Raw genomic sequence first — 72,089 nt, 5'->3', positions numbered from 1 at the left:
AGATGGGTATAATAAAAACTTTCATATAAAGTGCGTTGAATACTATGAGAAGTTTGATGCTTGATTATTGTTTTGAGACATGAGGATGGTGATATTAGAGTCATGCTAGTAGATTAATTGTGAATTTGAGAAATACTTGTGTTGAGGTTTGCAAGTCCCGTAGCATGCACGTATGGTAACCGTTGTGTAACAAATTTGAAGCATGAGGTGTTTCTTCGATTGCCTTCCTTATGAGTGGCGGTCGGGGACGAGCGATGGTCTTTTCCTACCAATCTATCCCCCTAGGAGCATGCGCGTAGTGCTTGGTTTTGATGACTTGTAGATGTTTGCAATAAGTATGTGAGTTCTTTATGACTAATGTTGAGTCCGTGGATTATACGCACTCTCACCCTTCCACCATTGCTAGCCTCTCTAGTACCGTGCAACTTTCCCCGGTACCCTAAACCCACCATTTACCTTCCTCAAAACAGCCACCATACCTACCTATTATGGCATTTCCATAGCCATTCCGAGATATATTGCCATGCAACTTTCCACCGTTCCATCTATTATAACACGCTCCATCATTATCATATTGCCTTGCATGATCATGTAGTTCACATCGTATTTGTGGCAAAGCCACCATTCATAATTTTTTCATACATGTCACTCTTGATTCATTGCACATCCCCGTACACCACCGGAGGCATGCATATAGAGTCATATTTTGTTCTAAGTATCGAGTTGTAATCCTTTGGTTGTAAATAAATAGAAGTGTGATGATCTTCATTACTAGAGCATTGTCCCATGTTAGGAAAAAAGGAGAGGCCAAAGAAGCCAAAAAAGAGAGAGAAGGGACAATGCTACTATCTTCTTTTCCACACTTGTGCTTCAAAGTAGCACCATGATCTTCATGATAGAGAGTCTCTTATTTTGTCACTTTCATATACTAGTGGGAATTTTCGTTATAGAACTTGGCTTGTATATTCCAATAATGGGCTTCCTCAAAATGCCCTAGGTCTTCGTGAGCAAGCAAGTTGGATGCACACCCACTTAGTTTATTTTGTTGAGCTTTCATACATTTATAGCTCTAGTGCATCCGTTGCATGGCAATCCCTACTCACTCACATTGATATCTATTGATGGGCATCTCCATAGCCCATTAATACGCCTAGTTGATGTGAGACCATCTTCCACTTTTTTTGTCTTCTCCACAACCACCATTCTATTCCACCTATAGTGCTATGTCCATGGCTCACGCTCATGTATTGTGTGAAAGTTGAAAAGGTTTGAGAATACTAAAGTAAACAATTGCTTGGCTTGTCATCGGGGTTGTGCATGATTTGAACATTTTGTGTGACGAAGATGGAGCATAGCCAAACTATATGATTTTGTAGGCATGAACTTTCTTTGGCCATGATATTTTGAGAAGACATGATTACTTTGTTAGTATGCTTGAAGTATTATTATTTTTATGTCAATATTAAACTTTTGTCTTGAATCTTTCGGATCTGAACATTCATGCCACAATAAAGAAAATTACATTGATAATTATGTTAGGTACCATTCCACATCAAAAATTCTGTTTTTATCATTTACCTACTCGAGGACGAGCAGGAATTAAGCTTGGGGATGCTTGATACTTCTCCAGCGTATCTATAATTTTTTATTGTTCCATGCTATTATATTATCTATTTTGGATGCTTAATGGGATTTAATATGCTCTTTTATATTATTTTTGGGACTAACCTATTAACCAGAGGCCCAATGCCAATTTCTGTTTTTTTGCCTATTTTAGAGTTTCGCAGAAAAGGAATACCAAACGGAGTCCAAACGGAATGAAACCTTCGCGATGATCTTTCTTGGACCGAAAGCAATCCAGAAGACTTGGAGTTAAAGTCTGGAACTCTACGAGGCAGCCACGAGGCAGGAGGGCGCGCCCAGGGTGGTAGGCATGCCCCCACCCTCATGGGCCCCTCGTAGCTCCACTGACATACTTCTTTCACCTATATATACTCTTATACCTTAGATCGATCAGGGAGAGCCACGAAACCACTTTTCCACCACCGCAACCATCTGTACCCGTTAGATCCCATCTTGGGGCCTTCTCCGGCGATATGCCGGAAGGGGAATCGATCACGGAGGGCTTCGACATCAACACCATTGCCTCTCCGATGAAGCGTGAGTAGTTTACTACAGACCTTCGGGTCCATAATTATTAGCTAGATGGCTTCTAGATTGATCTTTCTTACAATGGGAGAACTGCTTAGCTTTGGGTTCAATCTTGCGGTGTCCTTTCCCAGTGACTGTAGGGCAGCAAGGCACGTATTGTATTGTTGCCATCGAGGATAAAAAGATGGGGTTTATATCATATTGCTTGAGTTTATCCCTCTACATCATGCCATCTTGCTTGATGTGTTACTCTGTTCTTATGAACTTAATACTCTAGATGCATGCTGGATAGCGGCCGATGTGTGGAGTAATAGTAGTAGATGTAGAATCGTTTCGGTCTACTTGACACGGACGTGATGCCTATATTCATGATCATTGCCTTAGATATCTTCATAACTATGCGCTTTTCTATCAATTGCTCGGCAGTAATTTGTTCACCCACCGTAATACATGCTATCTTCAGAGAAGCCACTAGTGAAACCTATGGCCCCCGGGTCTCTTTCTTATTATATTGCATCTCTTTTATTTACATCGCATCTCGTTTACTATTTTTCCGTCTTTACTTTCCAATCTATACAACAAAAATACCAAAAATATTTACTTTACTATCTTTATTAGATCTCACTTTTGCGAATGACCGTGAAGGGATTGACAACCCCTTTATCGCGTTGGTTGCATGGTTCTTGGTGACTTGTACGTTATCTCCTACAGGATTGATACCTTGGTACTTGGTGACTTGTGCGTTGTCTCCTACAGGATTGATACCTTGGTTCTCAAAACTGAGGGAAATACTTACGCTACTTTGCTGCGTCACCCTTTCCTCTTCAAGGGAAAACCAACACATGCTCAAGAGGTAGCACGCAACATGGTGCATCATTGTTCCTTCATTGAGAGTTGCGGGTCGGAGTTGTGAGATACTGCTTTCCTTCCTGATATAGGACACATGATTAGGGAGCTGGTACATAAGAAAAGGAATTCATGCACGAATGACATATACAACTAAAAAATCACCATATAAAATATTATTAGAATTACATATTAGATGGCTGCAGGTAACTGTTGCTTCATATAAGGTTTCAACTAAATGGGTCGTCCAAATTGGAGGGCAACTGACTTCATTATCCAGAAATATAGGAGTGTTGTGCACACCGGGATAAAGTCCAAGACTAAGACACTTGGAGCAGGCAACTGATGGAGTAACAAGCTTTGATGGTGCGAAATGCAACAGTTTTGCATCATTTGAAGTTCACAAATTATTCCAGAAAACAAGGAAAATTACAGGTTGATGTTTCTAGTGCAGAAGAACATGTGCAACTCCCAGGCATCAAAATGACTACTGTAGTTGATTGAACTGTGTAGCAGGAAGTGTATACAACACCAAACACTGCTAGACAATGGAGGCAATTAAACATGGAAGAACCTATTACAAATGATTTTCTTCATCCAAAGTGATAACATGTTACTGCTATGTTATTGTGATTAAAATAGCAAGATTTTATCAAGCCTATGTTTTGAATAACCCAGGCAAATGCAGATTCTCGATATTATGACAAAACACCACCAGGGTGGACTTGTCATCAATTTGACATAAATTGGTACATAAATTGGCCTAGAAAACAGTACTCATCCAAGATGATAATAGAACATATCTAAACTTGCTAGCAACAATGCTCAAACCCTAGCGGATGGTCACACCCAACAATTAGACCTTGATAACCAACCAAACTTTAGTCTGGACGCATCACTGTCTCACTAATGCCATATTTTCTAATGTTTTAGGTGATGCCATCAATACCTAAGCATCGACTTCATCAATCTCAGAAGTGCAGCGACCTCAACCTTTAGTAGGCATTTTATATGGAAATGAGAGTACATATCAAAATCTGATGAGAGGTACATGTTTGTGCTGATTTCTGCTGCACCAATGAACTAACAATATTATATTATAAAAACGAAAATCATCTAGCTAGAATCCAATAGAACCATATGGTGGTCAATAGTAGTACAGAGTAGTCCAGACACATGGGTCACCACGAGGTACATACATAGCTAGTTGCTACCTAATGAAGTAGTAGTCAAAAACCAACCAGGCGTTTAACAGCAAGCATTAATAGTTAGCACGTCATTTACCCAAGATGAACCAATTGAGGTCGAAGAAGCCCCCTTGATGGATCGATCAGATGGCGTGCTGGATCTGCAGCAAGGTGCACTACACTACAGAGGTAAGAAGAACAATTCAGCTTCATACTGTATATACTAGTAGTGCATGACAAGACAGAGAAAACATCATACTAGCTAGTATCACGTATAGATCAATTCACCGTCCGTGATGGTCATCCTAAATTCGACTGTTGCAGCTCTAACTCTGAAGATTTGGTGGGGAGGGATGGGGGATGGAGGTTGAAGCTGGTACATTTGCTTCCTTGCTTGATGGGATGCAGGGTCGTCCCTGTCTTTGATGAATGAAGACAAGATAAAAAAAGAGGTCGATCGTGGGGGGTGGCCATCAAGGGGTGTAGGTGGTCGTTTTCCTCCTCGTCCTCCGCTGGGTCCGTCTTGCAACCAACCCAACCGATCCATCAGAGAAATGTGTCGGCATGAAAGCACGATCACATATGGGGCAGGGGTGCCCTTTTGTGGTACGGCAAGGGGACGGTCACATTGCGCGAAGAGCTGAAATAGCAGGGGGCAGCATGGCGATGGACAGCTCTCCTTGCCCCATGTTCGGGCCGCTTTGCAGCGTAAAACCCTACTCCTGCTATGGTGGATTGATCTGGAGGAACACGAAGACACGATGTGCTCTAGCCCATCAACGGTGCCTTGGGGGAGCAGCTTGTGCACACAAGTGTTGGGGGATCTAAAATTTGAACCCTTTGTTGTGTTGCCTCGGGCCTCCTTTTATAGCTTAAGGAGCGATTGATACGTCCATTTTGCAGCATGTTTTCCTACTGTTAAATTCTATGTTTTTATGCCTAATATTACTTCATGGAGTAATTCTAATGTGTTTTCTCTCATAATATGCAAGGTTTACACAAAGAGGGAGAATCCCTGCTGCTGGAATTCTGGACCTGAAAGAGCTATGTCAGAGTTACCTATTCTGCACATCTCCGAATGAGCTGAAAATTTACAGAGAATTGTTTTGGAATATATAAAACTACTGGAGCAAATAACTACTGAAGGGGGGGCACCTGGTGAGCACAAGACACCAGAGCATGCTAGGCACCCTAGGAACGCCCTGGTTGGTTGTGCTCAGCCCAGCCCACCACCGGTGGCCATCTTCTGGTATATAGGTCATTTTGACCTAGAAAAAATAAGGAGAGGACTTTCAGGACGGAGCCCTGCCGCATCAAGGCGGAACTTGGGTAGGAGCACTTTTGCCCTCCGGCGGAGTGATTCCGCCAGGGGAACTTCCCTCCCGGAGGGGGAAATTGAAGACATCGTCATCGCCAACAACCCTCTCATCTTTGGGAGGCCAATCTCCATCAACATCTTCAATACCACCATCTCCTCTCAAACCCTAGTTCATCTCTTGTGTTCAGTCTTTGTACGGGAACCTCAGATTGCTATCTGTGGGTGACTAGTAGTGTTGATTACTTCTTGTAGTTGATTACTATATAGTTTATTTGGTGGAAGATTATATGTTCAGACCCATTATGCTATTTAATACCCCTCTGATCTTGAGCATGATTGCCATTTGTGAGTAGTCACTTTTGTTCTTGAGGTCACGTGAGAAGTCATGTTGCAAGTAATCATGTGAACTTGATATGTGTTCGATATTTTTATGATATGTATGTTGTGATTGCCTTAGTGGTGTCATGTGAAAATCGACTACACGGCACTTCACCATATTTGGACCTATGGGAATGCATTGTGGAGTAGTTATTAGATGATGGGTTTCTAGAGTGACAGAAGCTTAAACCCTAGTTTATGCGCTACTTCGTAGGGGACCAATTTGGATCCAAATGTTTAATTTTATGGTTAGATTTTATCTTAATACTTTTCTCGTAGTTGCGGATGCTTGTGAGGGGGTTAATCATAAGTGGGAGGTTTGTTCAAGTAAGAATAGTACCCAAGCACCAGTCCACCCACATATCAAATTATCAAAGTAGCGAACACGACTCAAGCCAACATGATGAAAGTGACTATATGAAATTCTCGTGTACCCTCGAGAACGCTTTGCCTATTATAAGAAACCGTTTTGGCCTCTCCTTTGCCACAAAAGGATTAGGCTACCTTGCTGCACTTTATTTATCGTTACCGTTACTAGCTTGTTACAAATGATCTTGCTACCAAAGTACCTGTTACCGACAATTTCAGTGCTTGCAGAAAATACCTTGCTGAAAACCACTTGTCATTTCCTTTTGCCCCACGTTGGGTTTGACACTCTTACTTATCGGAAGGACTACGATTGATCCCCTATACTTGTGGGTCATCAGCGACCATAGTGCCAAAACAATCATTTTAGTGTGATTAGATAGGAAACAGTGCTATCTTTCCTAACTCTGGTAGTTAGGACAAAGTGCATTAAATGCACTCCTAGATGTCGTGCTGAGGTTGAAGGCCCGCAAGCTTGCCGTGCCGCTTATCCATCTTGTACTTATTAGCATGACACGCCATCTGGAGGGTGTCAATAAAGCTAATCTCTTACTCACCATGATGCCATGTGCCTAATAGGATCCACCTAGTTAGTTGATAGCTTGACACCGCATTGATTAATGACTGGGGTATCATGAGGTGGAGCGGTGGCTTCTTGGTTAAGGCCTGCCGGCAAGTAGCCTTGCAGGTTCTGATCTTGACGGCCCCGGAAACCTTGCTAGCACAAATTGGTCGCGTTCCTCAAGTGGAGCTTCAACCCAGCCTGGCTCTCCTGCCCGGCAAGGGAGGCTATCCTGAGGTGATCTTCTGTCAACTTGATCTTCTTAAGCTTGGACACACCCGGCAGGGTTAGTTCGCTCGGGAGGCCACACAAGTCTGTGCACCAGTTAGGGTAAAACAAATAACCCATGTTTGTGTACACCGACAAAATGCATTAGGGAATGTAATGGAGGGGAAGGGGAGGAAAGAAGAGGAAATCGAGAGAGGGGACGGAACTTGGATGCTGCTTGTACGTCCTTGTGGTGGAGGAAGAAGGATCTTGATGCACACAAGATCCATGGCGTCCCGAACAGAGCAAGCTCCACTCCATGATGCCTACCTACACATATGACATGCATCGAAGGTCAGAGTGGGAAATAACAAGGAGGGAAGATGAGTTGGGATCCTTACCATACCACCCTTGTCCGAGTCCGAGTCCTGCGCCTGCGGTCGGTCGGTCGCCAGGGCTGGTCCCGGCAGCTAGGGTTTCCGGCATGAGGAGCGAGCGGATCTGGCCGTGGGTAACGCTGCTCAAGAGGATCTACGGATTTGGTGATCGAGAGTGGAGTTGGATGGTTGCTAGTGTCCGCAGGAGGATGTGGCCGCAGGGGAGATGGAGGAGGCCGGTGAAGCTCCGGCGGCTGGGATCGACCGTTAGGGTGGGGAATAACGAAGCTGCGCGCACACTAGCGAGCCATTCGGCCGTGGCTGCTAGGCGGCGGTGCATCTATCAAAAGTGAGGTTGGACGGCTCTCTCGATCTGCTGCGGGGGCGACTGGGACAGGTGGGGTGGTGGAAGGGAGGTGGGGCAACAAAGGAGGGATCTGGATCAGGGAGACGGAGGAAGAGGGAGGCGGCAGCGCTTTACCTAGGGTTTCACGCGAAGGAAGGGGATCGATGGCGAAGGGTGTCCTGCACGCATGCGCTTAGGAGAGGTTAGTAAGGTACATTAGATCCGTAGGAGGTGGACGGCTTAGATCGACTACAGTGGGGTGATCCGTGGGTTGCATCTTGATTGGTTCTTAACATGAGCTTTTAAAAATTACTCTATTTCTTAATGCTAAAAATAGGGGGGTTGTGAAGCAGCTACCAAAAATATTTTGCAAAATGGCATCACTAAAATTTTCACTTAAGTTAGACCACATTTTATGGATGACCACCAATTTGATTGCATTTCCGATCTTTCTAGCTATGAACGGCCATGCCCGCCGTTTTGACCGCATTTTGAAACGGGCTTAATAAATTCAAAAAAAGGGAAAACCTTCCCATTGTGTCATTATATGCGACCAAGTTTCCAGGAAAAATAATAAACTTGTAACACGGCAATTATTTTAAAAAAGTGTTCTAAAAAATGAGCTATCATGTGTGAAGATTCATGACTTTCAACCCAAATGATCGATCTTATGGCCACATTCATGGCATAGTTTGTTCAAATGATCTTATATTGTTCATGAGGGTGCATCTTGGAATGGTAAACAATGTTGCCTAAGGAAGTTTTCATTTTCTTTGGATGAAAGATTCATTTTTCATTTTCGAGTGCCCAAAATGAGTTTTTTGTGAAGGACCTACCATATATTTGTTGCAAAATTAGACCAAATCAATTTTGTAAAATATTAGGCCATATTTAATGTACAATTGACCAAATGGTTGCGTGTAAAAAATTTTGATCCACCTCTCGTGAAAAAGACAAATTTCCGTTGATTAGGAGGAAGCGGGTCAAGTTTGACCTACAGCTGCCTCATAGTTTGCTCATGATTTTTTCCAAAAAAAAATTTAGGTACAAAAGTATCTATCTAATCAGAGAAACACCAAAAGTTTTCCAAGATTCAACCACTAGCTAGGAACGGTCATGCATGTCGTTTGACCACATTTTGAAATGGGCATGAAAAATTCCAAAAATTCCAAAAATTGGAAAACCTATGCATTGTGTCATTATATGTGACCAAGTTACCAAGAAAAATAATAAACTTGTAATACAACAATTATTTTTAAAAAGTTATCTCAGAAATGAGCTATCATCTATGAAGATTCATGACTTTCAAGCCAAATGATCAATCTTATAGCCATATTCGTGGCATAGTTTGTTCAAATGATCTCATATTGTGCACGAGGATTGTTAAACAATGTTGCGTAAGGAAGTTTTCATTTTCTTTGGACAAAAATTTATTTTCCATTTTTTGAGTGCCAAAAATGAGTTTGTTTGTGAAGGACCTACCATATGTTTGTTCCAAAACATGACCACACGATTTTTAGAAAATCTTAGGCCATATTGAATATACAACTGACCAAATGTTTGTGTGTTAAAATATTTGATCCACCCCTCATGAAAAAGACAAATTTTCGTCGATTCAGTAGGAAGCAGGTCAAATTTGAACTTCAACTGCTTTATAGTTTGCTCTTTATTTTTTCCAAAAATCATTTCTAGGTACATAAATATCTATTTAATCAGTGATACATGGTGTGGCGGCGAGACGTCGAGGTTTGGATGGTGGCAGAGGGCCCCAACCCCAGAGCGCGTAAACTAGCATGCCAGCCGCGTGGTTACCGCGTGACCGTGGCATTGCCACGCGTTCTAGGCGGACTAGTAATGTCAGGTTGGTGGGCGCTCCCTCAATAGGTGTTAGGAAGAAAAGGACAACAAAAGAATCTCACGAGGAGACTGAACTAAGATCAAACATGAATTAGCTGCCAAGTATTTGATTAGCGGTGGGGCAAATGCACATTGACAATGTGCCTGAGTTTTGGTTGATGATGATCATCTACTAAGGAGGCTGTCTTGGCAAATTTGCAGCTTAAATGGAGGAGCCTAGGTGGCACTTCCTTTGCAAAGTACCACATTGGACAAAAATATGAATGTTGAAACTAGACTCAAATGAATGAATGGATTGAGCTCAAATTTGGTGGAGGGAAGTTATATAGGTAGGATCATGCCCTGGTAAAATTTCAGCATTAATTAAGCAACATAAAATATAGTTGCTTCACAAACTGAAAATATGACCAGAATAAAAGATTGGGTGATGATCTCACGTGGATTTCTGGATAGAGCTCAAATTTCGTGGAGAGTGATTATTTTAGCATATGGAAGATTTGGAAAAATCTCAGATCATTTGGATAAGCCTAGCTAGTACTTCCTTCACAAAGCTTCTCTCTGGATAGAAACTTTGGAAATTTGTTGAGGAACATTTACTTGGCAAATGGAGCTGAATATTGGCATGTGGCAATGCTTTGGATTTGGAACAGTGACAAAAAGGTTTGAGGGCGATAGGAGGAATCTAGATAGCATTTGCTTTGCAATGTGCCAATCTGGCCAGAGAATAGAAATTGAAGATGGGCTCACATAGATGATTTGTGATTGGGCTGCAATTTGGAGGAGGGTGATAATTTGGGCATATGAAGGCACTGTAAAAATTCATACCATTTGGATAAATAAAAATGGTACTTCCTTCACAATGCTCTCCACTGAACAGAAAGTTGGGAAAACTATTGAGGGATATTGGCTACATTAAATGAGCTACAATTTGGTGGAGGGGGGTTCTATGGGCAGGGTCATGTCCTGGTAAATTTAAGCAATTATAAAGCAATATAAAATATAGTTGCTTCACAAACTGAAAGTATTACCAGAAACAAAGATTGGATGGTGAGCTCACATGGATTGTTAGATGGGACTCAAATTTTGTGGAGAGCTATGTTTTGGGCATATATAAGATGTGGAAAAAATTCAACTCATTAGGATATGCCTAGCTAGTACTTCTACTAGAAAAACGGCTATAGCTAATATGGACATTAATGGCGCACCATGTATCTGGTGCGCCACTGCTATATAGCAGTGGCGCACCAGATATAGGTACGCCATTATTGACACATTACTAATGGCACACCTGGTGTGTGGTGCACCATTACTAGTTTTGAAAAAACTAATTTGTTAGCAGTGGTGCACCAGGGGATAGTGCGCCATTACTAGTGGACATAGTAATGGCGCACCTGTACAAAGTGCGCCATTACTATGTGTATGACTGGGTCAAACCTTGGTCAAACTTAGTAATGGCGCACCTACACAAAGTGCGCCATTACTAACTTTGACCAAGGTTTGACCAAGTCATACACATAGTAATGGCGCACTTTGGGAAGGTGCGCCATAACTAACCCGAAAATTTCACCAAATGCAAACCCCCCCGGTGGACAGCCTTTTTAGTTTAAAAAAATAAAAGAAAATGATGGAAATGTCAAAAAAAAGAAAATAAGTTTCCCATGTGATATGTGGTCTAGTTGTTGGGAAAATTTACAAATATGAATTTCGAATTTATTTGCAAAATCTCTCTGGAATTTAGTAAAATGGGCATAACTTTTGCATACGAACTCGGATTAAAAAGTTTTTTATATGAAAAATCATCTACTCAAAAAGTTTCAGAATCCCCAAAAACCTAACAGAATAAAAGATACGGGGCTTTTAAGATCTAGAGGGGGGAAATGGAAAAAAAATTCAAACTTAGTAATGGCGCACCATTTGCTAGGTGCGCCACTAGTAACAGAAGAAAATTTTGGTTTTGAATTTTTTTTGGAAAAAATTTCAAAATATGATACGTAATATGACCGAGAAGTTTGAAATATTTTTTCAAAATTTCATCACACTCATGAACATGAACAAACTCATAGACATCAACAAGGTTTAATAGGATTGATATGATAGATATATCAACAAGTGCCTGTTAAGTGAGCTGGTGTTGGAGTTGGATAGAACTGGGAAGTTAAGCGTGCTCGGGCTAGAGTAGTGTGAGGATGGGTGACCTTTCGGGAAGTTTGACCACGGAGTGCGATTTGAATTGAGATTAAGCATATTGACCCGAGATTAAGCCATAGTGACCCGAGATTAAGAAAAAAACTTGAAAAAAATTTCTTTTTTTTTAAATTGTTAGTAATGCCGCACTTCCATGTGGTGCGCCATTACTACGCCACTAACAGGCCTTTTCTAGTAGTGCTTCACAAAGCTTCTAGCCGAACTTAAAACTTTGGAAATTTGCTAAGGAAGATTTACTAGGTAAATGGAGCTAAATTTTGTCATGTGTCAATTATTTGGATAGGAAAGAGTGCCCAAAATTTTTGAGGGCAATCAAGAAAATATAAATAGCACTTCCTTCACCAAGTGATGTTCTGAATAGAATAGGAAAATGAATATTTTTGAACTAGGCAAGGAAGGTTTTTGACATATTTGAGGAAGATATGATCCAAGTAATTTATGAGAACTTTTTGGAATTTTGGGAATGACGGAAATGTAGGCTGCTTCACAACCTAGGGCAAAAATTGACCATGACACATAGGCAAAAATTGACAATGGACATGACACATAGGCAAAACTGATGAGGTGGCGCCTGGTCATAGGCACCACAATTTACAAGGCTATGCCGATCTATATTAGTATTGATCAGCTAGAAATAAGGCAGCGGACCAGTGATGTCTGCTTTGCGACCATTTTGTGTAAGAAAATTATGACCTTCCTGACCAAAATGGTCGTTATGGTCTCAAATGGTCGTAGATTTACAACCATTTCTTCCAGGGTCACTAACAGAAGGTTGCAAGTTGACATATTTCTTATAGTGATACAGCAAAAAGGTTTTACACTTTTGTTCATTAGCCAATTATAGCTAATCCATTATTGAGGTTCGGAAAAGCTGTCGCACCATGTCGATCAAAATGTTTGCATGGTTGGTTATTATGGACAGAGTTAACACCAAAGATATGATCCAGCGCACACGTTGGAGAATTGAGGATGGCCCTTAATGTGTGTCATGCCCAATTGCAGCTTTGGAAGACAGGAATCGTCTCTTCTTCCAATGCAATTTTAGTGTGAGGATATGCAATCATCTGCAAATTCTTTGGCCAAATAGTCAGGACATGGTTGAGATTGCTTTCGCGGCCAGGAGGGAGTTCAATAAACCTTGCTTTGCAGAGGTAGTGTTCCTGGCTTGGTGGCATATTTGGAAGATGACAATTGACAAAGTTTTTAGTCATATTAGACCATCCTTTCCATATTGGAGGAATTAGTTTGTACATGATATCAAACTGCTCACACACATGATTAAAAGCAAATACAAGGATGCTTTATTAAGATGGATTGATTTTCTTCCACCCTAGGCCATAGAGGTACTTTTGTTCTTTTTTTGTTTCTTTTCTTTTTGTTTCATCGTCTTGAGGAACTTGTACATTTGTATTATACTTGCTCTTTTTCAATAATAAAATGTTGTGGGGTGCAAACCGTGCAGTTTCCATGGTCAAATTATTTTTGTTCTATTCTAGCATTCACACTTCAAAAATTATTCTTCCTATCATCTACCTACTCGACGACGAGAAGGGATTAAGCTTGGGGATGCCAATACATCTCCAAAGTATCTACAATTTTTGGAGTATTCATGTTATATTTAGATAATTTATACTTTTGGCACGATTTTATATCATATTTATCTGGACAACTCATTAATCGAGTGCTAGGGCCCAATTCCTGTTTTCTAGTGTTTTGGCTTTTTAGGTATAAAAATACCGAAGCCGGATAAATCTGAAAACAAATCTGGAATTATTTTACACTAAAAGGCTCCACTAGCCAGAAGATGGAGGTCAGGGAGGCCATGAGGGCTCCACATGGCGCCTCAATGCCACCCCTATCTCGTGGGCCCACTGCATGGGGGTTGTGCAGGTCTGTTACTGGTCACCTTCGGCCAAAAGAAAGCTACTAAAATAATAAAAATATCTGCCCAATCAGAGTTACTGGTATCCAATTATATTAAGAAATGGTGATCTATGTTAGAAAAGTACCGAAAACAGGAGTCAAAAAACTAAGATCTAATCTAGGGGAGAGCTCCCTCTCCCTCCGGAGGCCAAGGAATAAGGCAAAGGAGGGCCACCATGTCGGGGTTATGATCCCGACAATGAGTACTAGGGGTACGAATAAGGGGCACACACTATCTATGATGCAGGTGTAACACTCGGTGTTTAACGGGTTCAGGCCCCTCACTCGGTGGAGGTAAAAAGTCCTAAGTCTCATGCCCTGAGGCTTGCTTTGAATTGATGGATATGGTTACAGAGATTGAATGTGCCCGGCTATGGAGAGGTGTTGTGGGAAACCACGGCCACCTATGGGACCAAGAGCCCCTTTCTAGTTCGGCGGGGGGATGGCACATTGCACAAAGAGCGAAGGAGCATGGAACAGCACGACAGAGATCACGCGGGCAGTTTTTACCCAGGTTTGGGCCACCGTAAGGCGTAAAACCCTACTCCTGCTTTGGTGGATTGATGGTGGAAAAGATGATGGCGAGCGCAACATGTTTGCCCGACAGGGTTTCCTCGGCGCGAGAATGGCTACGCGCGTATGAATGTGTGAGGGTTCGAGTCAGCCAACCAACTAACCAACCCCTTCTATGGTCACCATGGGCCTCCTTTTATAGACTAAGGGGTCACCACAGTGGCAAATAAGTCATTACGCACTGATTAGAAAGCAAACTATGCTATCATACCTAACTCTGCAGGCTGAAAGGGTGCATTAAATGCGCCGCTCAACGTCACATCACACCTCGCCTAGCAGGCCCTACCGGGCTGTTTTGCCAGCTTTGCGCCTACTTGCTTGACATGTCCCAGGACGGGTGTCATATGGAGGTGTTTGTTGTAGGAAGTGGCTGCCATGTGGCAAATAGCAGTCACTTAGTCTCTTTGCGGCTTAACACCGCACTGATTGACGAGTTGGGTTGGTTGTGAGGTGGAGCGGTGGCGTGGCTTGCCTCCGCTAGCCCCGGCAGGCCTGCCGGGGCGATCTGGAAGCTTGCTTCCGTGGCAAACCCAACCTTGCAGGCTCGCTTGCCCGGCAAGGGAGGTTCCTTCCTTAGTGATATCTTGCTTCTCTGGCTAATCTTGGTCCTTTGAAGAACTGATCCCTTGTGCTTCAGTCTGACCTTGGTGTTGTGATCTTGTTCTTGTGCCTGTGCACACTCTAGGCAACGGACTCAGGGTTTGTTGCACCGACAGAAGCCCCCGGGCCTGGCCCGAACGCCCTGCCGGGTGTCGTCGGGGTAGGCCCTAACCAGTGCACAGGCAGGGGCGTAGAAGCGGCTTGCTATATTATATTCTGTTTTGGACATTATTGGGCTTTCTTATACACTTTAATATTATTTTTGGGACTAACCTATTAACCGGAGGCCCAGCCAGAATTGCTGTTTTTTGCCTATTTCAGAGTTTCAGAGGAAAAGAATATCAAACGGAGTCCAAACGGACTGAAACCTTCGGGAACGTGATTTTCGGAACGAACGTGATCCAGAGGACTTGGACCCTACGTCAAGACTTCAACCAGGAGGCCACGAGGTAGGGGGCGCGCCTACCCCCCCCCCCCCCAGGCGCGCCCTCCACCCTCATGGGCCCCCTGTTGCTCCACCGACGTACTCCTTCCTCCTATATATACCTACGTACCCCCATACTACTACATACGGAGCCAAAAACCTAATTCCACCGCCGCAACATTCTGTACCCGTGAGATCCCATCTTGGGGCCTGTTCCGGAGCTCCGCCGGAGGGGGCATCGATCACGGAGGGCTTCTACATCAACACCATAGCCTCTCCGATGACGTGTGAGTAGTTTACCTCAGACCTTCGGGTCCATAGTTATTAGCTAGATGGCTTCTTCTCTCTTTTTGGATCTCAATACAATGTTCTCCCCCTCTTTCGTGGAGATCTATTCGATGTAAACTTCTTTTGCGGTGTGTTTGTTGAGGCCGATGAATTCTGGGTTTATGATCAAGTTTATCTATGAACAATATTTGAATCTTCTGAATTCTTTTATGTATGATTGGTTATCTTTGCAAGTCTCTTAGAATTATCAGTTTGGTTTGGCCTACTAGATTGATCTTTCTTGCAATGGGAGAAGTGCTTTGCTTTGGGTTCAATCTTGCGGTGTCCTTTCCCAGTGACAGTAGGGGCAGCAAGGCACGTATTGTATTGTTGCCATCGAGGATAACAAGATGGGGTTTATATCATATTGCATAAATTTATCCCTCTACATCATGTGATCTTGCTTAAAGCGTTACTTTGTTCTTATGAACTCAATACTCTAGATGCTTGCTGGATAGCGGTCGATGTGTGGAGTAATAGTAGTAGATCCAGGCAGGACTCGGTCTACTTGTCTCGGACGTGATTCCTATATACATGATCATACCTAGATATTCTCATAACTATGCTCAATTATGTCAATTGCTCAACAGTAATTTGTTCACCCACCGTAATACTTATGCTCTTGAGAGAAGCCACTAGAGAAACCTATGGCCCCCGGGTCTATTTTCCATCATATTAATCTTCCAACACTTAGCAATTTCCGTTGCCTTTTATTTTGCTGTCTATTTTACTTTGCATCTTTATCATAAAAATACCAAAAATATTATCTTATCATATCTATCAGATCTCACTCTCGTAAGTGACCGTGTAGGGATTGGCAACCCCTTGTCGCGTTGGTTGCGAGGATTTATTTGTTTGTGTAGGTGCGAGGGACTCGTGCGTGGCCTCCTACTGGATTGATACCTTGGTTCTCAAAACTGAGGGAAATACTTACGCTACTTTGCTGCATCACCCTTTCCTCTTCAAGGGAAAACCAACGCAGTGCTCAAGAGGTAGCAAGAAGGATTTCTGGCACCGTTGCCGGGGAGGCTTACGCAAGGTCAAGTTAATATTTGGACTCCCGACAATGAGCCATTTCTGGCGCCGTTACCGGGGAGTCTACGCAAAAGTCAACATACTAAGTACCCATCACAAACCCTTATCTCCCGCATTACATTATTTGCCATTTGCCTCTCGTTTTCCTCTCCCCCACTTCACCCTTGCCATTTTATTCGCCCTCTCTTTTTCGTTCGCTTGCTTTGTCATTATGGTTAGTCCTCTATCTTCTCTGTTGTCTCCCGAGAATGAAGTTCTATGTTTTAAGGAAAGGGAGGGAGAAAATCTAAAAGACGCTTGGTATAGAATTTGCAATGCTCAAAATAGATCTACCAGGAAGCAATCTACTTCCGTTCTTCTCCGCAATTTTTATGTAGGCGCTACTCCTTGGTACAGATATATCCTTGATACGATTACCGGAGGGAATTTCTTGGGTAGCCATACTTTTGATTCTTATAATGCTATGATAGATTTGTTTGGCTCACTACCTCTTTTGATTAATGGAACTATGTTAACTTTGGAGCATGTAATGCAAAGACTTGAAATTATTGAAAATAAAGTTGCTACTGTAGAGTTAATTGAAAATTTGGATAAAAATATCCACAACCAAATTACCCAATATGGATCTAAGGTAGGAGTCACTTTGAAAAATATTAAGGAGAAGGAACCCATAGTTAATGAAAGAATAAATCAGGATTCCACTAGAATCGATAAACTAGAGGGTATCATTACCAACTTGCGAACCGCTTTTTCTTCCGTAAAGAATACTCCAAGTCCTCCAACTAAAATTGCCAAGCTTATGTATGTTCCTAAAAATAAGGGTGAATCCTCTAGTAAGGAAACTGCGGATCTCAAATCTATCAGTATTCATCCCAATCTTTTTGCTATCATTAAGGAACCATTTGCTACAAATGAATTTTGCGGATATGTCCCTAGAAGTTCGATAATTAATAAAAAGAAAGAAACTCCTAAAGGTGATAGATGTCTCATTGAAGAATTGCCTACCAAAGATGACAATACCAAGATCTATCCTTGCTTTTATGCGTAGCAAGGGGCGTTAAACGATAGCGTTTGATGGGAGGCAACCCAATTTTATTTTTAGTTTTTTTTGCTTTTTGCTTCTATTTAGGAATAAATATTTGATCTAGCCTCTGGTTAGATGTGTTTTTATGTTTTAATTAGTGTTTGTGCCAAGTTTAACCTATAGGACCTTCTTGGATGATAGTTATTTGTTCTTGCTGTAAATTCCAGAAACTTTCTGTTCACAAAAATAATTTTTGAAAATCACCAGAACATGATAAAATATTGATTCCAATTGATGCTGATAAATAAACAAATTTTCTAGGTCTTCCTATTTTGGCTGAAGTTTTGGAGTTCCAGAAGTTTGCGTTAGTTACAGATTACTACAGACTGTTCTGTTTTTGACAGATTTTGTTTTTCATGTGTTGTTTGCCTATTTTGATGAATCTATGGCTAGTAAAATGGTTTATAAACCATAGAGAAGGTTGAATACAGTAGGTTTAACACCAATATAAATAAATAATGAGTTCAGTACAGTACCTTGAAGTGGTCTTTTGTTTTCTTTCGCTAACGGAGCTCACGAGATTTTCTGTTAAGTTTTGTGTTGTGAAGTTTTCAAGTTTTGGGTGAAAGATTTGATGGATTATGGAACAAGGAGTGGCAAGAGCCTAAGCTTGGGGATGCCCATGGCACCCCAAGATAATCTAAGGACACCTAAAAGCCAAATCTTGGGGATGCCCCGGAAGGTATCCCCTCTTTCGTCTACTTCCATCGGTAACTTTACTTGGAGCTATATTTTTATTCACCACATGATATGTGTTTTGCTTGGAGCATCTTGTATTATTTGAGTCTTTATTTTTTTAGTCTACCACAATCATCCTTACTGTACACACCTTTTTAGAGAGTCACACTTGATTCGAATTTATTAGAATACTCTATGTGCTTCACTTATATTTTTTGAGCTATATAGTTTTGCTCTAGTGCTTCACTTATATCTTTTAGAGCACGGTGGTGGATTTGTTTTATAGAAACTATTGATCTCTCATGCTTCACTTATATTATTTTGAGATTCTTAAAATATCATGGCAATTTGCTTTAATTAATATCATGAGAAATTTGATGCTTGATAATTGTTTTGAGATATAAAGGTGGTAATATCATAGTTGTGCTAGTTGAGTAATTGTGGAATTGAAAAATACATGTGTTGGAGTTTGTGATTCCCATTGCATGCACGTATGGTGAACCGTTATGTAACGAAGTCGGAGCATGAAGTATTTGTTGATTGTCTTCCTTTGTGTGGCGGTCGGGATCGCGCGATGGTTAACTCCTACCAACCCTTCCCCTAGGAGCATGCGTAGTAGTACTTTTCTTCGAGGGCTAATAAATTTTTGCAATAAGTATATGAGTTATTTATGACTAATGTGAGTCCATGGATTATACGCACACTTACCTTTCCGCAATTTTCTAGCCTCTTCGGTACCGCGCATTGCCCTTTCTCACCTTGAGAGTTGGTGCAAACTTCGCCGGTCCATCCAAACCCCGTGATATGATATGCTCTATCACACATAAACCTCCTTATATCTTCCTCAAAACAGCCACCATACCTACCTATCATGGCATTTCCATAGCCATTCCAAGATATATTTCCATGCAACTTTCCACCATTCCATTTATCATGACACGCTCCATTATTGTCATATTGCTTTGCATGATCATGTAGTTGACATTGTATTTGTGGCAAAGCCACCGTACATAATTCTTTCATACATGTCGCTCTTGATTCATTGCATATCCCGGTACACCGCCGGAGGCATTCATATAGAGTCATATTTTGTTCTAAGTATTGAGTTGTAATTCATGAGTTGTAAGTAAATAAAAGTGTGATTATCATCATTATTAGAGCATTGTCCTAAGTGAGGAAAGGATGATGGAGACTATGATTCCCCCACAAGTCGGGATGAGACTCCGGACTAGTGCATTCTTTTTTTGAGATTTCATACACTTATAGCTCTAGTGCATCCGTTGCATGGAAATCCCTACTCCTCGCATTAATATCAATTGATGGGCATCTCCATAGCCTGTTGATTAGCCTCGTTGATGTGAGACCTTCTTCCTTTTTGTGTTCCCACATAACCCCTACCATTATACCTTATTCCACCATAGTGCTATATCCATGGCTTGCGCTCATGTATTGCGTAAGAGTTCAAAAGGCTGAAGCGCGTTAAAAGTATGAACCAAATGCTTGGCCAAAACCGGGGTCGTACATGATATGAATATTTTGTGTGGGGAAGATGGAGCATAGCCAGACTATATGATTTTGTAGGGATAACTCGCTTTGGCTATGTTATTATGATAAGACATAATTGCTTAGTTAGTATGCTTGAAGTATTATTGTTTTTATGTCAACATTAAACTTTTATCTTGAATCATAGCAAATCTGAACATTCATGCCACAATAAGAAGAATTATATTGAAATTATGCCAAGTAGCATTCCACATCAAAAATTCTGTTTCTATCATTTACCTACTCGAGGATGAGCAGGAATTAAGCTTGGGGATGCTTGATATGTCTCCAACGTATCTATAATTTTTTATTGTTCCATGCTATAGTATATTCTGTTTTAGACATTATTGGGCTTTATTATACACTTTTATATTATTTTGGGGACTAACCTATTAACCGGAGGCCCAGCCCAGAATTGCTGTTTTTTGCCTATTTCAGAGTTTCGCAGAAAAAATATATCAAACGGAGTCCAAACGGAATGAAACCTTCGGGGACGTGATTTTCGGAACGAACGTGATCCAGAGGACTTGGACCCTATGTCAAGACTTCAACCAGGAGGCCACGAGGTAGGGGGGCGCGCCTACCCCCCAGGCGCGCCCTCCACCCTCGTGGGGCCCCTGTTGCTCCACCGACGTACTCCTTCCTCCAATATATACCTATGTACCCCCAAACAACCAGATACGGAGCCCAAAACCTAATTCCACTGCCGCAACCTTCTGTACCCGTGAGATCCCATCTTGGGGCCTGTTCCGGAGCTCCGCCGGAGGGGGCATCGATCACGGAGGGCTTTTACATCAACACCATAGCCTCTCCGATGATGTGTGAGTATTTTACCTCAGACCTTCGGGTCCATAGTTATTAGCTAGATGGCTTCTTCTCTCTTTTTGGATCTCAATACAATGTTCTTACCCTCTTTCATGGAGATCTATTCGATGTAATCTTCTTTTGCGGTGTGTTTGTTGAGACCGAGGAATTGCGGGTTTATGATCAAGTTTATCTATGAACAATATTTGAATCTTCTGAATTCTTTTATGTATGATTGGTTATCTTTGCAAGTCTCTTCGAATTATCAGTTTGGTTTGGCCTACTAGATTGATCTTTCTTGCAACGAGAGAAGTGCTTAGCATTGGGATCAATCTTGCGGTGTCCTTTCCCAGTGACAGTAGGGTCAGCAAAGCACGTATTGTATTGTTGCCATCGAGGATAACAAGATGGTGTTTATATCATATTGCATGAATTTATCCCTCTACATCATGTCATCTTGCTTAAAGTGTTACTCTGTTCTTATGAACTTAATACTCTAGATGCATGCTGGATAGCGGTCGATGTGTGGAGTAATAGTAGTAGATGCAGGCAGGAGTCGGTCTAGTCTCGGACGTGATGCCTATATACATGATCATACCTAGATATTCTCATAACTATGCTCAATTCTATCAATTGCTCAACAGTAATTTGTTCACCCACTGTAATACTTATGCTCTTGAGAGAAGCCACTAGTGAAACCTATGGCCCCCGGGTCTATTTTCCATCATATTAATCTTCCAACACTTAGCTATTTCCGTTGCCTTTTATTTTGCTGTCTATTTTCCTTTGCATCTTTATCATAAAAATACAAAAAATATTATCTTATCATATCTATCAGATCTCACTGTCGTAAGTGACCGTGTAGGGATTGACAACCCCTTATCGCGTTGGTTGCAAGGATTTATTTGTTTGTGTAGGTGCGGGGGATTCGTGCCTGGCCTCCAACTGGATTGATACCTTGGTTCTCAAAACTGAGGGAAATACTTAAGCTACTTTGCAGCATCACCCTTTCCTCTTCAAGGGAAAACCAACGCAGTGCTCAAGAGGTAGCACTGGCCCCTTAAGATATTCTTCGCTTCTTCATTAACTTGAGTCCGGGCCAGTTTCCGGTTTTCTTGCGCGTCGCGTAAAGCCAATTGTGGTGGGGCCATTCTTGTAATGGCCCTTGAATGACTTTAACGCACGGGGGAGTAACTGCCAATTCACTCTTCCCACAACGCCCTTATCCTTAGCCACATATGTTGCATGCATCGCGCGGGGTAGGTAACGGAGGCACGTGGTGCGGGAGAGCATCAAGGAAGGGGCCCGATCTTCTTGAATTGGTGGAGGAGGGCAGCGGTTACCCATTGAGGGATCGGCTCTCTTCCCCGACCCGCCTATAAAAGGAGGGGCGGGGGAGGAGCGGAGGCCTTCATCCTTGCATCCCTTCTCCTCCATCCTCAGCTTTCTGCCGGTTATGCTGAAAGGAAGAACCTGGGGCCGGGCCCCAGGCAGTAGCTTGAGGTTGGCGATACCGAATGCTCGTGCTGATGCTTGGGGAGTGAGTCTGGCCCAAGCCTGGAGAAGACGCGGCAGACGAATCGTCCGTGGTGTGGGAGGTATCAAGCTTTCCCATAGCGGCGAAATGCTTGTCTCATCTGCCTCGGTCGGTTCTCCGTCAGGTAAAGCGACATCTTGCCTTGAACTGCTGCCACTCGTTGGTCTCGCGACCAGGTTCTTGGAGCCTTCGATGCCCGTCCAGGATGCAGGGATAGGGATCGTTGGTAATCCCAGCACTGCCCCTTCCGGTGGATCTGGGCTGATGTTGAAGGGAGGGGTGCCTTCCTGCCCGCCAAGGTGGGGAGCGGCGTGTCCCGAGCCCCTGGCCGTCTTGGCCCTCGGCTGCTTCTCCGGGGAAGGCCCCGGGCCGAGAGGTCGGTGCTTCCCCGGAGCGGTGTTGATGAAGATGAAGCTAGGGAAGACGAAGAAGGCGGGAGGCAGGTCGATGTACGATAGCACCGACACATTCGCCTCGTACTGGGACCTACTGCCTTGTCTTTCCGTCTTTACCCTCCCTTCCCCGGCACTGGCATCACCGGCTTCTCGATCACCGGGGAAGGGGTCGCCCTCCTGGTGCCTTTGCCTCCTCCAGCAGTCTACCAGCTAAGCTCCGATGGCCTTCCCTGCTGGTGCTTGTGCTGGGGCTTCTGACTGGTCCCGGAGGTGGTGACCAGGGCACCACCGAGCTGCTCCTTCCGCCATCCTTCTTCGCAGCCTCGCCACTCCCGATCTTGTCAGGGTGCATCTGGCAGGCCATGACGGGACCGGGATGGGCTCCTGCTTGGGCGCTGCTCCTGTTCCTTTCTCTTCCCACCGCACTACCTGGGATAAGAGGAATAGGGAGAGGAGTTTATGGGACACTTATCTTTTTTTCAATCTTAAATCTGTAGGCACTTGCCAAATTTTAGTTCAAATAATGTAATCTCTTGAGTCCATGTCTGTGTCATGTAAGGTATGTACTTGTTTGATTAGCATATTAATGAAAACGATGAACCTTGTCGGCGCCTCGTGCATGTATATGTCCATGCAGAGGTGGAATGCCTCTATATTTTTAAATAAACGAGTTTCCCCCGGCAGGCTATCCTGCTGGTACCCTCTATTTTATTGCCGGGGAGTTAAGCCTACAGGGCACAAATCGTGAAGAGGGACCAGCCACCCCCCCCAATATTTTTTCATCAAAGGCCACTGCGACCATCCTGATTGAAGAAACATTCGAGTCAAAGGATGGGAGCACCTATGTTTCAAAAAGCGGCGAGGTTCTCTTATGCACAAGTCTTTCCTTACAGAACAGGTATGGACAAGAGATATAACTTATCTGTTTGGCTTGCTGGAGATCGCAGTGTTGGTTAGTCTTTCCAGCTTCCCTTGAAGGACAAGTTTTCGGCAGGAACCTGCAGTTTTATGCAGATGGAAATTGTAGCGCCCAAGATGCAATTGTATCCCAATCACGTGATGAATTCATGATCGGGGCACAATCGCATTTCGAGCGCATAGCAAGATGGATATCATTAAAACATACCATGTACTGAATAGATGAGAATACAAGATAAAGGCTTACACTCGCCACGATCTACAACATGAATACAACAATTCATCAATACATGGCAATCATCATTCAGAAGAGCAGGATCCGAGTACGGATGAAAAGAAACGAAAAAAAGAACGACATCCACCCTGCTAGTCCCAGGCTCCCGGCCCGGAACCTAATCCATTGATCGAAGAAGAAGAAGAACTCCAAAAGCAATCAAGCATCACTCTCACGTCAGATCATCGCATTACCTGTACCTACAACTGTTGTTGTAGTAATCTGTGAGCCATGAGGACTCAGCAATCCCATTACCATGGGTATCAAGACTAGCAAAGCTTAATGGGTATGGAATGCATAAGTGGTGAGGTTGCAGCAAGCACTAAGCATTGTATGGTGGCTAACTTACGAGTACAAGAATAAGATGAGAAACTACGCAACGGTCGCAAACTAGTAATGATCAAGAAGTGATCCTGACCTACTTACGTTCAAACATAACCCAACTGTGTTCTCTTCTCGAACTCACCCGAAAAGAGACAGGCGCGGTTACGCATGTGGTTGGTGTATTTTATTTTGGATCTGGTGTCAAGTTTTGTACAACTGGATATTAAAAACTCCCATCTGCCACATAACCGCGGACACGACTCTCGAAAGTTTAAACCCTACAGGGGTGTCCCAACTTAGCGCATGACAAGCTCATGATCCGCGGAGACAATCCTCCATCGTGGGACATCCAATCAAACTCGGGATCCCGGTGCACAAGACATTTCGACAATGGTAAAACAAACCAGCAAGACCTCCCAGCGTGCTGACACCCTGATAGTAGCCGCGCGTATCTCGTCTTAGGCCACGGCCGGATGAACACTACATACAGCAACCGAAAACCCCGGGTGAAGGGGTGGGACCACAAGTGGCTCTGTTTTGGACCAACACTCATGAGGAGCATTGGCCCGGGGGTTGATTAAGAGACCTCGGGGGGCAGCAGGTCCCTATGCAAGTTTTTGGTTGTTATTAGGCAAATGGTAAAACCAATGTTGGGCCTTGTTGGAAGAGTTTTATTCAAAGCAAACTGTCAAGAGGGGCCCATAAACCCTCACCGTGTTAGGAACGCAAAATCAACGAACATAACACCGGTATGGCGGAAACTAAGGCGGCAAGAGTGAAACAAAACACCAGGCAAAAGGCTGAGCCTTCCACCCTGTACCAAGTATATAGATGCATTAATTAAATAAGAGATATTGTGATATCCCATGATATCCAAGATATCCATGTCCCAACATGGAACAACCTGCAACTGCATCTGCAACTAGCAACGCTATAAGTGGGGCTGAGCAAAGCGGTAACATAGCCAAACAACGGTTTGCTGGGATGGTGGAAAAGGTTAGAGGCTAACATCGTGATTTGGGAGGCTTTATAAACAAGTGGTGGGTAGCACGACATAGCAATAGCATCGAGACAACTAGCATAGCAAAGATAGTAGTGAGATCCAAGGTGACGGTCATATTGCATGAAATGCCGGTAGGAAGAAGACCGAATCCATGAAGTAGATGAACCAATGTAGTCGAACGAATCCTCACAATCGCAACGTGACCGAAACTATCGAGGAGAAGCACAACCGAAAAGAAGCAAACAACACAGTAAACTAACAAGCATAAACATGGCATGATGCGCAACCAAGTATGATACGTGTTCGATTTAATGAGGCATGGGATGGCAAAGTGCAACAACCAATACTACAAATTAAGTGGAGCTCAATATGCAACGAGTTGCATATTGACGAAACACCACATTTATTTATTTAGTTCACTCCCGTTTATGTACCCAACAATATTAAATGTTGTTAAAAATGGCAAGAGGTGGAGTATAAGTAAACTAACTATTTAGGCAAGTTTAAATGAGGTCGGATACACAAAACAAATTTTGGAAAATCCCCATATGCATATTATGAATTTGGTACTGTTCTGCCCTAAAACCATATTTTGTTTTTGTTAAACAGGAAAATAAAGTGCAACATGTTAATCTATGCATTTTTCTACCCCATTTACATATAAAGTTTATTTAAATCGGAGCTACGGTTATTTACTTATGAAGTAAAGCATTTTAACATGTCATTATGCAAACTAAATGCAAACATCATTTTAAACATTTTCAACATGGATGGAAGTTACATATTATGAAACTAGATGAAATTCTAAGCATTTTACATATATCAATTATTTACCTATGATGCACGGTTCTGGATTTATTAACTGCATGAACAATGAGGGTCTTTCTGTAAAACTGCAGTCTCTGGATAATTAGCAAATTCGTAGAACAGGGAAATACATGACACGGGCCGAATCTGGTGCATGTTGGGCCAATAGAGAGGAGGGGCTGGGCGGATGCTCACATTGGGCCAACAGGCCGGCTGGACGCTGTAGAGGTGCTGGGCCTTGGCGTGCTGGACGCGACCTAGGCGTGGGTCAACGCGCGGCGGCAGCGTGCGCTCGTTCTCAGCTCAAACGAGGACGAGGCAGAAGGCAGGGGCCGATGCAGAGGAAGCAGAGGCGCGGCTTTAGCTTGGTGGCAGCGGCAGGTCCAGGAGGGGTCGTCGGGGCTCCGGTGACGCAGGAGAGGCGAGGGAGGCCAATGTTGGGCGGATCCGGGTGAGGAAGGCCTTGGACGGGCGCGGAGCAACGGATCCGGGCGACGGGGCGGTGGTGAAACTCCAAGGCCATGGCGGCCTCCTTTGGTCCCTGTCCAAAACTAGACAGAGAAAGACAGAGTTGAGAACGGGGAAGGGAAAGAAGGCAGAGAGAGAAAGGGGAGCGTGAGGGTCCTGCTGGTGCTCCGACAGTGGTGCGCCGGCGACGGTCGGATTGAGGCTCGGGGCTGTGCTGCTGCTCTTGCACGGACGCGGGCAAGGCAGGGAGACGGCGAGGCGTCCGTGCTCAGGCATGATCAGAGGCACATGGGAGGCGGCGAAGGGCACGGGACTCAGGGCTCCGAGGGTGCTGTGCTCCGGTGAGGTGTTCGGCAGGGTCCGGCGGAGTCGGGTGTGGCAGGATCGAGGGAGGCAGGGGAGCAGGGGATCGAGGGGATCCTCCCCTCGAGCTACTATGGGCGCGGAGGATGAGTGGATGCGCGCACGGGAGGTACGCCATGGGTCTTGGTGCGTGCTCGAGCTCGAGCAGCGAGCTCCTCTTGCTCGGACGCGGGCGTTGCGAGGACAAAAGACGGCGAGGTGGCGGCTCGGGGTAGAGGAGGTGTTTAGCATGGCCGCAGAGACGGGGGCGGCTTGGTGGAGCTGGTTGCCGGCGGCGGCGGCGCGAGGGGAAGAGGTCGAGCGCTACTGCTTGGGGCCTCGAGCAGCTACACGATCCCGAGGTAGGCCTCGGGCGCCTGGGGAAGAAGCAGAGGAGCTCGAGATCGAGGCTCCTGCTCGATCTGAAGCTGGGCACGAGGATGGATCGAGAGGAGGAGGTGGGTGGATGCTGGTTGGATTGATGGACGGAGAGTAGTGCCTGGGCGCGGAAGGAGATGAGCAGGTGGGTGGATCGGGAGGGATCGAAGATGCAGCTGGCGGCGGCGCGAGACGGGAAGGATGGGACAGCTCTCCTAAAAATTAGGGTTGAACTCATTTGAACTAGTGCGTTTATATATGGGGAGGGGAAATGAATTTGGTTAGATACACGCCCTCCGATCGTAATCAGGCGGTCGAGAAAAATAGGCTAGCTGAATCATAAGGAACCAAAAATATTTTAGGGATGTTTGGAGATGGTCCGGACCCATCGGTAACGACTGCCCGGATCGGGTTCAGAGAAGTTTTCGGACGCGCGGGAGGGGTCGATGCACTGTGCAGAGAGACTCCGGTTTAGGCAACTACGAATAGATGCAAGTTTTGTGAAAACGATGGGAGCGGACTACTGATGCATTGCAAATGATGACATGATGAATGCAACATACATATAATTAACACAGTTGACACGCAAAACATGGAAGGCATCTGGAGTGTCGGTCTCGGGTCATCACAACTCTCCTCCACTTACAAGAGATCTCGCACCGAGATCTAGGGATGGGACCGGAGAGAAGCGGAAGAGCAAGAGGTAAAACAAAGTTGCTTCTTTGACAAATGAGCGAAACCAGGAACCTTGAGAGGTTGAAACTTGAAGAAATGACATGATGGAGATAATGAAATTGGAAACACTCTGTTAGACAAGAGGAACAAGGAATAAAACAAGAACAAAGAGGCTGAAGGGACAAGATAGGCTTTGAAACCCTACTGGTTAAATCAAGATGGACAAATAATAAGAATGAAAGAATTCGAACAGCACTCCAGTTGAAAAGAGAGGCAAGACTTAATAAGATGGAAATAACTTGAATAGAGGACACAACACTCCCGTTGAATGGAAAAGCAAGGAAAAGAACATGATCTTGAGAAAACAAGATGATTGGTCGAAGAGAGCAACATCACAATGCCTCTGGAACGAACGAATAGAAGCTAGATCGTCGGAATAAGAGAACGGAGAAGGAAATGTCAACTTCTACCACAATTGAGTTTGGAAAGCATCTGTAGAAAGAAGGATTGAATGGAGTTGTTGGAAAATCAACAACGAAAAGCACAAGCTTGTTGTGGCTTATGGAAAATATCTCAAAATTATGAGGTGACAACCGGCCACTAACGGAAACAGTTAATTGGATCTAGATCAACAAGGAGATGAAAACTCCTTTTACCGAGAGAATAGGAGGAAACTTGGATTATCGATAGGCACCACAATTAGCAACATTCCATAGGTAAGACTTTAGGTGAAATATAACCCAAGATAACTCCAATGAAGAGATTGATGGGTTGCAAAGGATCTCCTGAACAAAGAGAAAATGATGGGTTTAAATATCTCCTTCTTAACAACTTGTGAACCTTGACACGCGAAGGGAAATTGTCAAGAATGACATAACACCACCTCAAATGATAAGGTAGAAAGAATGCACTTCGAAATACAAGAAGAAGAATATATGAGCTCCTACAAAAAGAATATTGACAGAACACTTCGATAATGAATGCACTCTTTGATGAACCATCATGTAGAGCCTTCATGAAGAACTCCAGTAATAAAAGAATGATAGAAAGAAAGAGAAGTTGAAAGAACAAGGTGAGCCTTGCAATGGTAGATGGAGCTTCGCGATGATATAACAGAGAGAACATGGAACTTTGGAAAGAAAAGAACATCTTAGAACCGAGAAATTGGCATCCTGAACGAACTCCGGAAGAAGGAATTACATCATCTTGATGAAATAAGAATAAGAATTATGTCATACTTATCCTTCATCAACTTAAATTGATGACAGGCAATGGATTTGGCATGCCGCTTATTCTTCTTGAAAAGATTGGTATACCGGAAACTTGGAAAAGGTCTTCAATGAACCACCGGTAGGATTTGGGAAGAACGATTGAATTGATATGAAAACGAAGGAAGAAGAATCTTGAAAAAACCACCGTAAGAATTGAAAACAAACAAAGAAAAGGGAACAAATCACTGGGAAGAATTGGAAAAAATGAACGAGGATTCTTGAGGGAATTTAGATACGAGAGCATGAAGAGATCACAAGCTGACTAGAGAATAATTGAACAAAGCACCGGAAGAATATGGAGATGAACGAAGAGGCATGAATTGAGAAGAATTGCGGAAATGAAGTTGAAAGATGAGAATGAAGAAATATTCTAAAATGATGGCCCTTGGATGATCAAGAAACAAAAACAACTCCTAAAATGCTCCGGATGGGTATGAAAAGAATCCTTGGTGATTGAAGCAATTATGAGGCTGGCATGAAGCTAGAACCATGAATCTTCAAGAGAACGGACCAAGATTTAGGAGAAATCGTTCTTCGGTCTTCAAAGCTTAGAATGATGACGAGATACACCACCATGAATTATTGATACACTCCGGAAGAATGGTGAATATTAATGTTGAGCCACAGATGAAGAGAATTTGAAAGCGATCTTGGAGAAGGCAATTGACTGATGAGAATTCATTCTTACGTCAAACTTTGAAAAGCATTTGAGAATAACTCCGAAAAAAATTGAAGAGTCAGGTAAGATCCTGGGAAAAGACATGTGGGTTAGGGCCCACTCAAAAGAAAATACTGTTCAACAATTTTACAAGAGAGATTGCACCGGTTGAATTAAATGGCTTGAATGAGATAACAACCTTGGAATAGCTTGAACGGATTAAGAATGGAAATGCGAATCTTCTGAGATATCTTCAACACTCTGAAACAAATGAATACCAAGAAGTGGATGATTAGGAGGTGCACCGGCATGAGAAAGCATTGGACAAATGAAAGGAATATGCTCAACACCGAAGCTTGAATTGACTCCACCGGGGAAGAAAATGATAACGAAGCATGATGAACTTGAAGCTCGTGAGCATCTTCATGATAATCACCGGATAAAGAACATTCAGGTAAAAAATGAAGAGACTTCGCGTGAATATAGTGGATACTTGATTAAGAAATATAAGTCCTTAAAGAAAAGGGTGGGATGGCGGGAACACAAAGGCAACTTGGGACGGATGAAACAAACACCGTTGCGAAGAACTGAAAATTGATCTAGCAAAAATTGAAAGGATAGGATCATCTTGAAGAGAAACGCACAGGTTAGAAAATAATTGGCATGACAATCCCGATGATCACGAAGGATTAGCACTCCCATAGAAATATGAGAACACTGAGGGAGTCCTGGATTAAGGGGTCCTCGGACGTCCGGCCTGTGTGACGTGGGCCGGACTGATGGGCCATGAAGATACAAGATAGAAGACTTCCTCCAATCTCCGGACGGGACTCTCCTTTGCATGGATGGCAAGCTTGGCGTTCGGATATGAAGATTCCTTCCTCTGTAAACTGACTCTGTATAACCCTAGGCCCCTCCGGTGTCTATATAAACCGGAGGGTTTAGTCCGGAGGGGCAATCATAATCATACATGCTAGACATCTAGGGTTTAGTCATTACGATCTCGTGGTAGATCAACTGTTGTAATCCTCATATTCATCAAGATCAATCAAGCAGGAAGTAGGGTATTACCTCCATCAAGAGGGCTCGAACCTGGGTAAACATCGTGTCCCCATCTCCTGTTACCATTGACCTTAGACGCACAGTTCGGGACCCCCTACCCGAGATTCGCCGGTTTTGACACCGGCATTGGTGCTTCCATTCAGAGTTCCGCTGTGACGTCAAAGACATGATTGATGGCTCGCCTTGTTATCAAGGATAGTATCACCTCCGGAGGAGCCCTGGCCTCAGGCCAAACCCTCTGGCTGGGCGACTTTACCATGATCGCCCGTTCGGCCGTTAAGCCGACGATGACTTCTCAGGTCATCAAAAATCGCCTCCATCTTGACTCCGATTACTCCAAACGGATGGATCTGGCGGAGTTGTCATCTTTAAACGAACTCCTGGATCGCATTGCCGCCATGGGAGTCGCTACAGACTATGATCAGATTGGGCTTAAACCCAATCAGAGAGAAATCAAATCTCCGCCGATCACCCATCAGATAGCGGTCGTAGAGGAGCAAACCAACAACTCTTCTCCTACGTTGAAGACGGGTTGTGTTTGGATTTCCGAGCTCAAAAATCCGGATACCTACCTGCGAGACAACATTCCCAGTCCCCCGAAACCAGAATCTGGCGTCGAGCCTGGAAAATCATTCAACATCCCGGAGCCCGAACTATTCAGCTCAGAAGTTCTTCCAACTCCGGACTCCAAATTGGGTCAGGGATTGGATTTAAAGCCACCCACCCACCACAAGAAATATTCGCCAAGAAATTCCGGCCCTCCGGACATATGCGACCTCATGTACGTACGACAGCAGTCTCACGAAACAGTCCATCACTTTCGGGCCAGATTCCTCCTTATCAAAGACAAGATTAAAGATTGCTGCGACGAGGACGCGATTTCGGTATTCTGCAATAATTGCACGGACGAAGGAATCCTCAACGCCATCAACCGCCGTCCCGTATTACACTTCACTGACTTGGCAACCATAGTACAGAAGTACTGCGCATGAAAAACTCAGACAACTCGCTGGGAACCACCAGTCTCCACTCAACCCCCCTGGCGAGCAAAAAGGATGCACCGTCACGGGGCACCAGACCACATAGTGAAGAAAACTAAGCCCACTACGAGACGCGGAACCGTTCTGGAGGCATGGCTCGATAGGCCATGCAAAATAAACAGGACACCAGATACCGTTCATACCCACAGCCTTAGAGCATGTCGGCAAGTGGCCAAGAGCGGGGAGGGTATCCTCACCGAAGACACCTTAGAGCAACACCCCCCGGAGGACGACGACCTCAGAGTATTGACGGTCTTCGAGACTTTCGCTTCAAACAATCGGCGCAAGAGGGCACTCCGCGACGTCGCTGAAGTCTGCCAAGTAGCAGCAATAAACCCTTGGAACGACACGGCCATAACTTTCAATGCCAGTGATGAACCAAGACTCCGGTCAGTCCGAGCACCAGCTGCCTTGGTCCTCAATCCAACTGTGGATGGCTTTCTGCTGACTAAAGTCCTCATGGACGGCGGCAGTGGGCTAAACCTCATTTAGGAGGACACACTCAGTAAAATGGAAATAGACAGGAGCCGCATCGAGCAAAGTAATACGACCTTCCGAGGAATTATTCCCAGCCGGGAGGCGTGATGTGCGGGGGAAATTACACTTGACATGGTATTCGGCATGGCGCAGAACTATCGGTCCAAAGAGATAACCTTCCAAGTGACCCCTTTCAACAGTGGATATCACGCCCTGGCGGGGTGAGATGCATTCACATGCTTTCAAGCTATACCTCTTTACGGGTATATGAAGCTCAAGATGCCCGGGCCCAACGGTATTATCACTCTCGCCAGTGATCCGGACATAGCCCTCCGAGCCAAAAACAAAACCGCATCCCTTGCCCTCGAGGCACTGTCCGAGGCCCTCGCGGCCGAAGAGTTAACCGCACTACGCTCCACGGTGGATAAGGACGACGTAATCCTTGACAAGCGGCCCAAATCTACCTCTCTCAAACCAGCAGATGAAATAGTCAAATTTCAAGTCCACCCAACGGACCCCAAGAATACAACTTCCATCGGGGCACAGTTGGACCCAACGGTCAACGCCGCACTACGAGCGTTCCTGCGTGAGAATTGGGACATATTCGCCTGGCACCCTTCTGATATGCCAGGAATCCCACGCAGGTTGGCCGAACACAGCCTCAATATACTGAAAGGATACAGGCCGGTCAAGCAAACACTGCGGCGCTTTTCCAAACCCAAACAACAAGCTATGGGGGAGGAGCTAGCCAAGTTAATCGAGGCCAGATTCATTAGAGAAATAAAACACCCGGACTGGCTAGCAAACCTGGTGACGGTGCCAAAGAAGGACAAATCCTGGCGCCTGTGCGTCGATTTCAAAGATCTTAACAAGGCCTGCCCTAAGGATCCCATCCCCCTCCCCCGCATCGATCAGATTATTGTGCTACTGCAGGACACAACTCACTGTGTTTCCTCGACGCATACTCCGGATACAATCAAATCAAAATGAAGGAGTCCGATCAACCCGTAACCGCATTCATTGCCCCATACGGGCCTTTCTGCTTCAACACTATTCCCTTTGGGCTTAAAAATGCTGGCGCCACCTACCAACGCATGATTCAAACATGCCTGGAGAAACAAATCGGCAAGACAGTTGAAGCATATGTGGATGACGCCGTCATCAAGACTAGGCACGTCGAGTCATTAATAGACGACCTGCGTCTCACATTCGACAACCTCCGTACATATGACATCAATCTCAATCCGGAAAAATGCGTTTTCGGCGTTCCCGCTGGAAAACTGTGGGCACTATAAGAAATAAGTCGAATTGTGACCTTATGTTAGTGACCCTAGAAGAATTGGTCATAAATTTATGACCATTTTAGACCAATTGGTCAAAAGCTGTTCGGGGGTTCCAAACCCTAACCCATAACGACCATTCTGGTCAGAAAGGTCGTAATTTCATTAGAGGAAATGGTCGTAAAGTGGGAAGCACTGTCCACTGCCTCACGCCTAGCTGATAACGACCAATATAAAATGGTCACTACACTTGAGTTTGAATGAATTAGGATGATTAGGCAGCCACCTCAGCAACCTCACTTATGTGTCACTGTCTAGGTGTCATTTTTGCTTAAATGTTAATATTCAACAAACAGACGGGGCACACACTGACAGGCAGGACCCATTTGACAGGTGGGGCCAAGCGCTTAATTCGCCCAAAAAAGATGCGCGAGGCGGGACTCGAACCTATGACCTCGCGCTTGCTTCGCTCGCTTGCTACCGCTGGGCTAGAGAGGCACAGTTGCTCATGTATGGGAATTTGTCTAAACATTATATAAAACTACGACTCTCTCATATCATTGACAAGTGTGACCTTCCGACCAGGTGGCATCGAACAGAGCAACAATTAGAAACACTGACAGGCGGGAGCCATTTGATAGGTGGGTGAGCGAGCATTTAATTCCCTAAAAAATGTGCGCTTGCGGGGACTCGAACCCACAACCTGGTGCTGGGTTCGCTCGTTCAGTACCGCTGGGCTAGAGAGGGATTGTTGCTAATGTGTGGGTAGTTTTCTATATAGTATATAAAACCACGGCTCTATCGTATCAGTGACAAGTGGGACCTTCCGACCAGGTGGCGGCGGGTGGCATCGAACAAAGCAACACTAAGCATTTTTCTAGGTCTTCCGACCAGGTGGCGGCGGGCGACGGCGGAAGCTACCAGCAGGGGCCGCTCGGACGAGGGTGGGCGGCGGGCGGAAGCAATCAGCAGGGGGCGGACGAGGGTGGGGCCGGCGGCTGAAGCAACCAGCAGGGGCCTCTCGCCTTTCCCATGACCTCGCCGCAGGTGACCTCGCCTACGGCCTCGCAGCGGAAGCAACCAGCAGGGGCGGAGGCGGGGGCGGGGCCGGCAGCGGAGGTAACCAGCAGGGGGCGGAGGCGAGGCAGGGGCGTGGAGGCGAAGCGACCAGCAGGGGCATGGGCGACCGACGGTGGTGGGGGCGATGGTGAACGGCATCCTCACCCATGCAAGGAGAGGCTCGCCGAGCATGGGGGACTCACCGCCACCGCAAGCACACCTCCCGGTATGCACCCCTCACCTATTCCCCCCTCTCCTCTCTCACTATCTGCACCTCATCACCGAGCATGGATTTCAGTGGGAGATGGATTTCAGTCAGATGTTCTTCAGCATAGATGAATTTTGTTGATGCACTGTTATGAGTTAGGAGATAGCTTGCTTGTTTGGTAGATATTGCATAGATGAATTTTCTTGATGTACTGTTAGGAGTTCTTCAGCTTGTTTGTTAAGAATTCTTCAGGCCTCTTGGGTTAAGATTTGGGGGGAATTTGAGCTAGATGGCCTCAGTTGTTCTTCAATTGTTTGTCTATAGATTTTTAGGATAATAGTAATTGTAATTGATAGAAACAGCATAGTATTTGTTAGGAGCTAGCTAGCTTGGTCTTCCCAGAAAAATGATCCTTCTAAATCTTGGTTTGGTTTAATTTGAATTAGCCTTCTCTGCAACATAAATTCATGCTAATTTCAGTGTTGGTTTGATTTATAGTTTGGTTTGTTTCAATGTTGTGGTTAGGCAATTAGCATATAAAATTTTCGGGATTTTTAGCTGCCATTACTGCCATCCATTTTCAGTAATTAATCTTGATGCACTTAGATTGATTTGCTAAGTTGCAACAATTTGTTGTCTTTGGCAGATGGACAAAAGCTGGATTAGAAAAGGAGTTAGAAAGTTTTCGAAAGAACATATGAAAGGAGTTGATGATTTCATGGCATTTGTTTGGGCAAATTTTGCCAACGATCCTCACATTCTTTGCCCATGTTGTGAACGCCTCAACCGTCCAAGAATGGCTCAAGGAAGAGTGGAAGATCATCTGCTTCTTAATTGGATGTCCAGCACATATGATAGATGGATATATCATGGAGAACCTTTAGACGGACAACCTCAACATTTTGAAGCTGATACACAGGCCCCTCATATGATGGGTGGTGGTGATGCTGGCATTGATTTCATGGAAAAGGTTTTGCGAGATAATGCAGGTTTGGAGGAAGAGGATGGGCATGAAGATGATAGGATTCCTGACCTATTGAAGGATTTGTACGATGCTGAAGATCATGATGATGGACAGAAGTCGTTGTTTGCTAAGGTGTTAGAGGAGGCGAAGTGCGCAACTCATGAAGGGGGTAAATTTTCAAGATTTACCTTCACCGTGAAGTTACTCCACATCAAGTCTTTCTACCGGATTAGCAATGCTGCATTCAACGCAATACTCCGCCTTTTGAACTTGCAATTCCCTGATAGCTGTGTTCCCAGATCTTATGATGAAGCATTGAGCATAATCCGCAGGCTGGGGCTAGGTTATGTTTCAATACATGTGTGCCCAAATAACCGTGTCTTGTTTCGGAAGGATTTAGCAAAGCATGACAACTGTCCAAAATGCAATGCCTCTAGGTGGAAAGATGCTGATGGGAAGAAGTCAATACCAGAGAAGGTACTGAGGCACTTTCCGTTGATACCAAGGCTGCAGCGGATGTTTATCTCGAAGAAATCATCGCTGGAGGTACAATGGCACAAGCTGAAGCGGCAACCTGTGGACAATGAGCTGAGCCATCCAGCGGACGGAGAGGCATGGAAAGAGTTTGACAGTATACATTTAGATTTTGTTGCAGATCCAAGGAACATAAAACTTGGCATTGCCACATATGGCTTTAATACGTTTGGGAACATGAGCACGTCTTATAGCATGTGGCCCGTTTTTGTGGCACCGTACAACCTGCCACCATGGGCATGCATGGATCAGTCCAACTTCATGATGTCATTGCTTATCCCGGGTCCGGAGTCTCCAGGAAAGGATTTTGATGTCTTTATGGAGCCCCTCGTAGAAGAACTGCTCCAGCTCTGGACTGCTATACCTACATACGATGCCTTGAGTCCGGAAGAAAAGTTCAATCCACGTGCTATAATCATATGGTCCATCCATGATTTCCCGGCGCTGCACACTCTGTCTGGGAGGATCACAGCGGGTTATAAGGCCTGTGTCCATTGTGACAAAGACCCTTGCTCAAAGAGAATAAGGAGCAAGATCTGCTATATTGGGCACCGCAGCTTTCTTCCCCGAACCATCGTTGGCGAAGAAGCAAAGATTTTAATGGTGAGAATGAAACCCGTGACAAGCCAGCTGAATTCACTAAAGAAGAGCTGGAGCAGCAACTTGAAAAGGTGAAAGATGTGAGTTGAGGAAAGCTTGTGAAGAAAAGAAAGCGTGAGGAACATCAATGTTGGGACCGGAGGTCTTGTTTGTGGGACTTGCCATACTGGGCTGATATGAAATTAAGGCATAATCTCGATGTAATGCACATTGAGAAAAACATATGCGAGAATCTGCTAGGGACATTTTTGAACATTGAAGGGAAGACAAAGGACACGGTTAGTTCTAGGCTTGATTTGGAGGACATGGCCATAAGAGAAGATTTGCATCTACAACACAATGAAAATGAAGATTCATTTGAAATGCCACGAGCATGGTATACAATGAGTAAAGAACAAAAGCTTGCATTCTGTGAATTCTTAAGAGAGGTGAAATTTCCAGATGGTTATGCTGCTAACCTAGCAAAATGTGTTACTTGTGATGGATTCAAGCTTTCAGTACTGAAACCACATGATTGTCACATCCTCCTCCAAAGGATTACCGGCGGGCCTCCGAGGAATCATGGACAAGGATATATATGAAGCGGTTGCTGAGCTGGGAAATTTCTTTAGAGAACTGTGCTGCAAAACACTAAAGTTAACTGTCCTGGAAAGACTTGAAAAAGAAATCCCAATTATTCTTTGCAAGCTTGAGAAGATTTTCCCTCCAGCTTTCTTCACCGTGATGGTGCATTTGGCGGTGCACTTACCAAAAGAGGCAATGCTTAGAGGCCCTGTGCAATACGGTTGGATGTACCCAATCGAAAGAAGGCTGCTTACTTGTAAGCGTTATGTGCGAAACATGGCAAGACCTGAAGGTTCTATTGCTGAAGCATATGTCGTTGACGAGTGCTTAACTTTTTGCTCTAGATACTTTGGCGATGTGGAAACAAGATGGAACCAGCCAGGCAGAAATAGAGAGCGGTCTGATTCGCAAAGTGGTGATGTCTCTGTTTTCAACCATGGTGTGAACTTTCCTGGAGCCTCGCAATACTTGGAGGCTGGTGATGAGTATGACAAGATGATTATGTATGTGCTCAGCAATTGCGCCGAGGTTCTACCATATATCGAGTACGTTATATCTTGTGCACTCATTATATATATATATATATATTTTCTTGGGTTGGCACCAGCGTAATGTTTTAATTCACATGTTTTGTTTGCATTGCAGGAAATGCAAGGAAGAGTTAAATCAGGAAGAAAGCAAGATCAATCTTGATTAAAGGGTTGCCAAGGGGTTTGCTAATTGGTTTAAGAATCATGTGAGATCTTTAGCCACATGTTTGATGTTTTCTGCGTTATTCACCAATTGTTAAATACCATTGTTTGCTAAATGGTTTATTTGTGCAGATTGGAAAGTTGCATGAGGAGAAGAAGGTCAGTGATGATCTATTTGCTTTGGCATGCTTACCGGATAAGCGAGTGAGAGTGTATTTAGCATGCATTGCTGACGGTGTCCGGTACCACACCGTTGACCGCGAGGAAAAAAGGAAGACACAGAATAGTGGAATTGTCACTGAGGGGTCACATGATCGTGAGATCATTGACTTCTATGGTCAGTTGAGAAGCATCATAGAGTTGTAGTACAACTCTAGTGGAGGCATCCATCGCTAGGTTGTCTTATTTCGCTGTGACTGGTTTGAGCTTGGTAGCAAGAAGAAGAGAGACTCTTTTGTCAAATATGATGGCCACTTCAAAAGCACCAACACTACAAGGTGAGTGATCCCTTTATTCTAACAACACAAGCAACAATGGTGTTTTATCTGCCAGACACTCCTTTGCACGGAAAATGGCGAGTTGTGCAAAACTTTGAGCACAGACACTTGTGGAGTGTGACTGAAACTGAAGTGGAAAAGGGCCCCGGTGATGGTGGACTAACATACCAAGATGACGACTCTACGGAAGTTCCGTTGCAAGCTGATGATGACTCTATGGAAGTTCCGGTGCAAAGCGGAGTGCGAAGGGACCGGGAACGTGTGATCGTTGATGCTGCAATAGTTGGAGGCATCAAGAAAAGAAGAAAGGTGGTAGCGGATGGACATGAGAGTGAGGATGAGGAAAACAGGACTGATGAGACTATGCTGCAATATTGTAGTGATGATGAGGAAAACATGAGTGGGCATAGAGTTCCTTGTTTTCGTATCGACGACGATGAGTAGCGAAGGTAAATTTGGTCTCCTTGGTGAGCTAATGCTATTACTACATGTTCCTGATGTAGTTTTTGTACTACAATTTTCTCTAGGTAGAAAATGCATGAGACTGGTGGTTGTAGTGATGGAGAGGCAGATGATGGTTGATCATGATGTTTCAGGGAAAATCATGTAGTTTTGGTGATCATGATGGCTCTAGTGATGGAGAGGCAAAATGCATGGTGGCTCTAGTGATGTAGTTTTGGTGCCATTTTCTTAGTTTTAGTCAGAACTGTTGGTTGTGATGATCCTGAAGTTGTAATGCAAAATGATGTTGCAATGATCCTGAAGTTTTTTTGAACTGAATTGAGATGTTGGTGCAAAATAGTGATGTTGTTTTTGGTTGTGATGATGAAGATGTTGTTGTTGGTAAAAAATGATGTGATGGAGGGCTGTTGTTTTGGTGCAAAATGATGATGTTTGAATATTTTGGACTGATCATATAGTGTTCAGAGTTGTTTTGGTCAGAACTGAAGATGTTGCTTCAACTGAACATGGGCACGCTCCATTTCACTATGAGCAAAAAAATATGCGCGAGCGGGGACTCGAACCCACGACCGTGCGCTCATTCCACTGTGTTTCTACCAGTGGGCTAGGAAGAGGCTACTGGTCTTCTCCTCTATGCCATCTCTTTTAAAATCATCAAACTAGTGAGGTATCAAACACACACCTCGCTAACAAGTGGGCCACTCAACTCACTCGCTGACAAGTGGGCCATTTTGCTACTCTACCAAAGCTACCAAAAAATCTGCGTGCTGCCAGAAAATATGCACGAGCGGGGGCTCGAACTCACGACCTGGCGCTTATTTTGCTGTGTTTCTACCACTGGGCTAGGAAGAGGCTGTTGGTTTTGTAATCTATGCCCACCCTTTTCAATATACCAAACCAGTCACGTAGCAACCACAGAACTCGCTGACAAGTGGACCCACTCTTTTCCCCACTCCTCCTCTCCACTCGACCCTCTCCTCCTCTCCATTCTCCACTCGACCCACTCCTCCTCTCCGCCGCATCCCCTTCTCCTCCATCGATGGGGACGGCCTCCCACCGCTGCCGACTCCTTCCTCTCCCTCCGTCACCGACTCCTTCCTCTCCCTCCTGAGGTATGAATCCTTCCTCTCTCTCTCTCCTTCCTCTTAACTTAGTTTTCTGCTACTGGTTAGATTAGGGTTCTTGTCGCCGCCTAGATTGCATTAGATTAGATAGGGATTGGATTATATTAGGGTTAGTTTTTGTTAGGGTTTGATTAGGACTGCATTAGATTAGATTAGGGTTGGATTAGATTAGGGTTTGATTAGTGGGAATTTATTCAGTTAAGGATTATGGTTCAAATTATGGATATGAATCCGCCGACTCCTTCCTCTGTTCAAATTTGATACTCCCTCTAATCCATCTTAATTGTCACTGGTTTAGTACAACTTTGTACTAAACTTTTCTGATGTGGGATATTTGATACATTTTTTTAGTACGAGATGGAGTAGCTAATTGGTGTTTCTGATCTTAATTTTGGGCGCCTAGCTTGGTTTCCATGTAGTACTGTACTAGTGGAGTGTAGGTTTGACTTGCCATGAGGAATTTTTGTTATTTTTGGTTGGGGTTAGATGCACTAGGTTGTGTTTAATTAAAGTATCAGGAAAGGTCCATGACAGATTTGATGATGAAACCAACCTTGCTTGCCTCAATGTAGCTTGCAAGGCAATGCCTAATGTTGGCCTTCCTCTTTGGATTGTGACATAAATATACATGTAGTGCTGAAAAGTAGAAACGAGTGTGGTTTTGACTTGCCATGAAGAAATGTTGATATTTATGGTTAGGTTTGATGCAGTAGGTTGTACTCCCTCTGTAAAGAAATTTGTGCCTTAATACCTTTTCTGCCATTTATAGTAGATTTATAGATATGTTCAGATATGTTTATGCCAATGTTCAGATATGGATGGGTTTAGATAGCGATATTTTCTGTCATTTATGCCAATGTTCAGATATGTTCATTTATAGATATGGAACAATGTCCATTTATAGTAGATATGGTTCTAGCTGTGTTCTGGTCCATTTATAGTAGATTTTAGTGTTGTTGCTGTTGGTGGTCACCTGATGATGTTGTTGTTGTTATTTTTGTTGTGGTTACCTGATGGGTGCTGTTGATGTTGATGGGTGCACATGATGTTGTTATTCTTGTTGCTGATGATGATTGCCCCATTGCCAAGATATAGTAGGAGCAAATTGAGGCCATTGCCATTTATAGTAGTATTCCAAATTGAGGCCCTGGCAAACACATGTAGTAAATATTCTACTTTTTTGAAGTGTTTGTTTCCTATTTATGTCCAGTCCTGTTTATGGTAACTTGTTGTTTAATTACAATGTTGCTTTTCAGAGAAGTGAGATGGCTGGCTTCGAAGGTTTCAAGTTCTTTGAGATCGTAATTGAGAAATCTTGCAGCAGGCAGGTATATTTATCATCACTCATCTCTTTAATTATCATCACTCTGCTGTCTAGTGCTTGATTGGCACAATTAACCACTACTTGACCATCGCTACAGAGGCTGCCTGACAAGTTTGCGAAGATGCTCGCCGGCCGTGAGCCCCACAAAGTGAAGCTGCGGGAGGTCGGCAGCGGGCTTCGCAGGCTGTGGGACGTGTTGGTGGTGTTCGATGGCGAAGGCCACATGTACCTAGGGCCCGCCTGGGATCATTTCGCCCGCGCCCATGAGCTACAGCTTGGGCACTTCCTTGTCTTCCGCTACGACGGCGACGCCATGTTCACCGTGAAGATGTTCGACAACACCATGTGCCACATGTACTACCAGCACGACCACGATGCCACTAAGCTCTCTGCCTCTCTTCTTCCTGTCCTTTTGGCTTCCTCTACCAGCACGACGACAACACCATGTTCACACTTATTTGTTGCATTTGGCCAGGCAATGGGAGCAGCAACGGGGATGACGAGGAGCAGAGCGGGGATGACGAGGAGCAGCCTATTCTGGCTGACGACAACCTTGCTATGGTGGTGGCTAACGACGACCCTGCTATGGTGGTGGCGGACGACGACCTTGCTATGGTGGCTGACGACGACCTCGCGATTGTGGTGCCTAATGATGACCTCACAATGGTGGTGCCTGACAATGACCTCGTGATGGTGGTGGCGCCTGCAATCCCACAGCTTGGTGACAGGACCATGCCAATTGGTAGAGGAGTACATCCGCGTTGGGATTCGCCACTCTGAGCGCATCAGGTTGATGAAGGAGAAGAAGGAGGAGTGGAGATGTTAAGAAATGAAGTGGCAATGTTAAGCATGTTAGGTTTAAACTTGTTAGTGTAATCTGAACATGTCAATGTTAAGTATATCAGGTTTAATTTTGTGCATGCTCATGGATGCTGTATAACAGTGTCATCTAAACATGTCAGTTTCTTAATTATGAATATTCAGTTTGGTAATTGATGGGAATTGAAATTTTTTATGCATGCTCATGGATGAAAGATAAAATTATGGGTTTTTGTGCATGCTCATGTATGAAACAATATAAGTTACATTTTTTGAATACTAAAAACATGACTCAAACCCTAGCCACGGACGGCCGCCGCGACGAAATCGGCCGGTTTTTGAAAGCACCGTAAAAAACTGAAAAAAAATTCAAAAAAATGGGAGACCACCGCGTCACATCATCAAATGTGGCCTACCAACTAGCAAAAATACTAAATTTGCAATACCGATGTTTTTTTGAAAAGGTGTTCTAAAAAACAACCTACCATGAACGAAGATTCATGGCTTTCCAGCCAAACTAGCAATGATATGGCTGCATTCGTTGAATAGTTTGTGATAATATGCCCAAATTTGGCACATGCCTCCATCTTGTGATGGCAAACAGTGTTGCCAAAGCTAGGTTCCAACTTGTTTCACAAAAAAACCGTTTTCATTTTTTTGAATGCTAAAAACATGAGTTTTTCGTGTAGCGGCTACAAGGAGGGTCACCCCAAACGGTGCCATTCCATGTCTATCTCAAATTACACCCTATTTTACGGACGATCGCCAAAAATCATGCTTTTCCGACCCTCGTAGCTACTCCCGGCCATTCACACAACCTTCGGCCGATTCAGCTGGAACCGGCTGGAATTTGAACTGCGGGTCCTCCATAGCTTGCCCGTTATTTTCGCTAAAAATCATTTTTAGCTTCATAGGTAGGCATCACAGAATCGACAACAGATTGGCACGACTCAAACCGTAGCCACGGACGGCCGCTGCGACGAAATCGGCCAGTTTTTGAAAACACCATAAAAAATTCAAAAAGAAATCAAAAAAATGGGAGACCTCCGCGTCACATCATCAAATGTGGCCTACCAACTAGCAAAAATACTAAACTTGCAATACCGATGTTTTCTTGAGCTATTCGGTATGATTTTAACCATGATTTCTACAAAGTTTACAAGAAAACATAATTTTTCTGCCCCCAAACCCAAATTTTTTTCCCTCCACCAAAATTTCCCTCCACTCCCTCTCCCACAACCAGGCGGGACCCACCACTCCCTCTCCCACGAACACACGGGATCCCTTCCCCTCCCCTCCCAAAATTTCCCTCCACTCCCTCTCCCACTACCAGGCGGGAGCCACCACTCCCTCTCCCACTAACACGCGGGATCCCCTCCTCTCCCCTCCCAAAATTTCCCCTCCCTTCCCCATTCCCCACCCCGCAACCCTAGCGCCGCCCCTCCTCTACTCCGCCCCACCACGCCGCTGCGCCGCCCCTCCCTGCTCCGCGCTGCCCCGCTCCCACTCCCTCCCCTGCTCCGTGCCGCCCCGCCACGCCGCTGCGCCGCCCCGCCTCACCGCGGTGCGCCGCCCTCCATGGACGGCGGCTACATCGACTACATCAACGACGACGGCGGCTACATCGACTACATCAACGATGACGGCGGCTACATCGACTACATCGACGACGGCGGCGGCTACATCGACTACATCAACGACGATGGCGGCTACATCGACGACGGCGCGATCGACCACGACCACCGCTGCATCGTCAACATCATCTCCCCCTAGGTACTTCTCCCCTTGATCCATCTCCCCTCCTCTGGTGGATCCATCTCCCTCTGGTCGATCCATCTCCCCTCTGGTAGATCCCCCTCATGGGTTAGGATATTCTAGGGTTAGGATCTCCTGGTGGTTCGGTAGGTCCTTGTTATTGGGGTTAGGGTTAGGGTTCATGTTTATTGTTGCATGGGGATGATCTCCCTCTGGTTCATGGGGTTAGGGTTAGGGTTCATGGGGTCAGGGTTAGGGTTCATGGGTTCATGGGGTTAGGGTTAGGACCTCCTGGTGGTTCATGTTGGAGAGGAAGTGCATGATTTTAGGGGATGGGGATGGATGAGGAAGTGGATGATTTTAGGGGATGAGGAAGTGGATGATGTCTGGTTCATGGTGCTTGTATCAGTACTTGCTTGTGTATGGTTCAATTACTCAGCTAGCATAGATGGTGAATTAGGTTTCCAACAGCACTACTTGCTTGTATCAGTAGCACTTGGGAAAGAAGCTACTTGCTTGCTTGTTTGTATCAATAGTACTTGCTTGTTTGTTGCCCTTCAATTTCCTTCCTTGCTTGCTTGTTACTGTCAGTAGCACTATGCTTGTTTCTATCAGTAGCACTTTCCATGCTTGCTTGCTTGTTACTGTCAGTAGCACTATGCTTGTTTCTATCAGTAGCACTTTCCATGCTTGCTTGCTTGTATTAGTAGCACTTATGCACTTTGCTTGCTTGCAACTAGGGTTAGTATGCACATGTACTTGATTGCTCGTAGCACTTTGCTATCACTAGCACTACTGGGGTTTGTAGCAGTGTTCTTCTTTCATGATATGTGCATGAAGCATGTGTTCTTCTTTCCAGTGAACACGAGAATGCTTAGTACTTATTGTGGTACTGGAATTCCTGGTGTGTTAAGGCAGTATGACTAGTTTTAATATATACTACATTGGTGCTAGATAATTTTGGGTGCTATAATATACAAGGTTGATTCTAATTGTCGAAATGTCTTAACTTGTGTCATCTAGTGTGTAGCCATTTTTGGTGTGTAGAGGCAGCATAATCAATAGTTGAGTATAGTTTTTTCATCTGCTTTTGTACTGCTGCAAGTATAGTTGTTCCATTCTTTACCAGTGGCAACATCTAGTCGTTTTGAAGGTCCTCATGATATACTCGTCTAGCTTGCTGTCAGACTGTCTAAGCATGTGTACATGACACCAATTCACTAGTTCATGTTGCTTGCTTGCTAGTATACATGTTGCTTGCTGGCATACATGCTTAATTAGGGTATCCATTAGAAGTACTTGCTTGTATCAGTAGCACTTGGAGAAGAAGCTACTTGCTTGCTTATTAATTAGGGTTTGTATCAATAGTACTTGCTTGCTTCTCTTCATTTTCCTTCATTGCTTGCTTGTTTCTATCAGTAGCGCTTTGCTTGCTTGTTTCTATTGGTAGCACTTTGCTTGCTTGCTTGTATTAGTATTACTTATGCACTTTGCTTGCTTGCTACTAGTGTACATGCATGCTTGTTTAGTGCACTTACATGTTTGCTTAATTAATAACACTAGGTCACTGTATTGTTGATCCATCAAGTTTGTTTCACATGTATTACATGTATGTGCATGATGGTCCAAATGCTTTCCTTTATTGATACAAGTGCATCATTTTACTTTATCCCTGTTGTATCTGATTGTTGTTTATTCTATTTTGCAAGCACCACCTCAAGATCATCCATGGCAAGGAGGACAAGGTCAAACATGAGGCTAACCGTTGGTATGCAACTTGCTCCTTGTGGTTATACTATCAGTTTCATAAAATCTGTGTCTTAATATGCTAAGTGAAATGTATTGCTGCAATCTGAATAAGCTGGCTTAATTGTGCCTGTGTGCTGTTAGTCTTCCTTACCAGAATAATTGGGATTAAATGATAATAAAATATCATAAGATATGTTTTGCTGTCTGTCCATGCATTCCAAACATTCACCTAATAGTTACGTTTCCTTTATCATGCAAAGAAGAGCCTCTCACCGAGTACGAGAAGGTTAGGGCTAGAAATATGATGAGGAACAATCGGATGTTCCAGTCCCTTGGCATCGGTGCAATATCGTCGATGATTAGGAAAACAAATGATGTACAAGAAGGTAGAAGTGATGAGGTTCAAGAAGGTAGTGGAGTTATCAATGATGACGCAGAGTACAATCCTAAGGAGGATGAAGTTATTGTTGGAGAGGAAGTGGATGATGTCGTAGTGAAGAAGACTGTTAAGGTGCAAACTCTGTCTTGCTTGGAGGGTTGGGGTTCTTGTATTCTATGTGTTTCCTTGTGCTCACATATTTCTCTTGTGATCTAATGCTTTTTCCGTGTTGTTTATACGAGGCACTGAAGGAATCTAGGATGAAGAGGCCTGGTGTTAAGAACACAGTCAGCAAGAAGAGGAAGAGCTCAGAAACATCTGCTGCAATGCCTCCAAGAAGGGTGATGGCCCCAGTTCCAGGACAAAAAAAGAGGGTCCTGGAACCTGATGAACCTGCCCCTGATAGAGTCACAAGGCATAAAGCAAAGATGGCGACTACGACGGACCATCAGGAAAGTCTGCTGTGCATGGACTCTGAGACCTCGGTGCAAATGGGTGATGAGTTGCCGCCCATGGATGAAGGAACCACTCTCCGCATGGATGGAAGTGGCACTGTCTGCCTAGATGAAGGAGGAACCATCTGCATAGATGAAGCAGGCACTGTCCACACAAACCTCAGCCCTGTTGCACCTTCTATTGACAGGAATGATGTCATCAATGAAGAAGAACAGCAGCTTGTGCTTCAACCATGCAAGTTGACCTTTGAAATGCTCTCTTTTACTAGTGCATTTTCCAAATGGAATGATCATGTATGATTTTGTCGATTCCTGCATTTGTTGATTTCTATTCTAATTTATGAGTTCAATTTCATTTTCAGATGCAATGACTACCAAGACTAGACTTAGAAAGGGCAAAGGGCTAGAGAGAATCACCAAGTCGCTTGGTAGCAAGGTGCCTATCCAAATTGCCGAAGGGATGAAGCATCCAGAGAAGCCTCTGCAGGCAGCAAAGCTTGCTTCTGAGTGTGGACTCGTTGCAAGAAGCCATCTTCCGGTTCTTCCTCACTTCAAGCTATACAAAAAAATGCTAGTCTATTGGCGAACTACATTGGGAAAGTTGTTGTAAGCTACTTGTTTCATAGTTAATGTGCTATCTATTTTCTGTTACACCTATGCATGATCACTAATATTGTTCCTACCTTGTTTGTTGTCTTGGTAGGCAAATTTTGAGATAAACACGGACTCGGAGACCATCAAGACCGCGTGCAAAGATATTCTGCAGAAAAATTCAAAGAACAGACGCCATCAGATCAAGAAGAATTATTTTGATACCGTAGACGCAAACAAGTCAGCATCAAGTCTTCGGTGCCAAATCTGACGGATGGTGAATGGCAAGCTCTGGTGGAGATGTGGTCTACCCCAAGACACAAGGTTTCTCTCTGCTTTGTTTGATGCTTTATCTTCTGCACATGATATGCTAGTGCAAGATCATGCTGACAGTATGCTTTTTTGTAGGAAACGTGTGTGTCGAACAAGATGAATCAAGAAAAAGTCATGTACAATCAGAGAACTGGTTCCAGGCACTACACAACACACATTTTTGCAACTGTGAGAACTTTTCTCTAGAGACCTTACCATTTGATCCTCGTTGAATAACATTTCTAATTCTTGCTGAATAACATTTTGATTTTTGTTGAAAACCATTTCAGAAAGAAGAGCGTAAGGGTGAGGAGCTGTCTGCGATTGACTTGTTTAAGGCCACCCACAAAAACAAGAAGCACGGGTTTTCGGAGCCAGTCAAGACTGCTATAGTAAGTCACTCCATCCTTTGTCCAGCCAGTTCAAACTTTTGTCTAGAAACCTCAGCGTTGTTTGATTCACAGCCAGTTTTGATGCTATTTGTTGTTGTTTGATGCCTTGATGCTTTGATGCTGTTTGATTCGGAGCCAGTCAAGAACACATGCTATGTTCCATGCTTTGATGCTGTTTGATAGTTCTACAAACATATCAGAACTTGTTGTAGCTATTTGTTGCATTTTTTATGATATGATGAATTTTGATCTGAATGTTAGTTTGATGATCGGCTCACTCGGGAAGCCATCTTATATGGAACCACCATTCTAGGCTTAATGAAGCGATCACATTGTTCCAATTGCATGTCTCCAGGTCACATAAGTTACTAGTCAAATAACGTTGTCAAGTTACTAGTCATCATCTTCTTCTGTTTGAGTTTGAGAAAAATATCTATGTATAGATTTTGTGTGCTGGTTTGGTTACTTCAAATAATCCCTTTGTGTGCTGTTTTGGTTTCTCTTGCTTGGTTTGGTTTGCAAAAATGTGAAATAGATCTCCCACTAATGCCTATCATTTTCCTCAATATGCTTGCTTGAGATGGAAAAAATGAAGGACGCGCCGGTACTAGAAGGTGAACAGCCAAAGTCTGCTGTTGAAATTGTTGAATAAGTGCTCAAGACCAAAGTCAAGCAAAGCACATTCCTCAGGAAAGTTGGGCTCCAGTCATCTAGGAACAACTCCGGCAAATCAACTGCTGAAGTGGCTGCTCATGTTCGTGATCTTGAGCAGAAGCTGGAGAGGTCGGAGCTTCAAGCTGAAGTGATGCAAGAAGAATTGGCGGCAATCAAGATGAAGGCGGAAGAAGCTGAAGCTGCACGCGACAAGGAACTTGAGCTGTTGCGCAAGAAGTCTTAAGAGCAGAATGAGAAGTTAGCCCACTTGAAGGCTCTCTTTGGAGCTAAGGTAGTTTGAACTAAGAGCAGTTTCATGAGTAGTTTGAACTTGTGAACCTGTGTTGCATTTTGGACCTGGGTTGCATTTTGGACCTGTGTTGCATTTTGAACCTAGGTAGTCTCAACTGCTACTGTTGCATTTTTTTGCATTTTGCACTTGTGAACCTGTGAAGTTATGTGAAGCTATGTGAACCTGGGAGCTGTTCTGTGAACCTGTGTTTATTTTCTATGAAGTTACGTGGATCACTTGTGGATCACTTGTGGATCACTTGTGCACCTGGGCCTTGCTGTTTATAGTTATGCAAAATATGAACCTGGGCTCTAAAAAGGCCGAGGCCCAGACAGGAATTTAACTAAAAAGGCTTGGGCCTAAAAAAAGAGTTGACTGTAAGAAAAAAGTTTGTAAAAGGCTGCATCCCAGAAAATAAGAAGGCCAAGGCCCAAATTAGAACTAGACTAAAAAGGCTGTGGCCCAAAACAATAGTGAACTTTAAAAAAAATTCATCAAAAACGCTCCATTCCCAGAAAATAAAAGGCCAAATTATTGGGCCAGGCCCATGCAGATAAGCAAAAATAAAGAGAAAAATAATAATAAATGGGCTGAATTTTTGGGCTTGCCCATGTAGAGAGCCGAAATGGACCGGGCTGATTCTATTTTACGACCTTTTCATTTGGTCGTAATTCTGCCACGTCAGCTTGCCATGGTGGATCTGACGTGGTGTGGGCGGATTGCTAGTGACCAAAATAATTGGTCGTTAAATCTATGATGTTTTTTTGGTAATAAACGTCTACGACCATTCCAGAAGAAAGGTCGTTAATTTTAGTTTACGACTGTCAGCTTTTAACCTTCTGTTTTTGGTCACAAAAAGGTCACAAATGGAAAACAATGACCATTAAGTGACCAATAATGGTGGTCACAAGTTGACATATTTCTTGTAGTGGGGCTTCATCATTTCCAATAGAGTAATTGAGGCAAACCCAGCCAAAATCCGAGCTCTATCACAATTGGCTACACCAACAGACCTTAAACATGTCCAAAAACTAGCCGGATGCGTGGCAGCTTTAAGCCGCTTTATCTCCACATTAGGAGAAAAAGCATTTCCACTTTATCGCCTTCTTCGACACACCGACCACTTCGAGTGGACGGATGCGGCAACGGCCGGACTGGCAGAAATAAAGGCCCTTTTACAGAGCAACCCAATCCTGGCCGCGCGAAACGTCAGCAAACCGATGTTATTATACATCTCTGCAACACACCGAGTGCTCGTCGTTGAGCGAGAGGAGGACGGACACAAATTCCCACTTCAGAAACCGGTATACTATGTGTCCACTATCCTCACACCATGCAAATCCCGGTACCTTCATTACCAAAAGATAGCATATGCGGTCTTCATGGCATCCCGGAAGCTACGACACTACTTCCAAGAGTGCTCCATCACAGTGGCTTCCGAAGTACCACTCAATGACATAATAAACAACCGCGACACTATGGGTCGGATTGCCAAGTGGGCCATTGAGCTCCTGCCATTCGACATAACGTACAAACCATGTCGAGCCATTAAATCCCAAGTATTGGCCGACTTCGTCGCCAAATGGACAGAGGCCGAACTCCCTAAAGAGTACGACACATATTCCAACTGGGTCATGCACTTTGATGGCTCTAAAATGCTGGCGGCTTAGGAGCGGGTGTCGTCCTAACGTCCCCCACTGGAGACACAGTCCAGTACGTACTCCAAATATTATACACAGACTCCAACAATGCAGCCGAATACGAGGCCTTATTACACGGTCTTCGAATGGCTGCCTCCATGGGCATACAATGCCTAGAGGTGTGCGGGGATTCAAATCTCACAATATCCCAAATAAATGGAGACTTCGACGCCAAAGATCCGAAGATGGCGGCCTATCGCAACGCCATAATCAAAATATCAGCTAAGTTCGAGGGACTCGAGTTTCATCATGTGGCTCGAGAAAGTAATCAAGCGGTGGATGTCCTTGCTCGCATGGGCACCAAGCATGAGCCCGTCGCGCCTAACATCTTTCTGGAAAGGCTCTTCAAGCCATCCATGGTGTGGCAGGGTGAGAGCAGCAACACCTGTCCGGATCCGATTACACCCCCAGATTCCGAACACAATACCGATATCATCGGGGGCTCAGCCACCGAAATAACATCATCGACCCATCTAATAATGGCAGTAATCGCCCCATGGACCGAACCCTTCTTGGCCTACCTTAATAGGCGAGAGCTCCCTCAGGACCAGAATGAGGCTCGCTGCATTGTTCGGCCCTCGAAAGCCTACAAGGTCCATGACGGAGGGCTCTACAAGAACAGCGCTACCAAAGTCCTTCAAAGGTGTATCCCCGAAGAGGGACGGCAGCTCCTTGCCGAAATCCATGCTGGTCTCGGCGGTCACCACGCCGCGGCTCGGGCCCTTGTAAGTAAAGGCTTCCGTACGTGTTTCTTTTGGCCGACGGCCCGAGCAGATGCACAAGACCTTGTCCAACGTTGTGTCGGATGCCAGCTTTTCGCCAATCAAAGCCATATGCCGCCTACCGCTCTACAAACAATCCCCATTACTTGGCCTTTCACGGTCTGGGGGCTGGATATGGTCGGACCCCTTAAGGGAGGAAGCCATAAGAAAAAATATCTGCTGGTCATGGTAGATAAATTCACCAAGTGGATAGAGGCCAAACCAGTTAAAACGGCCAAAGTCGGACCAGTGATAGACTTTATATCCGGTGTCCTACAATGTTATTGTGTCTCACACAGCATCATCACCGATAACGGCTCCAACTTTACAGCCGATGAAGTGAAAGCTTGGTGTGCTAACATGGGCATTAAGCTTGATTATGCCTCCGTCTATCACCCACAAAAAAACGGTCAAGTCGAACGAGCTAATGGTCTTATCATGAGCGGCATTAAGCCTAGACTAGGGCGGTCTTTGAAAGAATCAGACAAGCACTGGGTTGAGGAGCTCGACTCCGTACTCTAGGGGCTGCGGACCACGCCCAATCGCACTACCGGATACACACCATTTTCATGGTGTACGGCGTAGAGGCGGTTTTGCCCTGCAACATTATTCATGACTCACCTCGAGTGCACATGTATGAAGAGAGAGAGAGGCCGTCCTTGATCGGCAGGATAGTCTAGATGCCCTGGAGGAGGAGCACGATGTTGCAAAAGCCCATTCTGCATTCTATCAACAACAAGCTCGCAGATACCAAAGCAGAGAAGCTCGGGCCAAGACTTAAAATGTTGGTGAACTCGTTCTATGCTTGATTGAGAAGAAAAAGGACAAACTCAAGCCCAAGTGGGAGGGTCCCTTCATCATAGATGAAGTTCTTACTGGAGGAGCATACCGCCTGCGTGATGCATCGGATAATCGCTTAGAGCCGAACCCATGGAATGCTGTCAGACTCTGAAGATTCTACGCCTAGAGCTGGACTCTTTGTTCGTCTCCTTCCCCCTTTTGTTTCCATTTTTTCTCTCTTTAAATTTTTCTCTAGCTCTATAGTTCTTGTACGGATAAACCGCACACCTATGACGTACACATCATTAAATGTATACGCGCGTAAATACATGGGGGCTTCTTTTACAGAAGCTTATTATTACGAGCATCAAGCTCACCACATATATGTCCTTTCCTCATATGTACCTTTTCTTCGCCATTATATGCACCGTTATGACTTAAGCTTTGGCCAAGCTGGGTTGCCTGGCTCCTGTGCTTATGCCCTACGTTCCCGTTTGTTCGGCTAGGGCATAAAGGGAGCACCTCTGCGATTGTTACAGCCGGGTCATCCGGACTTGTACCTCAGACTGGGTGAAGCCGAAAGCTAGCGTTCTTAAGGGAATATTCGGTCGGTGGACGAAAGACGTTATACCCTAATTACACTATGAACCGCCAGATGTCACGTATACTACGATTTTTCAATCACAGTTCGGACATGCATACTAACGCATGTTCACCCAGGGAAAGGAACCCTTAACGGAACTATTCTCCCTGGAAGATGTTTCTTACAATCAACATGTAATATAACATAGCTAGATGGATACAACTTGTCTGTTCAAGCAACTATGACACCTACGCCTAGTTTCCACGCATACCCCGGTCTATATTGTCGATTCGATATTCAGAAACACTCCACACCTTCAGGTCCATAGGTCGAAGCGAAAAGGTCTTCCATGACAATCGTTTTACAATCCGGCTAGGGACAAATTTGTCAATTGAAGTACATAGTCATTTGGACTCAAAAACTTCTTCCTCTATGCTGTCTAACAGGCTGTCTAGCTTACAATCCTGTTGGGAAAACTTGGTGGCTATCTTTACTTGGTCATATACCAAACTAAATGGAATCTCTTGTCCATCTGACCCCCCAGGTCCGGCCTGGGCCATATGATTTGGATCATGCTTGGTGTACCATGTTTTGACCATGGCCCAGGCCTCTCGCGCACCTTCTCGGCAGGCTGATATCTTTCATAATCGAAAGCGCCGCCGAGCTCCTTGGAATAGATTCACGGGCTCCTCCATACTTCCTAGAGGGGAGGTGGATGGCCACAAAGCCTTGGCAATGCTCTGCATTGCTTGCCGAGCTTGCTCGCACACCTGGGACAGCTCTTGCAGCAGATCGCCGTGAGATCTGGACATTTCCTCTTCGGGACGACAAGTCAGCATACCTGCAGATATAAATCCATCAGCTCCTTTTTTCACTGAATTACACGGAGGTAAGTTCAAAAGCATACTGAATATGCCGCCTCGAAGCCTCCTATTTTCCATGACGGCGTCAGCTAGCTGGGCTCGCACATCTTTTAGTTCTTTGCCCAATAGGGTGTTGGAATCTAGCAACTTGTTCTTTTCATCTCTGACCAGTGTCAGCACACGTTCGCCTACAGCCAGTTGCCTTTTGGCCTCTTGTTCACCCGCCTGCGTGACTTTCAGTTCCTCTTTCAGTTGATCTGTTGATCCTGTCATCAGAAATGCAATAGTATTAACATTACTGGTACATGGTTATACTTTATCTGGATGGAGGGGAACATTACCAGGCGGTGCCTCTTTGGACTTCTCCGGTTTGGCGCTAACAACAGCTAGCTGAGTCCGGCACTTTTCCAGCTCATGAGACAGCATGTTGTTCTTCTCTGTGAGTACCTGATTATACAATGATCCTTAAATCAGTTGTTTCAACTGTTTCAAGTCTCGAGGGCTACTGGTATATGATTACCAGATCTGTACAATGCGTACTTACCCGCTTATCTTTTAAATACTGGTCAGTGGCTCTGGTAAGCCCGTCCTGAGCGGCTCGGATATACGCATCAGCCGAGCTGAAGGCGTCGAATGCCTCTTTAGGAAATCCGGGGTCGCGGAGAGTGGCCCTCCGGCGCCGATGATTCATGGTGCTCTCCACTTCAGAGTTCGTGACGGATACATTATCCGAATCCTCTGAAGGAGGACAACCCGGCGTCGCTCCCGTGGCAGCCCCCTCCTTGGAGGCAGGGTCTGGAACTTGACTGACGGAGGCACGACCGGCAGGATCCCCAGACATAGTCCGGCAAACACTCTTCCTGACAAAACATAGCAGACAATGTCATGGCTCGATGTGACTGCCAGGGGGCTTCTTTGAAGTCATACCTCTTTGATGAAGGCTCGGCCGCATTGTCGTTTGCCTTCCTCTTCGAAGACCCGCCCGACGTAGGCACCGCTCTCTTATGAGACGCCTCTGGTGCAGCATGACGCACCGAGAGCCTCCCCTTTGGAGCACGAGACAGTGCGGTGGGTGAGGTATAATGAGGAAGCTCTTTGGGGGGAGATGTCTCCTGGCTACTTACATGTGTGGCGGGAAGGAGGCCAGGATAATCGGCCATGATGGCCACTTCGGTGTCGTCATAGCTCGCCTGGTAGAAGACTCCCTCTTGGAGTTCTACAAATATGTCAGGATCCTCTTCAAATCCGAGATCGAGGTCTCGGTTATGGTCCTCTAGCTATGGAGCGAGGCTATAAATCCCCGCGATAGCCTTCCGCCATTCCTGTTAAAAATGGACGGGTAAATGTCAATTAGACATGACCCGGGAAAGGATTGAGTAAGGAGGTGGTATTAAAGCTCACCCAGCTAGGGAGATTGTACATGGAGAATCCCTCTTGGCGCTTAAGGCGAGTAAACTCCTCTTTCTCCCCTTTATACAGATCGGCCAATATTGTGGCCAGGGCGGCGGGAGTGTCCGGACCTTTCCGTTCGCAGTGTGAGGCGTCATCTTCCCCATTGTAGTGCCACATAGGGAGCTCTCTGAACTGGAGTGGCTGAACACCCCGCACTATGGAAGTTGCCATTACCTCGATTATTAACAATCCGGACTGGGCGAGTGTCCTTATCTTACCCATTAATTGTTGGACTTCTACGCTATCCTCCTCCTCGAGGCTCCGAGGACGACAACTTTGGCGTTTCCTCAATGGAGCGCTGGAAAATTCGGGAAGGCCCATCCGGACTGGATCAGGGAGAGCGACATCTTCAATATAAAACCACTCTGAGGGCCACTCTTCAGATGCCTTCTTCGGCGTGCCGGACAAGTATCCAGTCCCGGCTATGCGCCATATCTCGGCGCCGCCCACCTCGAAAATTGAACCCTTTTGGGTACGAGGGACGAGGCAGAGAAGTTTCCTCCACAAATCGAAGTGAGCCTCGCAGCCCAGAAATAACTCGCAAAGAGCGACGAAACCCCCGATATGTAGGATGGAGGCCGAAGTGAAGTTGTGCAGTTGGAGGCCGTAGTACTCCAGGAGGCCTCGGAGGAAAGGGTGGACTGGAAACCCGACACCTCTTATTAAGAAGGATATGAAGCACACTCGCTCCCCCCTGGTTGGATTAGGGAAATTTTCCGCCAGGGCTTCGCCTATAAAGGAGGTTAATCCTGCCCGGACGGGGACTAGATCTGTGGGGGGATGGAATCCCTACGTTTGAAGCTTACTCAGCTGGTCATGGGATACTGAACATTTCTCCCAATCGCCTTTTTCGGCGCCATGGGGGCGGGAGGAAGAACTGGGAGCTCTAGCCATGCCGGAATGGTTTCTCCTAGCAAGTTCTAAGGATTTTCCGACTGGTGTGAGATGGCATCTGAGATCCAATCCACTTAAATATGCGCCTTTCTTACATGGCCGGGGTATTATGTGCAAAAATACTCTGACCTTTCGTGTTCGCTCGACACGTGGAAGCCGAAGCAATGGAGGCGCAGAAGCCGATGGGTATGACATTAAATGGAAGGCCGAGTATAATTCTTCGGGTCAAACGCGTTGAAGTATTCGGAGGAAGAACCCACCTTGCAATGACGAAGACTATCAGCACGCCGGACACATCGTCATTGAAGTCTGGTTCAGGGGCTACTGAGGGAGTCCTGGATTAAGGGGTCCTCGGACGTCCGGCCTGTGTGACGTGGGCCGGACTGATGGGCCATGAAGATACAAGATAGAAGACTTCCTCCCATGTCCGGACGAGACTCTCCTTTGCGTGGATGGCAAGCTTGGCGTTCAGATATGAAGATTCCTTCCTCTATAAGCCGAATCTGTATAACCCTAGGCCCCTCCGGTGTCTATATAGACCGGAGGGTTTAGTCCGTAGGGGCTGTCGGGGTTTTGGTGCGACATATGCCAACGGGTGGCTTATCATGGTGGGGGATAGTAAGATGTCGCTGCTGCCAGGAAGCGGGATGAGGTGTAGACATGTTCGCCGGCGAACTTTACCCAGGTTCGGGACTCTCCTAGGAGATAACACACCTAGTCCTGCTCTGCAGGGTCTCCGCATGGTCACTATCTCAACAAGTAGCTACAAGTTGCTCCTTGAGCTGTTTGCTAGAGCAAGAATAAGGGCAAGGCTAGCTCTCTCCTCTCTCTATGTGTGTGGTTGGGTAGTCTAAGGGTATGAACCCTTTGCATGGGTGCTCTAGGGGGTTTATATAGGCCTACTCCCAGGGGTAGAATGGTAAACTGGCCGGGTGTAGGCCCAGACCGTTAGTGTCTCTCGTGGCCGGCTTCTCCGCTGGTTGCTGGGGCCCACCGACTAGTGGGCCCCGCCGGCTATCTTGTACTTGGCCGACAGGCCGCGCCCACCGCTTGCAGGTCTTGCCAGCTGCTCCTCACTGTAGTCGTGCTTCTAATGATGCTTGCCTTGTCGGGGGAGGCGTGGCAACAGTCCCGCTGCCTGGCGGGCGTTCACTGTAGCCATTCCCCATCTCTTCTGGTTAATGGCGCACAAACTCCTAGGAAGGGGGAGGGCCGCCCTCTGCGTGCCGACCTCCCACCTGGCCGACTGGCCGAGGCTGGCCGCCTTCTGGTTTCTCACGGGCAGGTAGGGCCCGCTGCCTGCAGGCCGTACCGACAACCCATCGTGGGAGCATGGTCCCTTCTGACTTGGGTGACGCCAAGGGCGGAGGGGCCACAGTGCCTCGCCGTGCAGGAGATCTCTAGCTAGTATGGCGAACTGTGGCCATGACCTACCCTGGATTCGAGGTTGGCAGGCTTTGTTGTAGCCACGCCCTGTCTCGTCGTGCTTAAGAGGGTGCAGACTTTGAGGGCGCTTGGGCCACCTGCTAGGAGGCTGCCCTCCTCGTGGCCGTCTTCTGGGGTCCTCCGCCTTCCGGCAGCCGGTCGCGTGGGCCAGCCGGCTACGATAAGGCCGCAACCGAGCTTTGAGGCTTGAGGGGCGCAGTCGGCCCCAATGTCTTGAAATGACATGGGGGCAGATGAGGCTACCCATGGCCAATAACTCTGACAGTAGTCCCCGAAGCTGGTGGGGCGCCGCGGCTGACACGGCGGGGTGCCCCTGCAGCTTCCTACTCTGAGTAGTCTTGTTTGCTTGTCTTGTCCGTCTTCTGGTATGCCAACTTCTAGGAGTCGGATGCGGCAGATGGCCGCTTGATGAATTTTGAACCGCCAAGGCGGGAACCAGGTGGCGTGCTAGCTAGGCATCTAGGCTTGCCGCCCGCCGCTCGCACGCCACGCAGCGTCAGCCAACCAGGCCGGCCTGCCAGCCCACGAGCATGACAGGATGTGCTGCAGGCCGGGGCCGGCACTACCAGGCCTCGGCGCGCGCGCGGATCTGCTGCGGTCGAGGCGGGGCGGTTAGGATCCCACGCGCCATTACCACGTGTCTTTACCGCGTGGTAAATGCGGGGTCATGGAGACGTGGGCGCAGTTAATCCCACGACCCCACACCCCGTCCCCTCGGCTTCACCGCCAGGGGCTATAAATTGGGGGAGGAGAGGAGCGGCAAAGGCACGCGCACTCTCCTCTCCCTCGTCTCCTCTTGCTTCTTCCTTTCCTTCACCGCCACCGCACTCGCGCTACGTCGAGTGCTACCGCGGCTCGCCGTCGCCTTCGAGCTTCTTCTTCCTGAGCTCTCTCTCCACTCCGCCGTGGGCTCGCGCGCTCGTCACCGCCGTTCGTCTTCGTCGAGCTCGGGCCGTCATGGAGCGCTCCGGCGACTAGGATGGCTCTAACGTCCATGAAGCTCACCTTCCTCCGCGACACGCGGCGGCTACCTGACGCGGGCTACATCAAGACGCGCGTGCCACCTGCCGACGAGATCTCGCCGGCGCCGGAGGAAGGCGAGCGCGTCATCTTCCGCTCGCACTTCCTCCGTGGCTTCGGCCTGCCGGCGAGCAGCTTCCTCCGCTCGTTCCTGTCTTTCTACCGACTCCAGCTGCACCACCTCACACCGAACACGCTGGTGCTGCTGTCGGCTTTCGTCACCCTCTGCGAGGGTTATCTTGGCATCCTCCCCACCCTCGAGCTCTGGGGAGACTTCTTCTACACCAGGCTTGGCACCTCCGCGAGGGAGGAGGCGGCCTAATGCGGGGCTTTCAATGTTGTGCGGCGCCTGGGTGCTAGAAACGCCTTCCCAGCCATCAAGCTAATATAGTTGGTCAAGCTGTGGCAGAAGTCGTACTTCTACATGAAGAACGTCGACCCGGTGATCGACTTCATCAACCTGCCGGAATACGTGGCCGGTCTGCCTGCCGAGCCCCGCACCAACTGGGGCTTCAAGCCGAATCCGCTGTCGCCCGACGCCTCCGCCGGCATCGCCCGCCTCAACGTGATTAAGGAATCGGAGGGCCTCAAGCCGTCCGACTTGTTAGTCGCCTTCGTGGTGCGCCGAGTCCTCCCGCTCCAAGGCCGGCCTCACATCATAAGCCAGATGAGTGGGCATCGCGACCCATGCCGGATGTGCACCAAGGAGATGCCGACTGCGAAGGTGGCCTATCTGGTGAATGAGATTTCCAACCTCAAGCTCGAGCCGGAGGAGTGGCGGTTCGGCAAGAGGCCGTACTCCCGCGCAGATCCGCCGCCTATGGTACGCTCTTGATTCTTTTCTTTTCCTCTTGTCGGGTTCTCTCTTCCCGGGTTCTCTCTTGCCGGCTTATCTCTTGCCAGCTTTTCTCTTGCCAGGTTCTCTCTTGCAGGCTTCCTCTTGCCGGCTGACCAGCTCGACCATTATGCAGGTCCTCCCCCTCCAGCTGGAGGCCAACATCGAATTCATGCCGGACCAGGAAGTGAGCGATGTGGCGGACCCCGACTTGGGGGCGGCCACCCTGGAGGACGACACCACAGGCGGCGGTGGTGGAGCAGGCGGCTCCGCAGGAGCAGGAGGCGTGGAGGACTGGTCGGATGATGAGGAGGAGGAGGAAGAGGAGGAGGAGGTGCCGCGCCGTCTGCCACCTGCTGACAGGGCGGGCCCGATCTCCTCGGCCGCGCCGACCGCACCAGGCGGCGGGTCGAAACGCTGAGGCGTGCTGCTATTCGTCAACCATCCCAAGAAGCCCAAGCACTCGGCCGCCACGGCCAAGAACACGGCCGCCGCGACCAAGTGACACGAGGCCGCCGCGAAGGCGGCCAAGTTTCAGAAAGCCCCCAAGCAGACTCCTATGGTGTCGGCGTCAGTCTTCAACCTTTCGCGTGTCTTCTTTTATTCTTTTTGTCTTGATGACTCCTTCTGAATCTTCTTTCTACTCTTTCTTTTGAGGAGGGCCCCGCTCTCTCTTGAGCGGACAACTTCTACCTCCGTCGTCAGGGCGGCGGAGGGCTCCACCAACAACCGCCGCATAGACCCAGCCGCCGATCTCCGGGAGGCGCAGGAGAGGAGCGCACAGGAGGTGCGGGAGGAGAAAGAAGCTGCCGCCAAGAAGGCGGAGGCCGACAAGGCGGCCGCAGCCAAGGCGGCACAAGCGGACGCACACGCTGCAGCCTAGGCCCAAGCCAACGCCGCGACGAAGAAAAGGGCAGAGGACGCCGCGCGCCAGCAGATCCAGCAGCTCATCACCCCTCTGCGCTCTGCGCCACCAGCGCCAGAGTTCTCAGCGCCGACTGGAGGAGCCGGCGACGAGCAGCCGGCCAGGGAGAGGGAAGGCGCTGACGCCGTCTTGCGGATGCGCAGGGCAGCCAGCCGGCCGCCCCATTAGTGATGCCAGCCGGAGGCAAGCTGGTGGTGGGCTCGGGTCCCACGGCCCGCACTCTAGCGCGCCGCCGTGCGGAGAAGGCGGCATCAGTGCAGAGGCCGATGGAGGTCAGGAGCGCCAGGTCGTCGGCCCTTGAAGCTGACGCCAGCAGCGCCGCGCCGATGGAGTGGGTGCACAGGGGCGGGACAAGTGCCTTGATTAAGGCGGCGCAAGACGTCCAGGCTGATTTCAAGGCCGAAGCCGCCGCCCTCTCGCAGTGCATGAAGGCGTTCATAAAGACGCGGGCCACCGTCCGGGTACGTAACTTGCTTTTTTCTTTTGATTCCTGTAATCTTTGGTGGGGGCGCGATAGCGCACCCACTGGGTGTAGTCTCCGAGTTCTGGGCCGGCTACTGAGCAGGCGGCTTGGAACTTCATGGTGAGTTCTGAGCTCTAGCTCACTTCTTTTTCTGTTGCTTTGTTGCAGGACAACAAAAACATCCGCGCGGCCCCCTTCAATGCCAATGTCCAGGAGCTGGACCGACGGACCGCCGATTTGACGGAAAGCCGGAGTAAGCACTCCATCTTCTTTTCTCCGCGGGGGCGCATCAGCGCACCCGCGGGCTGTAGTCCCCGAGATGCGAGCCGACTGCTGAGCAGTCGGGTCGGATCTTCCGGTAATTACTTTTCTTCCTTCTTGATTGTTGATATCTTTTCTTTCTTGTCCTTGCAGGAACCAACGCCGTCTTGCAACAACAACTGGGCGAAGCCAACACCGCTCTGCGTGCCAAGGAGGACGAGTGCAATAGAGTGGCCCAGGAGCGCGACAGCCTGGTCAAGGAACTGAAGGACCAGGCAGAGCTGCACAAGGCGGCCCTGAAGCAGGCCGAGGACAACGAAGCCAAGCTCTTGGCCGAGTTCGAGATCGAGTGCACGGGTTGGGCTGAGACGGAGGCAGCACTGACCGCTGGTTACGGCCAGATCGAAGACATAGTCGATGGTGAGCTTTCTTCTCTTTTCTCAACTGCCGGCTGTCGAGCGAGCTGGCTTCTAGCTTCTGACTCCTGACTTATTGTTCGCTTGTGCAGACTTCTTCCCCGGCCATTCCGACATTGCCAACCAGGCCATTGAGGCTCGCCGCGAGGAGCGAAGGGCGGAGGGCGCGAAGATTGCTGCCGACGCCCCTCTGACCCTTGGCGAGCAGCTCCTTAGCATTCAAGCTCGTCTCCAGCTGGCCCACCGGATGCTCCGCCGGCTGCAGCGTGTTGGGGCTCAGGCAGTCTCCGCCCTCTGGCCAGACAGGCAAGCCCCACGCACGCCCAGTCGGACCGCCGACTGGTTGGAAGTGGCCGCCGGCCGTCTTGAGGCGTGGAAGGGCTCCGCGGCACGAGCAGGGGTGCGGCGGGCCTTGGAGTTCGCCATGGCATGGTATCCCGGGCTAGATCTAGCCCAGTTGGCCACGTTTCGGCAGGAAGCCGACACCGAGCTGGCAGCGGTGGAGCGCGACCTCACTATTCGCATGGCAGCGATCGCCAAGTACACCAACACCGGTGACTTTGTCCCTGAGCTGAACGAGAACGGCGTCGAGGCACCGCCAGAATGGTTCGGACTGAACCCGGATGATGGTGAAGACTCGGCAGAGGAGATCGCCTGCAGCGATGAAGGGGAAGACGAGGAACACGAGGATGATGAAGACGGCGCCCCGGAGGTCGGAGCAGGCGGCCAGCCTCAACTCAACCGCGCCTCCAGCACCGAGCCGCGTGCAAGCACGCCGACTGTTGCTGAAAGTGGCCAAGCCGAGACTCGCCAGCCGGCCACTCCACAACCCGGCGCCCCCGACTCCACCAACCTGCCAGACTCGCCTGCAACCCCTTTCATCTAGGCCGCCGATTTATCTAGCTTTTCCTGCTTAGTAGTTTTCTCGACAAACTTTTGTTAAATTTGCATAATTCCACCCGCGGGGTGTACTGAAACTATTTTGAATATTGGCCGATGGCCTTTTGGTATGTAAATTGTTTCCTGCACAAACTGTGCTTTTTCCGAGTTCCGACTTTCCCTGCTTTTTATTCCTTGGCTTTTTCCTTTGCCGCCCTCCCATGGTTTCCTACTTGCCAGCCGGACAGCCGCCCTGCGGACTGCGGCCTGGTCAAGTATCTCACCATTGTGGGAGGACAAGTACTTTGGCCGATTGGAACGTTGCAAGCTAAGTAGGAAGCCGGCTTGCCGGCTTCTCAGCAGCCGGTCGGCAAGGTGAAGGGCCGGCTTGTCCTATGTCGATTTTTTGGTGCTTAGCCATTTTTCATGTGAGCACTGTTTCTTGCCTTTAACTCTTGTGAAACGAACAGCCGCTCTGCGAGCTGTGGCTTTTGGCAAGAGAGGGCTTATGTGCTTGCACATTACTTGTCCGGACTGCAGGAAAGACCGACATAGCACAAGGCGGCAAGCCCCCGGATCGACTAGTCGAACCCGGTTTCAGACGGAGGAATGAAATAACACATTCATAGGCATAATACTTATCATATAGATAAAAGGGGTGGCCCTCGAGTGTTCCTCGAGGGACCCGAAGTCTTCGTACTTAATACAAAAGGTAGCATGGTACATACTGCATCAACTATCAAATCTTCGAAGGAGATTTGCATTCCATGGGCGCTCTGTTTCCTTGCCGGAGTCGTCCCTCTTGCGCGCCCTGGGCTTCTGGGCATCGATCAGGTAGTAGGAGTCGTTGCCCAAAGCTTTGCTGATGATGAAAGGGCCTTCCCCAGGGGCCGAGAGCTTGTGCTGGCCGGCTATTCCCTGGATCAGCCGGAGCACAAGGTCTCCCTCTTGGAAGGATCTTGGCTTGACCTTCAGGCTATGGTAGCGACGTAGACTCTACTGGTAGATGGCGGACCGACTGAGTGCCAACAGCCGGCCCTCTTCCAGAAGATCGATGCCGTCTTCTCGTGCTTCCTTTGCATCCGCCTCCGTGTACATGGTGACGCGACGTGAGTCGAACTCGATGTCAGTTGGGATGACAGCCTTGGCACCATATACGAGGAAGAAGGGTGTGACGCCGGTTGACTTGTTCGGAGTGGTGCACAGACTCTAGAGGACGGCCGGTAGCTCGTCGAGCCAGCAGCCGGCTGAATGCTCCAGAGGCTCGACCAGTCGGGGCTTGATTCCGGACAAAATGAGGCCATTTTCTCGCTCGACCTAGCCGTTTGACAGTGGGTGGGCAACGGACGCTAATTCTAGTCGGATGCCCTGCGTCGCACAGAAACGGGCTAAGGCGCCTTTGGCAAAATTTGTGCCATTGTCGGTGATGATGCTGTGCGGTACACCGTACTGTAAATGCATCTAGTGCCACCCCAGTTGGTTTTGGAGTATTGACGACAAACCTGGTTGAGGGACTAATGTGTTTGTGAGAATTGCAGGATAACACAGGTAGTAGTCCCTCATTGATTTGGTTTACCTATCGAAGATGACCCCTAAAAATGTTTGAAGACATTGAAGATAATGGTGGTCTGTGAAGATATTCACATTGAAGACTATGACATAAGAAGACATCGCATGAAGACTATAGAGAGCGAAGAAATAGTTGTTTCATAGTTTCCTTTTCTTCTTTCTTGAGTCATAGGAACCACTGTACTGTTAAGTGGGGTCCAAGTGAACAAAGTCAGAGTGACTGAAGTGATGCTCAACCAAATCCCATGTCTTCAAGCGAACACAATGAGAGCAAATCTTATCCAGAGTCAGATAAGTCAGCTTTACTTGTAGCCCAGGTCAAGCTGCCGCGTGTGTTTGAATCTGACCGTTGGACACGTGTCAGTTCCTTAGTGAACCAGGGTCATTTCGGACAAATCAGGTCGGGTTGCCTCCTGGCTATAAATAGCCCACCCCCTACACCATAAATTGGTGGCTGCTCAGAGTTAGTGCACGACTTTTGTCGTTTGAGAGCAACCCACCTCTGAAGCATTTGAGAGAGATCCTTGCGAGGACAAAGCCCAAACCACCCAGAGCCCAAAGAGTGTTTGGCATCACAGAAGTCTTTCTGTCCGCGTGATCTGAAGACTTGTTACACTTGAGGACTGTGAATCCTCCAGCCGGTTAGGCGTCGCGTTCTGAGCATCCAAGAGTCATTGTGGATTGCCGGTGAACGAAGTCTGTGAAGGTTTGGAAGTCTACCTTGAAGACTTACCAGAGTGATTGGGCAAGAACTAAGTGTCCTTATATCAAGGGAATAAGGTGAAGACGCGGTCTTCAGAGTTAAGTCTCAGCCTCCCTAAACAGACGTATAGTTGTCACAGCAACTGGAACTAGTCCAACAAATCACTGTCCTCACCAAGCAATTGGTTCTATCTCTTACTTCTCTTTACTTACAGTTTGTCCTTGTGAAGTCATTGCCTACTTGCATTATCTGTTTGACTTCACTGTGTGACGACTATTGTTGTTTTGCTTCACACTATCTTCCATCCTGATCCATAATACCTAGCTGCTAATAGTCTTCGTGCTTTCACTTCATTGAATACTTGACTATGGTTTGTCTAGTGTAGTCTACCTTCCGCTGCATGTCAATAGGTTCATTTCTATTGTTTGTCTTCGAAACTCCCATGTTTTGAAGACTTTCATAAAAATCGCCTATTCACCCCCCTCTAGTCGATAACTAGCACTTTCAATTGGTATCAGAGCAAGGTACTCCCTTGGTCTGTGTGATTCGGTTTAACCACCTGGAGTTTTAGCTATGTCGACTGCAGGGATAATCAAAGTCTCTGCTGCGTGCCCTGTCTTCGATGGGACTGATTACCCCTACTGGAAGAATAAGATGTGCATGCATCTTGAAGCCATCGAAGTTGATCTATGGTATGTCGTCAAGAACGGTGTTCCCAAGATGGGTGAAGGTGTCACCCCTGCTGATGTCAATAAGTTTGTTCAACTAGATTCTACTGCCAAGAACATCATCTGTGGTCATCTTACCAAAGGACGGTATGGCTTTGTGAGTGCTCTAGAAACGTTGAAGCTAGTCTGGGACTGGCTCTCCAAGGTCAAGGAAGGCGTCTCAACCCAGAGAGACTCAAGGATCAGTGTTCTTCACAACCTCTTCAACCGCTTCAAGAGAAACGACAATGAGAATGTCCAGCTCACATTTGTTCGCCTCACTGATATCACAAATGAGGTTCATGCACTCGGCGCCACTGAGATCACCAAGCATGAAATCGTCAAGACACTCCTGAGATCACTTGACAGCTCGTTTGACACCCTAGCCCTGATGATTCGAGAATGCCCTGACTTCAAGACTCTCGATCCGTCTGACATACTTGAGAGGCTCAACACACATGAGTTTCAGCTATCTGAGAATAGAGATATCTATGGCCCCAACTATGGCCGAACTCGCGCTTTGAAGGCAAAGGTTGTTTCCTCATCTGCAGAAGAATCTAACTGCAGTTCTGGTGATCCAGAAGACATTGGAAAGGAGCTTGATATGCTTGTGAAGAAGTTCCAGAAATTCACTAAGAAGAAAGGCTTCAGAAAGTCTTCACGATCCAGCTCAAGAAATGATGAAGCTTCTACTCAGGACCACAAGAACAGAACATGCCACAAGTGCAAGAAACCTGGTCACTACATCTCTGAGTGTCCACAGTGGGATAATGAGAACAAGAAAAAGAAGAAGAGCAAGGAAAATGATTCTAATGACAAGAAGAAGAAGAAATCCTCAAAGTTTTCTTCCAAGTCTTCATCGAAGTCTTCATCACATCAGAAGAGTTCATCTGGCAAGGCTCGTGCTTTTGTTGGCAAGGAGATGGATTCAGAGGAGGAGTCTGCTTCTGAGGAGGTGGAGGTGGAGTCTGAGGAGGAGTCCGTCTCTGGCGTTGCCAGTCTGGCTCTTGCTACAACCTACGTTGCCAAGTTCATCTTCAACACTGAAGACAATGGCTCCATCACCAACGCTGATGGTAATGACAAGGACGAGACTGCTCCCACCTACTGCTTCATGGCACGTGGTGCCAAGGTAAACTCACGCGATGCTTACTTTCAAACATCAAGTGAGGATGTCTCTAATTGCGAATCCAAACCTAGCTACAAAACACTTGCTAAAATTGCAACTGAACAAGAGAAAGCTGTGGAACATATTCAAAAATTGCTAGACAAAAGCAATGATCTGTTGGACGCGGAAATGACCTGATCTCAGTCCTTAATTGAAGACATCAAAACCCTTCATGTTAAGTACGAGGAACTTGAAAGTCGTCATGATAGGCTCTCAAGAACTCATGAAAAGCTTTCCTATATCTTCAAAGGAAGCAAGAGCTTGAGAAATTGAGAGCGGCTCATGAAGATCTTCAAAAGGAGAACGAGTCACTTTGCGCTCAACAGATCAGTCCCGCTCAGGAATGATTTGAACCACCATGTCTAAAATGCCTTGAGCGTGATAATGCTACCTGTTGCTGAATGTTCTACTGCTGCTACTGTTGCAATATCTTCAACTGCTTATGTGGTAACTAACCCCTCTACTGAGGATACCACTACTATTGCTGATGAAAATGCTAGGTTAAAGACATTGCTTGAGACAGGGATGTACAAAAGCCTCAAAGGGCATCAGACATTATGTGATGTCCTCAAAAAGCAGAATCTGAACCGAAACCCTAGGAAAGAGGGTGTTGGGTTCGAGAGGAAAATGAATGTTGATGGTTCTTACTGGAAGCCTGAGCAGTACCCCAAAACCACATGGGTTGCTACGAAGGAACCTTCAGTGGATCCATCCACCTTATCTGGCTTTACTTGTACTAACCCCATTACCATTGATGAATCCTTTGATGCAAACTATAATCTATTTAAGAATCAGAATGGTGAAGTGTTTGCCCAGTATATTGGTACTAACTGCAGGAATGGGCCACCTATGAAGAAGATCTTGGTACCCAAAAGTTGTCTTGAGAATCTTCCAGTGAATGTCATCATGACACCACAAGGCAAGAAGGCAAACCCCAGACCAAAAGCTTCATATGGTCCGAAGGCTTCATACACACAGAGGACTCACCAGAGCCACCCTTACGCCAATGTTTTGCAGGGAAATCATACTCAGGCTTATGAATATGAGCGTGTTTCTTCAAACCGCTATGTTCATAAAACTAAGAAATGTTTTGCTTATTCATATGAGTATTATTCACCTCCTGCAAGGATATTTGCTAGGGCTCCAAAGCCGAAGTTCTTAGATGCTGCACTTAGACTCATTGCTTCGAAGCCACCCCTGAAAATGTGGGTGGTTAAGAAACTTAACTCTCTTTTGCAGGGAAAGGTCTCCAGCCGGAAATCAAAGGTGTCCGATGCTATTCCTGGTGACCTAAAACATCTTGTGGGGCGCAAGATAAAATGCTCAAATGGTCTTACTATGTATTTTGTTCCTGAATCTCTTGCAAGTCATCCTATCAGTCCTAACCTGGATCTAATCTTTGATAATCCGCTTGTTCGTCAAATGTTTATGCTTCACAATACCCTTGGTGAAGCCTGTCCCCCTAACTGCACTGTAGGGTATGACACCAAAGTCTTCAGAATGGATTATGGACAGTGGATGCACTAACCACATGACTGGTGATCAGAGTCTTCTGATGGATTCAACACTACGTCCATCTAACAAGAGTCACATCACATTTGCTGATACTGGTAAAAGCAAGGTATTGGGTCTAGGTAGAGTTGCAATCTCAAAGGATCAGCACATGGATAAAGTGGTGCTTGTTGAATCCCTAGGTTTCACCTTAATGTTTGTCTCAATGCTTTGTGACTTAAACATGATTGTGATATTTGGAAAATATTATTGTCTTGTTCGAATGGAATCTGACAAGTCTCTAGTCTTTGAAGGGTATCGGAAAGATGATCTGTATATGGTAGATTTCTCAGGAGGACCACAGTTGGCCGTATGTCTTTTAGCAAAAGCTTCAGAGTGCTGGCTCTCGCATCGGAGGCTAGGACATGCGGGAATGAGGAACTTGTAGACTCGCGAAGAAGAAACACGTCGTTGGCATCGAGGGCGTCAAGTTCAAGAAGGATCATCTGTGCGGTGCCTGCGAAGCTGGAAAGATGACAAGGGCCAAGCATCCCTCGAAGACAATCATGACTACATCTCAACCCTTCGAGCTGCTTCACATGGATCTCTTTGGCCCTACTCACTACTCTACTCTCACTTCCACTACTTGTCTCTATGGCTTCGTCATTGTTGATGATTATTCAGGATATACGTGGGTGCATATAATCCTCTACAAGAATGAATTGCAGGATTTCTTCGGACGCTTCGCCAATCGTGCCATGACAAACTATGGCATCAAGATCAAGCACATCAGAAGTGACAACGACACAGAGTTCAAGAACACCGGCCTCGACCTTTACCTGGATACATTGGGCATCATTCATGAGTTCTCTGCTCCATACACACCTCAGCAGATGGCATCGTGGAGGGCAAGAACAGAACACTCATTTAGATGGCTCGGACGATGCTTGATGAATACAAGACTCCAAGGAAGTTCTGGCCCGAAGCCATTGATATTGCATGCCATGTCATCATCCGTGTTTATCTTCACAAGCTCCTGAAGAAAACATCCTATGAGCTCCTGACTGGTAAGAAGCCAAATGTAAGTTACTTCAGAGTATTTGGTGCTAGGTGCTGGATCAAGGATCCACATCACACTTCAAAATTTTCACCGAAAGCACATGAAGGTTTTATGCTTGGTTACGGAAAGGGTTCGCACTCCTATAGAGTCTTCAACCTCTTTCACTATAAAGTGATTAAAATTGTGGATGTGCGGTTCGATGAGACCAATGGCTCGCAAAGAGAGCACCTGTCAAATGTGCTAGACGAAGTTCCACCTGGTGAATCCATCAAGCTTATGGGATCTAGAGAAATCATACCTTCTGAGGCACAGGCTGAAGAGGAACTTATTATTTCTACGCTAATCAACCTGAAGACAATAATCAGCCTAAAGCCAATACTCATGATGAAGACAATGATCAGCAAGAGCAAAATCTTTGTCCAGTTCATCCTCGTGTTACAAATGAAGTTCAGATTGAAAAGATAACTGATAGCATCAATGCACCTGGTCCACTCACTCGTTCAAGAGCGACACAGCTAGAAATTTCTGTGGGCACTTTGCATTTGTTTCAATATCTGAACCCAAGAAAGTTGCTGAAGCCTTCATGGAACCTGAATGGATTCAAGCTATGCAAGAAGAGCTTCGTTAGTTCGAGCTGAACAATGTGTAGGAATTGGTCAAGCGTCCTGATCCTCGCAAGCACAACATCATTGGCACCAAATGGATATATCGCAACAAGCAAGATGAGCATGGTCAAGTTGTCAGAAACAAGGCTTGTCTCGTTGCTCAAGGATACACTCAAGTTGAAGGAATTGACTTCGATGAAACATTTGCTCCAGTGGCTAGGCTTGAAGCCATTCGCATACTGCTAGCCTATGCCAACCATCACAACATCCTTCTGTATCAAATGGATGTGAAGAGTGCCTTTCTCAACGGCAAGATTGAAGAAGAAGTGTATGTTGCACAACCTCCTGGTTTTGAAGATCCAAAACATCCTGATATGGTATACAAGCTCAACAAGGCACTGTATGGCCTCAAACAAGCCCCTCGTGCTTGGTATGACACACTCGAAGACTTCCTGAAGAGCAAAGGCTTCAAACCTGGTTCTCTAGATCCTACACTCTTCACGAAGACATATGATGGAGAACTATTTGTGTGCCAAATCTATGTGGATGACATTATCTTCGGCTGCACTAACAAGAAATATAGGGATGAGTTTGGACACATGATGCAACAGCAATATCAGATGTCCATGATGGGTGAGATGAAGTTCTTCCTTGGTCATCAAATCCGTCAGCAGAGCAACGACATCTTCATATCTCAAGAGAAATACATCAAAGATTTCCTGAAGAAGTTTTGAATGCAAGATTGCAAGGAATACATGACGCCAATGCCAACCAAGAGTCATCTGAGTCCCGACGCCAATGGTAAAGAGTTTGATCAAAAGGTATACCGCTCCATGATTGGTTCTTTACTTTATTTATGTGCATCTAGGCCAGATATAATGCTTAGTGTTTGCATGTGTGCCTAATTCCAAGCGGCACCAAAGGAATCACATCACTTAGTTGTGAAGCGAATTCTTCGATATTTGGCTTACACCCCAACACTAGGATTATGGTATCCAAAGGTCTCAGAGTTTGATCTAGTTGGATTCTCAGATGCTGATTATGCTGGTGACAAGGTTGATCGCAAGTCCACATCAGGCACATGTCACTTTCTGGGACGATCACTTGTTTGTTGGTCTTCAGAGAAGTAGAACTAGGTATCTCTCTCCACTTCTGAATCTGAATACATTGCTACTGGATCTTACTGTGCTCAGCTTCTCTGGATGAAGCAAACTCTCAAGGACTATGGTGTCCATCTGAAGCATGTGCCACTCTACTGCGACAATGAAAGCGCCATCAAGATTGCCAACAACCCAGTTCAGCACTCGAAGACAAAGCACATTGAAATTCGTCATCACTTTCTCAGAGATCATGTCATGAAGGAAGATATCGATATCATTTACGTCAACACTGAAGAGCAATTGGCAGATATCTTCACAAAGCCCTTGGATGAGAAAAAGTTTTGCAAGTTGCGGTGTGAGCTAAATATCTTGGAATCCTCAAATGTCCTATGATTGGACACACATCCTAACACTTATGCATATTGATGACTTAGATGTGCAACACACGAAGTAACGTATATCTTCAATCAATGAAGACATACACTCTAAGTGTGAATACATTAATGCAGAATTTGACTTCGGAGCGCCACGATAATTCTGCGCCGTGTCTGGGTCTAATACTTCCTATACGGTGGGTAACGCCACCACCAAACTTTTGTTTGAAGTGTTTCATTTGGCGTTACATTTGCAAAGTCTTTGCATTTGGTTTGTCTTCAACATTGATTGTCTTCATGTTTATCTTCACAATGTTGATTTGGTCTCATTCTGATATATACATATAATTGTGTTCTGTCCTCTACAGCATTCACTTATAGCTATGTCTTCATGCTTGAATCTTTTGATCTAAGTCAATGTGATCGGACCCCAACCTCTTCTATGCTTCTACCTCAAATTCTATCTATCCAAATCATATGCATTCTATTGAAACTGTCAAATGTCTTCTCTGCGTCCTTGTCAGCAGAAGATACAGAGACAAAAATTGAATATGTTTTAAATGCTATACCCTTATTGCCTGAAACCCGGAGAAGCCGGAACGACCACCAGACAGTCCAGGCATGCGTGAGAACATGGAACAACTTCCAATGTGTTGCATGTTTACCACGTGTCCTTCAGATGTGAACCGCTAGGGGCATCTGCGTAATTGTGTTGTGCTGTCCTTTCCTTATAAATACACATCACATCACAGTTAAAATCCTTCTCCCACCTCTACTCCTCGCACAAACCCTAGCGCCACCGCTAGCTCTCGACGACGCCAGTGACGAAGCGCTTAGCTGCCGCGAGCTCACCGACGCCGGCCTCACGCCGGCCGCGGACCTCATCTCCTCCGCCACCGCCATAGGTGT

The 72,089-nt window shown here is 46.3% G+C and overlaps 1 protein-coding gene and 1 pseudogene across 1 annotated transcript; both read left to right on the top strand.

Annotated features, from left to right (window-relative positions):
* The first annotated feature begins 35,612 nt into the window (after positions 1-35,612).
* LOC141021771 (uncharacterized) lies at positions 35,613-38,325 on the top strand (annotated as a pseudogene).
* A 1,907-nt stretch (positions 38,326-40,232) lies between these two features.
* On the top strand, positions 40,233-42,746 carry LOC120962882 (B3 domain-containing protein Os03g0212300-like). Its single transcript, XM_040387023.3, has 4 exons — positions 40,233-40,391; positions 41,660-41,731; positions 41,825-42,081; positions 42,203-42,746. The coding sequence occupies exons 2-4, from the start codon at positions 41,669-41,671 to the stop codon at positions 42,225-42,227; spliced, it is 345 nt and encodes a 114-aa protein (XP_040242957.1). The 5' UTR covers positions 40,233-40,391; positions 41,660-41,668; the 3' UTR covers positions 42,228-42,746.
* Positions 42,747-72,089: the final 29,343 nt, after the last annotated feature.

This window comes from Aegilops tauschii, chromosome 4, assembly GCF_002575655.3.
Source record: "Aegilops tauschii subsp. strangulata cultivar AL8/78 chromosome 4, Aet v6.0, whole genome shotgun sequence".
NCBI lineage: Eukaryota > Viridiplantae > Streptophyta > Magnoliopsida > Poales > Poaceae > Aegilops > Aegilops tauschii.
Note: the sequence above shows the minus strand (reverse complement) of the source record. Positions and strands in the feature narration are given on the sequence as shown.

What these genes read in the sequence shown, in the direction of transcription:
- LOC120962882 (XM_040387023.3), top strand. Translation starts at nt 41,669, where the DNA reads ATGGCTGGCTTCGAAGGTTTCAAGTTCTTTGAGATCGTAATTGAGAAA. An exon ending in AGAAATCTTGCAGCAGGCAG is followed by an intron (nt 41,732 to 41,824) that starts GTATATTTATCA and finishes CCATCGCTACAG; the next exon opens with AGGCTGCCTGACAAGTTTGC. An exon ending in GACAACACCATGTGCCACAT is followed by an intron (nt 42,082 to 42,202) that starts GTACTACCAGCA and finishes GCATTTGGCCAG; the next exon opens with GCAATGGGAGCAGCAACGGG.